At 39.6% G+C, this 72,089-nt stretch overlaps 1 long non-coding RNA gene and 1 pseudogene across 5 annotated transcripts; both read right to left on the bottom strand.

Annotated features, from left to right (window-relative positions):
• Positions 1-20,628: 20,628 nt before the first annotated feature.
• On the bottom strand, positions 20,629-46,017 carry LOC143435490 (uncharacterized). 5 transcript variants are annotated; one of them, XR_013105834.1, is made up of 5 exons: positions 45,685-46,017; positions 44,051-44,161; positions 43,789-43,873; positions 43,313-43,446; positions 20,629-22,491 (listed from the first exon to the last, which is right to left on the bottom strand). It is a non-coding gene; the product is annotated as an uncharacterized LOC143435490 (long non-coding RNA). The 5 variants fall into 5 exon arrangements; XR_013105833.1 differs by lacking the exon at positions 20,629-22,491 and adding an exon at positions 39,342-42,970 and having other exon boundaries at positions 43,789-43,924; XR_013105836.1 differs by lacking the exon at positions 20,629-22,491 and adding an exon at positions 39,342-42,970 and having other exon boundaries at positions 45,788-46,016.
• A 16,762-nt stretch (positions 46,018-62,779) lies between these two features.
• LOC117694250 (glyceraldehyde-3-phosphate dehydrogenase pseudogene) lies at positions 62,780-63,788 on the bottom strand (annotated as a pseudogene).
• Positions 63,789-72,089: the final 8,301 nt, after the last annotated feature.

The following is a 72,089-nucleotide window of genomic DNA, read 5'->3' as shown; positions in this document are numbered from 1 at the left end:
TATAGTTCCATTTTCTAATGAGCTCTACCTGTACTCCTTAGTATACTCCTTAGTATACTCTTTCCTTAGTATACTCCTTAGTATACTCTTTCCTTAGTATACTCCTTAGTATAGTATACTCCTTAGTATACTCCTTAGTATACTCTTTTCTTAGTATATTCCTTAGTATACTCCTTAGTATAGTATACTCCTTAGTATACTCCTTTATATACTTACCCTCTGTGGTTCTATAGGTTTTATCTTTGCTATCATTGACTCAACAGCTAATATCTATATATAAATGAATACATGCCGCATTTGCCTTTCTGGGTCTGGATTACTTGACTGAGTATTATTTTTTTTTTCTAATTTCATCCATTTGCCTGCAATTTCATGGTCTCATTTTTAAACAGTGGAATGATACTCTATGGTATAAATGTACCACATATTCTTTATCCATTCCTCTGTTGAGGAGGATGTAGGTTGTTTCCAGTTTCTGGCTATTATGAATAGAGCAGCAGTGAACATGACTGAGCAAGTGTCCTTGTGGAAGGATGAAGCATCTTTTGGTTACATGCCCAGAAGTAGTGTAACTGGATCTTGAGGTAGATTGATTCCCACTTCCTGAGGAACTGCCACACTGATTTCCATAACATTAGCTATGGATTCTACAGCATTACCTGTCCCTTGTTGTATTAATCTTAGCCATTCTGACCAATGTAAAATAAGATCTCAAAGTAGTTTAGATTTGTAGTTCTCTAATAGCTAAGGATGTTGAACATTTTTTTGAGTATTTCTCAGCTATTGGAGATTCTTCTGTTGAGAATTCTGGTTTTGTTTTTAAATTGGGTTATTTATTTTCTTATTATCTAGTTTCTTGAGTTCGCTATATATTTTGCATATTAGCCCTCTCTTGGATGGGCAGTTTGTAAAAATATTTTCCAATTTTCTAAGCTGCCACTTTGTCTGAATGACAGAGTCCTTTGCTTAGAGAAGCTTCTCAGTTTCATGAGGTCCCATTTATTAATTGCTGATCTTAGTCCCACTGCTAACAATGTTATGTTCAGAAAGTCTTTTCCTGTGCCAATGACTTGAAGGCTATTCCACACTTTTTCTTCTATCAGGACCATGGTATCTAGTTTTATGCTGAGGTCTTTGATTCATTTGGGATTGAGTTTTGTACAGGATGATAGGTTTGGACACAGTAGCATTCTTCCACATGTAGACATCTAGTTTGACCAACATTATTTGTTGGAAATGCTGTTTTTTCCAGTGTGTGTTTCTGGCTTCTTTGGTCAAAAATTGGGTGTCCAGAGGTGTGTGGATTTATGTTGTGGTCTTCAATTCAATTCTGTTGATCAATATATCTGCTTTTGTGCCAATACCATGCTGTTTTTATTACCATACCTCTGTAGTACAACTTGAAATTGGGGATGGTGATATCTCTAGCAGTTTGTTTATTATTTAGGATTGTGTCAGAGAACTATCCTTGGTATTTTGTGTTTTCATATGAAATTGAAAATTATCCTTTCAAGATCTGTGAAGAACTGTGTTAGAATTTTGATGAGGTTTCACTGAATTTGTAGATTGCTACTGGTAAGATGGTCATTTTTACCATGTTAATCCTACTGATCCATGACCATGGGAAATCTTTCCATCTTCGGATATCTTCTTCAATTTCTTTCTTCAATGACTTCAAGTTTTTAATCATACAAGTCTTTCACTTGCTTGGATATAGTTACCCCAAGATATTTTATATTAATCAAGTCTATTATAAAAGGTATTATTTCCCTGATTTCTTGCTCATTTCATTTATCATTTGTCTATAGGGAGGCTACCAATTTTGTGAGTTAATTTGTATCCAGCTACTTGGTTGAAAGTGTTTATCAGCTGTAGGAGTTTTCCTGTAGAATTTTAAAGATCACTTATATATACTAGCATATCATCTGTAACTGAATATCCTTTGGCTTCCTCCTTTTCAATTTTTATTCCCTTGGTCTCCTTCAGTGGTTTTATCACTCTACCCAAGATTCCATGAGCTATATTCAATATCTATAGAGTGGACAACGCTATTCCTGATTTTAGTGGAATTGTTTGAGTTTCTCTCCATTTAAGCTGATCAATATCTTAGATGGAGAAAATAAAATATTGTATGATAAAACCAAATTTAAACACCATATCTCTACAAATCTAGTCCTACTGAAGGTTGATCTCAGACAAGCAAAATCAAAAGAAAGGAAGCACACACACACACACACACACACACACCACCATCACCACCACCACCACCATCACCACCAACCAACAACAAAATAACAAAAATCAATAACCATTGGTCCCTGACAGCTCTCAACATCAATTATCTCAATTCTCCAATAAAAAAGACACAGATTAACAGAATGGATGTGAAAAAATGATCCATCCTGCTCCATCTAAGAAATATACATCAATGCCAAGGATACAGACATTATCTCGGGATAAAAGGATGGAAAACAATATTCAAAGCAATTAGACCTAAGAAGCAAGCTGCTGTAGCCAATTTAATAACTAAAAATAGATTATTAATTAAAAGTAAACCAAAGAGATAGAGAAGGACACTACATAGCCATCAGAAGAAAAAATCTACCAGGAGGACAATTCTTAACATATATGCCCCAAACACAAGGCTAGCTGTAAACTGCCTTTATTGTATTTAGTTATACCTTTCTATCTAATCTCTCCAGAACTTTTGCCTTAAAGGGGTATTAGATATTGTCAAAGACTCTTCCTGCATCTAATGAAATGATCATATAGATTTTGGTTTTCACCTTGTTTATATGTCAGAGTACAATTATCAGTTTATGTATGTTGAACCATTCCTAACATGTGGGGAATGAACCTATTTGATCATGGTGGGTGATATGTTTTATATCTTCTTGAATTTGCAAGTATTTCACAGACTTTTTTTTTTTTTTTGCATGTATGTTTATAAGGGTACATTGTCTGTAACTTTCCTTCTTTGTTGGGTCTTTATGTGGTTTGTATATCAGGTTAAATGTGGCCTTGTAAAACAAATTGGGGAACATCCCCTCTGTTTCTATTTTGTGGAACAATTTGAGGAGTATTGGCATTAACTCTTCTTCGAAAGTCTGATAGAATTTTGCATTAACACTATTTGGTATTGAGATTTTTTTTGAGGGGGAAACTAATGACTGCTTCTAAGGAATATAGGTCTGTTTACATTGCTTATGTGATTTGATTTAACTTTGGTGAGAAAAGCTAAACATCGAGAAAATTATCCATTTCTTTTAGATTTTTCAATTTGGTGGTTTTTAAAAGTCTTTTCTAACGATTCTCTGGATTTCTTCAGTTATCTATTTTTATGACCCTTCTTTTGTTTCTAATTTTGTTAATTTAGATATTCTCTGTGTGTATTTTAATTAATTTGGATAATGGTTTGTCAATATTATTGATTTTCTCGAAGAACCAACACTTTGTTTCATTGATCCTTTGTATTGTTTCTAATTTTGTTTGTTTCTAATTTTATTGATTTTTTTTGGTCCTACATTTGATTGTTTCTTGTTATTTATACCTCCTGGGTGTGATTTCTTCTTGTTGTTCTAGAACTTTCAGTTTTGCAGTTAAATTACTAATATGAGATCTCTCTAATTTTGTTGTATAAGCCCTCAGTGCTGTGAACTTGCCTTATTGTGTCCCATAAGTTTATGTATGCTGTGTATTCATTTTTATTGAATTATAGGATGTCTAAAATTTTTGTTTATTTCCTTTTGATTCAGTAATCATTGAGTCACCCAGTAATCAATTGCTCAGTTTCCATGAGCATATAGGCTTTCTGTTGTTTCTATTGTTGAAGTCCAGCTTTAATAAGTGGTGGTCAGATCGGAGGCAGGATATTATTTCAATTTTGGGCATCTGTTGAGACTTGCTTTGTGTTCAGATATGTGGTCAATTTTGGAGAAAGTTCTATGAGATGCTGATTACAAAGTATATTCTTCTGTATTTAGGTGAAATGTTCTGCACATATCTGTTAGGTCCATTTGGTTTATAATGGTAGTTATTTCCAGCATTTCTCTGCTTAGTTTTTGACTGAATGACTTGTATATGGGTGAGAGTGAAGTATTGAAGCCTCCTACTATCAAGTATGTGATGATGTATGTGTGATTTAAGCTTTAGAAGGGTTTCTTTTACAAACTAGGGCACCCTTGTGTTGGGGGCATATATGTTAAGAATTGTCCTCCTGGTAGATTTTTTTCTTCTGATGGCTATATAGTGTCCTTCTCTATCTCTTCAGTTTACTTTTAATAAATAATCTATTTTTAGATATTAAATTGGCTACAGCAGCTTGCTTCTAAGGTCCAATTTCTTTGAATATCGTTTTCCATCCTTTTTTCCTGAGATAATGTCAGTATCCTTGGCGTTGATGTATATTTCTTAGATGGAGCAGGATGGATCCTTTTTTCACATCCATTCTGTTAATCTGTGTCTTTTTTATTGGAGAATTGAGATAATTGATTTTGAGAGCTGTCAGGGACCAATGGTTATTGATTTTTTTTTTATTTTGTTGTTGTTGTTGTTGTTGTTGTTGGTGGTGGTGGTGGTGTGTGTGTGTGTGTGTGCTTCCTTTCTTTTGATTTTGCTTGTCTGGGATCAACCTTCAGTGGGACTAGATTTGTAGAGATATGGTGTTTAAATTTGGTTTTATCATACAATATTTTATTTTCTCCATGTATGGTGATTGATTTTGCTGGCTATTACAATGTAGGCTGGCATCTGTGGTCTCTTACAGTCTGCAGCACATCTGTCTAGGCCCTTCTGGCTTTTTGATTCTCCATTGAGAGGTCAAGTATAATTCTAATAGGTCTGCCTTTATATGTTATTTGGTCTTTTACCCTTGCGTCTTTTTAATATTCTTTCTATGTTCTGTACATTTAATGTTTTGATTTTTGTATGCTGAAGAGACTTTATTTTCAGGTTCATTCTCCTTGGTGTTCTGTATCCATATTCTTGTGCCTTTGTAGGCATCTCCTTATTTAGGTTAGGAAAGTTTCTTCTTTGATTTTGTTGAAAACATGTTCTGCGCTTTTGACCTGGGTTTCTTCTTCTTCCTCCTCTGTTACTATTATTCTTAGTTTCAGTCTTTTCTTAGTGTCCCAGATATCCTGGATGTTTTGTGCAAGAATTTTTTTTTTAGATTTAATATTTTTTGACCCATGTATCCATTTCTTTTATTATGTCTTCGAAGTCTGAATTCTCTCTCTCATCTCTTGTATTGTGTTAATAAAGCTTATCTCTGCAGCTCCTGTTTGAGTTTCTAAACTTTCATTTCCAGGTTTTCTTTAATTTTTTTTTTATTGATTCTATTTCTACTTTCCAGTGTAAACTGTTTTATTCCTTCCCTTTCATTGTTTGTGTTTTCACAAATTTCTTTAAGGGATTTATTCATTTTCTCTTTAAAGACTTCTATCATATGCATAAAGGGTGTTTTGAGGTCTTTTCCTTGTGCTTCAACTATTTTGGAATATTTGGGGCCTGCTGTGGTAGACTTGCAGAGTTGTAATGGAGACATATCATCCTGTCTGTTATTGATTGTGTTTTTATGATGATGTCTAGGCATCTGGGATTGGGATGGTTATAATTGGAAGGGCTGATATCTGGTCTTATCTTTATTGGGTGGGTGTTTTGTTCCTTGGTTTCTGTTTCGTCTCTAGTTCTTAAGAGAATATGGTAGTTGTGTGTTGCTGGGTTGAAAAATTCATCTGGGGTCCTGAAGGGTGTGGCTACTGGCGGTCCATGTAAAATGTGTTTCTGGGTTTTGGTACTTGAGACTTACAAATAAAGATGGGCTGGAGGCACTGGAGGGGCTTCACAAGAGGAAGGCAGGGTGTTCCACTGGGATATGCTTAGTCTTCTAGGAATGATGGCAGAGAATGAGAAGAGGCCACAGCAGGTCTGCTACAGAGCTGGGAATGTGACTAGGGGGTTGGAATTGGAGGGATGGAGGGAGAGGTGAAGATATGCAGTTAGTCTACCTGCTTCCCTGGTCAGAGTGGCTGTGGGTTCCCAGGGAGTACCTGCTGGATTTGGGGGCTTGGATAAAAGATTGGGCAAACAAAATATCTGGAGGGGAAGATCTTTGTGATCCTCTGGAAATGGAGATGGCAGGGTGCAGGGTTAGGGAAGGCTGCAGCAAGTGTTCTGCTATAGAGTTGGGGATGCAACTGGGGAATTGGATTTAGAGGTGCAGAGGGAGGGATGAAGTTCTGCAGTTAGCCTACCCACTTCCCTGGCAGAAGTTTCAAGAATCACTTTCAGAAGCAATCCAGCCAGTGGATCCTATTAGAGGTAGTAGATACAATGCCAGTGGATGAATGGTTCAAGATTGTGTCCTATTGTAAGGATAGGAAGTTGAAGGTGCAAATATTTGCATAGGTTAAAATATACCTTTTCTCAACTTAGAGGAAATGAAAGACAAAATGTTAGGTATTAGGTACCTTGAAATTATCCCTGTGGTTGATAAAAACAGACATACCTAAAAATGATAAAGGCAACTGAAAGCAAGCCTATAGCCAAAATTAAATTAAATGGAGAGAAACTCAAAGCAATTCCACTAAAAGCAGGAACAAAACTAAGCTGTCCAGTCTTTCCACACCAAGTCAGTATACTATTTAAAGTTCTTTCTAGAGCAGTAAGACAACTAAAGGAGACCAAGAGGCTACAAATTGGAAAGGAAGCAGTCTGAGTACTAATATTTGCAAAGGATATGATATTATCCATAAGCAAACTCAAAATATCTACCTTGAAATTCCTACTGCTGATAAACACCTTCAATGAATTGGTTAGATGCAAGATTAACTCACAAAAATCAGTAGGCCTCCTATACGTAAATGACAAATGGATTGAGCAAGAAGTCCGGGAAATAACACCTTTCACAATAGCCACAAATAATATGAGATTTTTGGGGTAGCTCTAACCAAGCAAGTGGAAGGTTTGTGTGACAAGGACCTCAATTTTTTGAAGAAAGAAATTGCAGAAGATATCAGAATATGGCAAGATTTCCCATGCTCATAGATCAATGCGATTAACATAGTCAAAAACAGCCATCTGACAAAAAACAATCAACAGATTCAATGCAATCCACATCAAAATTCTAACATAATTCTTTACAGACCTTGAAAGGACAAAACTCAGCTTCATATGGAAAAATAAAAGCCCAGGATAGTTAACCAAGAGGTATTATTACCAACCCAGATTTCAAGCAGTAACACAGAGCTACAGTAATAAAAAACTGCCTAGTGTTGGCATAAAAACAGACAGGTTGATCAATGAAATTAAATTGAAGACTTAGATGTAAATCTGCACACATATGGACACCTAAGTTTTGATGCAAAAGACATAAATACATAATGGAAAAAAGACAGGATTTTCCACAAATGTTGCTGGTAAAACTACATGTCTGCATATAAAGAAAGCAAATAAGTTCACACCTATCTCCCTGCATAAAATGCAACCCCAAATGGATCAAAAACCCAAACAGAAAATGGGTACACTGAACCTGATAGAAAAGAAATTGGAGAATAGCCTTTAATGAATTAGCACGGGACAACTCTTTCTGAACAGAAAACCATTAATGCAGGGACTAAGATCAACAATTAGTAAATGATATCTCATGAAACTGAAAAGCTTTTCTAAGGCAAAGAACACCATTAACAGGACAAAATGGCAGCCTACAAAATGGGAAATGTTTTTCACTAACTTTACTTCTGGCTTGGGGTCTTTTGTTGGACTTTTAACAGTGGAAGTGGGGCATGTCTCTGACTCTTCTGCTTGCCCTCGGGATCCTTTTCCTGCCTTGTCCAGCCTTGCTATGAGGGTTTGTGCCTAGTCTTATTGTAACTTGTTATGCCATGTTCAGTTGATATCCCTGGGAGGAGAATGGAGGAGAGATGGTTCTGGGGGAGAAGACAGGTGGGGAGGGACTAAGAGGAGTAGAGGGAGGGGAAACTGTGGTCAGGATAATGTGAATGAGAGAATAGTCTTTTTTTTAATGTCCCCATGGTTACTAAGAAAGTTACTGCTGTCAAATATTAGCTATCAGTTTAAATACAATTGTTTCATGAGAAAAAAGAATTTCTGGCTTGTTTTTTTTTTCATAAAATACTATCCTGTGTATGTACAACTTTACTAAAACTTAAAATCTTTCAAAGTTTGTATTTCTTTGAGAATTTACATAAAATTATTTTAAATGCCTAGAAAACTACAGCTGCAAAGTAATTAGCTCTCATCACATTTACCACATCAACTGGAAGAGAAATTAAATATACAGTCAAGGTCCTCTCTGTTCTGCACTTCTGTTCTCTTCTATCCTTCCTTCTGCCAGGTACAGTAATTCATTATTTTCTTGTGTGTTCAATGAGATTGCCACACAGACATATATCTGAAAATAATCTATTTTTTCCTTTTTAAAACATTGCATCAATGGTACTACACTTTATATATCATTCTGTATTACTAGCATATTTTGGCTTATTTTTATCACAATAGTTTGTGGTTTTGCTTTTTCTTTCCAATATTCTAATTGATTGGGAAGGAAATCCCCCCTTTCTTAAATTCTAGTTTGAAAGTCATATATTTCTGTTTTGTTTTAGCCACCACCCTTACATTTTCTTTTCTTTATTTGCATCCCAAATGCTGCCCCCTCCTGGTTCTCCCTCCCAGAATCTCTCTACCCTCTCCTTCTCCTCTGATAGGGTGGGTTCCCATGGGTATCCCCCCATATCCTGGCACAATATCTGCAGGATTAGGTACCTGCTCTCCCACTGAGGCCAGACAAGGCAGCCCTATTAGGGAATGGATACCACAATCAGGCTACAGCTTCAGGGAGAGCCTCTTCTCCAGTTGTTGGGGGTACCACATGGCACATATATGATGGTAGCCTTGGTTTACCCCCCCACACACACATGTATGCTCTTTCGTTTGCAGCTCAGTCTCTCTGAGAACTCCCCGGTCTAGATGAGTTGACTCCATTGGTTTTCCACAACTCTTCCATAAGAGTTCCCGAGCTCCATCCAATGTTTGGCTGTGGGTATCTGCATCTATTTCAGTCAAGTGCTGGATGGAGTCTCTCAGAGGACTGTTCTGTTAGTCTCCTGTCTGTAAGTATTAATAGTATAAGGGATTGGTGCTTGCCCATGGGTTGGTCTCAAGTTGGGTTGATTATTGGTTGGCCATTCCTTCAGTCTCTGCTCCATCTTTAACCTTAAATTTCTTTTAGACAGGACAAATTTTGGGTTGAAAATTTTGTGGGTATGTGAGTGTCCTTATTACTCTTCTGAGGGTCCTTCCTGGCTATAGGAGGTAGCCTCTTCAGGTTCCATGTCTTCATTATTAAGCATCTCAGCTAAGGTCACCCTCGTTGATTCTTGGAAGTCTCCCCATCCTAGGTCTCTGGGACTTCCTAGAGATTTCTGCCACCTCCCCACTCCACCCCTGACCTCCAGCAGCTACAGATCTCCACTCATTCTCCTGGCCCTCTGGGCCTCTTTCTTGTCTCTCCCTATACCTGTCCTGGTCTCCATTCCCTTCCCCTTCGCCTCTTCCACACAGATCCCTCCTTTCCTCTGTCTCCCATGACTATTGTGTCCCCCCTTCTAAGTGAAATCCAAGCTTCCTTGATTGGGCCTTCATTCTTGTTTAACGTCTTTGAATCTATGAGGTGTATCATCGATATTTTGTGTTTTATGACTAACAACCACTTATCAGTGAGTTCACACTCAGGATGATATTTCCTAGTTCCATCTATTTGCCTCCAAGATTCATGATGTCCTCATTTTTAATAGCTGAATAGTATTCCATTGTGTAAATGAACCACATTTTCTGCATCCATTCTTCCGTTGAAGGACATCTGGGTTGTTTCCAGCTTCTGGATATTACAATAAGGCTGCTATGAACATAGTAGAGCACGTGTCCTTGTGGGATGGTGGGGCATCTTTTGGGTATATGCCCAGGAGTGGTATAGATGGGTCTTCAGGTAGAACTATTTCCAGTTTTTGTGAAGAACTGCCAAATTGATTTCCAGAGTGGGTGTACCAGTTTGCAATCTCACCAGCAATGGAGGAGTGTTCCTCTTTCTTCACATCCTTGCCAGCATCTGCTGTCATTTGAGGTTTTGATCTTAGTCATTCTGATTGGTGTGAAGTGAAATCTCAGGGTTGGAAATCCGGCTTTGAATTCCAATTAGACACATACTGGCACCTTCACCCAGTCTTGTCTACCTGCTTTTATTGCATCTTTTTGCATTTCTGTGCTGTGTTCTATAATTTCTACAGGACTATCTTCCAATTCACTAACTATTTTTTTTTAAAAAAAAACTGATCTCTTTCATTGATTGACTTGTTTTCATATTTATGTATTTATTTTCAAGACTACTGAATGACTCATTCAATTCCACTCATCCTTATTTTATTTGAACCAGTTTGCTTACTTACATAAATAGTTGTTCTCCATATTATTATTCTTTCCTTTATCTCTTTGATAATCGCATATTAATATATTAATATTAAAGATATTTTCATATTAGTTATGTTAATTTCATTTTGTTTATTTCTTTAAAATTGAGATTTCTCAATTCTTCTTCTTACTATTTATTTATGGCTTGGGCTTTTGGCTTTCAGAAGTTGAGAGGGAGTTTGGGACAGGTGTCTTATTGTTCTCACTTTTTCCTGACTAGCAGTTTGGGAATGGCTCCACATGGCCCACTAGAGCCCAGAGATCTTGCGTAGCTTTCTTGAAGCTCCAGTCTTATTATGACATTAGGCTAGCACCAGTCTACTAATAAAGCCATAGGTCACTTCAATCAGGTCCTAGTTATGAGGCACTCTTAACTAGTTGAATCCTGCCCCCAGACCCAATTAAACCCAATTCCTAATAGCAGTCTACTGGCAAGGAAGCTCATAAATTTTGTATAATTACTAGTTTGAGCTTCTGCTTTATTTCTCTTCTTCCTACTAGAGTTTTATTAGTTTTTACTTGCTGTCTTCTAGAAGGTTTTAATCTTAAATATTTTATCTGTCATCCACGTTAATCTATAAGAAAAAATAGAAAGGTCATTTCTTTGCCCCTATTTGGTATTAGCTTCATTTCTGTATCTATTTAGAGTAACCTTGCTATACTAAACATCCTCTTAAAACTATCTCCAATATTTTCTTGTTTTATTAGCACTACAAACAAGCAAACAGAGATAAGGGTATACCTTGATTATATTACACTCACAGATTATTGTGAAGGAACTAACTGTTCCACACTGTCACTCTCTGTGTTTGATTGCTGGAACCACATTTTCAGAAAATTATTCTAAAGTGGTCCTGGCTATGCTGTCTCCTAGATCTGAGTCTGAGGCTTGCTATTAGCTGAGAAGTCCCTATCTTTCCTTCCCAAGGCATCAGATATACATTCCTGGTGGGTTTTTATAGCCATTTTGAGTCTATAAAAATAAAATGAGGATAATTCTTTCATCAAAATTTTTCTTTGAGTATTTTGTGTTTAAGTAACTATGGCTGACATTGCACTTACACAGAGTAGATTATAACAGACACTAACTTTTCATGAAGCTTACATTTAATCAAAGGGGTAACAAGCATTTCACATAATGTCATAGACGTTACAACAAGAACATGTGTTGAGGGATAGCTAACTAGAAACTAAAAGGGCCTGAGCTTGGTAAAACTATCGAAACTGAACTTTGCAGGCCAGTCAAATAAAGATATAGAAGATAAGCCTTGGAAGAAGAAAACTGTACACTATGGAGTAAGAGTTTGCTATGTCTGTTGGTAGAAGAAAAGGAGGCATGAGGAAACCTAAGGGGAGGAGTGGGACAGGACTAGAGAGGAGAGTCAGTCTTTGATCATGAATGCCTATATAATCTTTTCTTGAGCTTAAGTATTTTCCTGAAAGCATTAAAGAATTGTCTATAATTTTTAAACACAGTAATCATAAGATTAGATTTTAATTTTGGAATATTATGCCAGATTTCAGGAACTTGGAGCTACATACAAGAAATATGTAGGATACAGAAGGTGTCAGTAACTAAAAAAGTTAGAGAAGATGCAGTAAGTCTTCGAAAGCAGCCATCACTGAGCTTGGTGATGGAGAGGCTGCTGAGTCTAAAGGACTGCAAAAGTCAAGGATACCTCACAAGTCAGGATGTTGTAACTAGTTGTCCAACATGTTAGACCAAGACAGTACATGTAGGTTGGGTCTCCAATGGACAGCATGAAGAGAGACAGGAAATGTATCAGTTGTTGTTCTCCTTGCTGTGGATAAAATACCTGACAGAAATAACTTGAGGGAGAAAAGATTGGATTCTGTTTCAGAGCATTTCAGTCTACAGTGGTTAGGAAATCTTGGTTGTACAGCTCCATAGTGGCAGGATTTCTTATGGGATGGCTACACTAGGAAGAGGAGAGGAGGAAAGGGCCAGGCTAATTTTATCCCCAAGGATCTATCCCAGTGACCTACTTTCTCCAACCACTCCTCATGTCAAATCAGTCTACTGCCTTTCAAAATAGTTCCACCAGCTGAGGAATTAAGGTTTAAAACCAAGAGCACATGGGAGAAATTTTAAGTTCAAATTCTAATATATGTGGGCTTTAAAAAAATATTTGATTATTGACAGTGTCTTTTGCCTTACAGAAGCTTTTCAGTTTCATGAGATCACATTTATCAATTGTTGATCTTAGAGCCTGAGCCATTGGTTCAGGAAATATCCCCTGTGCCAATGTGTTTGAGGCTCTTTCCCACTTTCTCTGCCATAAGATTCAGTGTATCTGGTTTTATGTTAACATCATTGATCCACTCAGACTTGAGTTTTGTGCAAGGTGATTAATACAGATCTATTTTCATTCTTCTATGCACAGACCACCAGTTAGATCAGCACCACTTATTGAAGATGCGTTATTTTTTCCACTGTATGTTTTCAGCTTCTTTGCCAAAGATCAAGTTACCATAGGGGTGTGTGTGTGTGTGTGTGTGTGTGTGTGTGTGTGTGTGTGTGTATTTCTGAGTCAATTCTATTTCATTGATCATCTTGTCTGTGTTCCATGTAGTCTTCATCACTATTACTTTGTAGTACAGCTTAAAGTCAGGAATGGTGATTTCCCCAGGAGATCTTTTATTGTTAAAAATTGTTTTGACTATCCTGGATTTTTTGTTTGTTTGTTTGTTTGTTTGTTTCCATGCGAAGTTGAAAATTTCTCTTTCCATGTCTGTGATAAATTGTGTTGGAATTTTGATGGGGATTATGTTGAATCTGTAGATTGCTTTTGGTAAGATGACCATTTTCACTATGTTAATCCTACCTATCCATGAGCATGGGAGATCTTTCCATCTTCTGGTATCTTCTAAAATGTTTTCTTCAGGGAATTGAAGTTTTTGTCATACAGATCTTTCAGATGCTTGGTAAGAGTTTTACCAAGATATTTTATACCATTTGTGGCTATTGAGAAGGGTGCTTTTCCCCTTATTTCCCAAAAGACACCATCAATAGGACACATTGGCAACCTACAGATTGGGGGGGGGGGATCTTCATTAACCCTACATCCAATAGAGAACTAATATCCAAAATATATGAAGAATTCAAGAAAGTAACCTCCAAAAAAAACTCCAAATAACTCAATTTTAAAATGGGGTACAAAGCTAAACAGAGAATTCACAACAGAAGAATCTCAAATGCCCAAGAAGCACCTAAAGAAATGTTCAAAGTCCTTAGTCATCATGGAATGGAAATCAAAATGACCTTGAGATTCCACCTTACACCAATCAGAATGACTAAGATTAAAAACGCAGGTGACAGCAGATGTTGGTGAGAACATGAAAAAAGAGGAACACTCCTCCATTGCTGGTGAGATTGCAAACTGGTACACCCACTCTGGAAATCAATTTGGCAGTTCTTCACAAAACTGGAAATAGTTCTACCTGAAGACCCATCTATACCACTCCTGGGCATATACCCAAAAGATGCCCCACCATCCCACAAGGACACGTGCTCTACTATGTTCATAGCAGCCTTATTGTAATATCCAGAAGCTGGAAACAACCCAGATGTCCTTCAACGGAAGAATGGATGCAGAAAATGTGGTTCATTTACACAATGGAATACTATTCAGCTATTAAAAATGAAGACATCATGAATCTTGGAGACAAATGGATGGAACTAGAAAATATCATCCCAAGTGAGGTAACCCAGACCCAAAAGGACATGCATGGCATGTACTCACTGATAAGTGGATATAAGCTAAAATGTACAGAATACCTAGGATACAACCCACAGACAGTAAGAAGTGTAATAAACAGAAAAGCCCAAGTGAAGATGCTTCAATCCCACTTAGAAATGGGAAGAAAATAACCACAGAAGGCAGAGGGAGGGAGGGAGGGAGGGATCTGGGTAAGAGAGGGAACAGGGAGGAGAAAGTAGGATTAGGATCAGGTATGGGGGCTGGCAGGAGAGAAGCCCAGGCAGCCAGGAGCATGAACGGAACTATACAGCCTCTGGGGTGGAAGGTAGGGGGTACCCTCTAGAAAGTACCAGAGACATGGGATGAGAGATCCTCAAGACTCAATGGGAATGGCCTTAGCTAAAAGGCCCAACAGTGGGGAGAGGCAACTTGAAAAGTTCATCTCCAGTAGATAGACAGGGCATCAAGTGGAGGGACAGGGTTACCAATCCAGAGTCAAAATTTCTGACCCAGAATCGTTCCTGTCTAAAAGAAATGCAGGGATAAAACTGGAGAAGAGACTGAAGGAAAGGGTCCAGTGACCAGCCCAACTTGGGATCCATCTCAAGGGAAGGCACCAAGTCTGACACTATTACTGATGCTATGATGTGCTTACAGCCCAGAGCCTAGCATGGCTGTCCTCTGAGAGGTCCAACCAGCAGCTGACTGAGACAGATGCAGATATTTACACACAACTGAAGTCAGGACCCCTGTGGTTGAATTAGGAAAAGGATTGAAAATGCTGAAGGAGAGAGTAACCCCATAGGAAGACCAGCACTCTCAACTAACCTAAATCCTTGTGAGTACCCAGAGAATTTGCCATCAACCAGACAGCATACACTGGCTGGTCTAAGGCTCCCAGCCCAAATATAGCAGAGGACTACTTAGTCTGGCCCCAGTGAGAGAAGATGTGCCTAGTCCTGGAGAGACTTGAGACCCCAGGGAAGGTGAATACCTGGTAGAGGTGAAAGGGGGGCACCCTTTTGGAGGCAAAGGGGAGGAGGAGTGGGATGAGGAACTGTGAGGGGGGGATCAAAAGTAGGAGCAAGGGCTGGAAGGTAAATAAATAATATAGTTTTTAAAAATTACAAAAACATAAAAGGATTCATGGGGAGGGGTGGGGGAAGAGAGTGGGTTTTCTCTGCTTGCCCAGTCTTCTCATACTACTTTCAGTTTTCCTCTTCCCATTATATAGTAGGTGAACAGGTCTTTGTTTCTGTAGGTGAACAGAATTTGTTTTATCACCAAGCCTATAAGTTTCCTAAGAGAAGAATTATGTCTCTGTGACTTCAACATCAAGTGTACTCTTTGGCAACAAATGAGTGTTGAAATAAATCAAAGAATTTACCATGTAAGGAAAAAATATTTGATTATTTAAATTTATACACGTTGATAGACTCACTTCAATGATAGCGATGATTTGCCTGTTCTCCATGTAATTTTTTTTCTTACAATTACAGGCCATAGTTCTTTTGGTTTGTTGATAAATGTAGTACTAGGCTCTAGAATCATTGTTCCAAGGGTGAAAAGGCTCTGGAAAGTTATCCCATCTCTCTGGGAGCACAAAAGATTCCAATAAATGGTCCTTGTTGATTTTTTGGATGAGACTCCATTACATTCAAACTACTAAAACAGTAGTCAGGTTAACATGGACCACAGGGGTCTTTCCTATTCCCTAAGACTTCATTACCACATAGGAAAAGCATAGAGAACAATAATGAGTTTAAGTCTCAAATGATAAAAATATATAAATATACGTAGGCTGTAGAAATAGGTACAGATCAGAAAAAAGGAAGCTTCTGTGCAGATTTTGGCTAAATAAAGGAATGCTTTCACCCCAACTTTTGGGAAGTCTCTTTCAAATGCTTTTAAGAAAGAATAACAAATATTAATTTCATTGGAAATTTTTTAGGTAGCTCAAGAAAAGCATAAAATTTTTAGTAGCTCTTCCATTGCCCTCAGGAGGAACTAGAAAATCCCAACAGGGCTTACATAGCCCACCACGACTGCCTCCCTGCTGACCTCTCACCCCTCCCTCCCTCCCTCTCTCCCTCCCTCCCTCCCTCCCTCTCTCTCCAAATCTATTGATTTCCCACTTCCTGTCAAGCTGCAAGCTCTCTCCTGGATATGCTTTCTATTTAGAAACCTCTCTCTTCTGCAATATGCCTCTGCGGCCTCTGATTTATCCTTCAAGTCTCACTTCAAATGCTAGTTTCATCATGAAAACATCACTGACCTTCTACATCATAGTCACTCTTCCTGTATATGCATATTAAGTAAATATTAAAGACATGATTGTTAAGATCCTAGTATGTGTGAAACACTGCGATACATTAAAAGATCAGTTTACTTAAAATCTACTGGCGGAGAAGAAGTTAGAATAAGAGGGGGATTTGGGGATGGGGAGAGGCTGTATGAGTGGGAACTGGGAGGGGGCTGTGATTGGGATGTAAAGTGAATAAATAAATTAATGGAAAAATACCTAGTGCAGAAAGCGGACTCCTGCACTTAAATATCCAGCAATACCACAGCATAAAGAAGAAAGCTGTTGAAAGTAGCTCATGAAAGGGCAGGTAAATCTTCACTCAAATGTACATGGCTGGTGTCGTACCATTTAGAATGGTATACCATTGTTAGCACTCTAGTCAATGGAGGGGGGAAAAGGCTAGAATCTCTTCTTAAGCAAGGCCAAGATTTCTCCTAAGCTTTCTGCTAACATTCAGTCTGTCATTCTGTGCTTCACTGAATCTAAGTTGACAGTAATTGTAACATGGACTATAATGTTATATGCCGCCAAACAATGGGATATAATTTTGCTGTTAAGAGAAACAAAACCATACTCTTTGCAGGGAAAGGAATGGAACTAGAGCTAATAATGTTAAGTGAAATAAGCCAAACTCAGGAAGACAACTATTTCATGTTTTCTCTCATATGTGGAATCTAAACAACAACAAAACAACAAAAAGGGAACAGAAAGGAAACCCACAGAAAGACTGATAACCACAGCAATGGACAGTAAATATGACTAAAATGTTATAGATACATGTGTGCAAATGTCATAATGAAACCCATTATGTGCACAATTAATAAACACTAATAATAGAACAAAAAATCTGCCCTAGTCTAACAAATAAATCAGATGTAACAAAGTGTATTCTTCAAGGGTTTATTTTGACCCACAATCAAAGGTACAATCCATTATAGTAGGGAATCCATGGTAGCAAGAACATGAGCTGGCTGGCCACTGTATTCCATACTCAACAAGCAGAGAGAGATGACTGTTGTTGCTCAGCTCTCTTGTTCCTTCTTATTTGATCTAGAGCCACAGTTTACAGAATGGTACTGCCCACAGCCAGGGGTGTGAGTTTTCACATCCATTAGTCCAATCTAGAAGCTCCCTCAGACATTCCCAGAGATTTGCCTCATAGGTGATTCTAGATCTTTTCAAGTTGACAGATATTGACCATCACAGTCATCAATATTAATGCTAATAGAAATTGTGAGTGACATTGGTATATCAAGCAAAAAAATATCTTAGAGCCAACTAGAGAGTAGTTTGCATGCATATATGTGTGTTTGTGAATACATTTATACATATAGAAATATTTACATATATATGTATATATTATATATATCACATGAATACATATATTTCTAAATATAACCTGCTCAGTCTGTATGTTGCTGGTATGTATGTTTTCAGGGCTGGCCATGTAGTGTGCTATTCTATGGGGAAGAGATGATTTATCTGACATATTAGCACTATTACTGATGTTGTCTTTATTCAGCTCACATTTAGGCAGCCATGTTGGTGAGATTGTATGTGTGTAGCTTCTGAGACTATTAGGAGGCACAATCCTGGATCCTCTGGGTCTTACAATTTTTCTGTACCCACTTTCAAAATGTTCCCTAAGTCTCAGGTGCAGGAGTTATCTTGTAGATGTATACATAGGGACAGGGCTTTACAATTCTGCGTTTTCTAGTTGGGATTTTCCGTAATGATCTCTGTCTATTGCAAAGAGATGATTCTTTGTTGAAGAATGAGGACTATACTTATCTGTGGGCATGAGGGTAAATATTTAGAATATAGTTAGAGATTATGCTGGTTTGGTAAAATAATACTTGTAGGTTCTCTTCCAATAACCATGACTTCACTAGTTCTTGGTAGTTGGCTAGATTTCTGTGGGGCTCGACTGGTCTCAGACTCCTGGGCTGAAAGCTGAGGAAGAGTTTAGACTGGGGGCATGTAGGCTGGACCAGCCTGCAGCCAAGAGGGGCAAGAGGAAGAGCTCTGGTGGGACCCCACGAGGTGAGCATCTAGCTTGGTTGAATCTGTGGGGAATGATTAGCTAGCATATGGGCGCAGGCATGGCTTCTTGAATCTTGTTGGGCTGTTGTGATTCCCAAGGCTCCAAAGAGACTGGAGCATGGGAGTTCACTCCACTCAGGGCACCAGGCAAGCGTGGCAGGGCCCCGCCTGGTGTGGGGAAGTCTCAGTCTGGTTCCACAGGGGTGCAGAGCTCTTGGATTGGGGATCCCTGGGCCCCCTTGGGCTCTCAGACCATCGAGAGGCCGTGGAAGGACCTAGAGGAAGGGACATGTTGGAGCGTGACTGGCTAGCCCACAGCCGAGAGAAATGAGGGTGAGGGGAGAAGAAAGAGGCCCTGGCAGCACCTTGTGGGAGAGAGATTACTGTACTTGCTTGGTTTGCATGGGTGATCGAGCCCCTGGGCACCAGCTGTTGGTAATTATGGCTGGGAACACACTGAGGGTTCCTCACGCCAGGCTGTGGATAGTTGGCTGGGAAACTACCCAGCCAACTGGGTTCCTCCAGGCTGAAATTTAGGCATGGCTGCTGTGGCTTCATGGTTGCTCACAGCATGGGCCCAATGACACGAAAAAGTCTATGGGTTTTTACAGGCTGTAATGTAATGGCGGATGGTGGATGGATCTGGATGCATCTCCCCAAAACCCAGGGCAGACCTGAGTTAAATAGGGAGGGAGAAAGGGGCTGGGGAAGAATGTTTAATTGGCTCCACCCTCTGGCCTTCAGGTACCTCATTAGTATGTAAATCTCTCTAGGGCCTGAGGCCTGTTCCTCATGACTGATGGCCATAGACCTCTCTGTGGGAGGGGTTGTTGGAGGGTTGAAGCTAAATGAAAAGAACCAGGGCCTGGGAGCAGAGCTGAACTCCTACCATCCAGTGTCCAGTAAGGTTCCGGGATTTCAAGCTCTTGCTCGACCAAGCACCCAGCTGCTTCTCACAGCCCACAGGCCCACAGATTTCCAGTACCAGGCATGATTTTCCTCCTGTTGAGTGGGTCTTAAATCCAACTAGAGAATTGTTAGTTACCACTAAGGTATGTGTCCCACAACTGTACCCTTAGAATTATCATGCCACGTTGGTCATTGTTATGGCTTATCGGTGAGGACTATTTATTGGTTTATTCCCCATTTGGAAGATTAAAAGGCCTCTTTCATGAAAGCCAGGATGAAGCATTGAGGTCAGGTCTCTCTGGGCCCTGTGTCTAAAGTGCCTTGACTCTTTAACAATAAAGGCTTCCACCTCTTGCAGAAGTAGCAATAGCATGTAATGTTTTGATGAGTGTCTTGTATAACCCTGACCTAGAACTCAAAAGAGGGTTTCTCATACCTGGTTTGGGGTTTTTATTAGGTGGTCTTTTGATCTTGGGAATCATTGGCAACCCAAATGTGGAAATTTTATTAAAACCATATATTATGCTTATACACAGTCTTACATGTAATATAGGGCTTTTTTGGAAAGTAGATAGTTAATTGTATGCTTCATTATGAATTTTCACTTTCACTGTTATTTTACCCTTTCCTCCTTCTTCTGTATTTATCTCCCGCCCTCTCCCCGTCTCTAATAGAGCCTCTCCTTTTTTCTCTTTCCCAGGTCAGATCACTTGTACCCTGCTACTCCCCTCCCTATTGCTCTCCCACCTCTCTACTCCAGCAACGGTCACCTTTTACTTTCCTGTTTCCTGTAGTTACTCCAGGATATGTCCTCATATCTGAAGATTTGGCAGTAGGAGCCTCCAATGAGAGATACTATGCAATGTTTGTTTTTCTGTGTCTGCATCATCTCATTAATATTTTTTCTAGTTCCATTCACGTACTCACAAAGTTTATGATTTCATTTTGATTTACAGCTGAATAATATTCTGTAGTGCACCTGTACCCCATTTTCATTATCCATTCATCAGTTGAAGGAGATTTGTGTTCTTTCCATGTCCTGGCTATTGTGAATGGAGCAGCAGAGAACATGGCTTGAGCAAGTATGTGTGGAGTAAGATGTTGAGTCCTTTGGATACATGTTCAAGAGTGTTATAGCTGAATCTTGTTGTAGATGTATTTTTTTTTCTTTTTGACAATTCTCCATACAGATGTGACAAAACACTTTTAAAAGCAAGGAAGCACTTCTACTGCCTTAGTTAGGGTTATTATTCCTGCAGTGAAATACAATGACCAAAGAAACTTGGGGAATAAAGGCTTTATTTGAGTTACTCTTCCATATCACTGTTGATAATCAAAAAACATCAGGACAGGAACTCAAGCAGGACAGGAACCTGGAGGCAGGAGTTGATGCAGAGGCCCTAGAGGGGATACTGCTTACTGGCTTGTTCCTCATAGTTTGCTCAGCCTGATTTCTTATAGAACACCACCCCAAGCATGGCACCACCTGCAATAGGCTAGGCCCTCCACCATTGATCACTACTTGGGAACATTTTCTACATGCTGGCCCACAACCAGACCCTATGGATGTGTTTTCTTACTTGAAATGTCCCCCTCTCAGATGATTTTAGCTTGTGGCAAGTTGACATAAAAGTATCTGGCATATCCATTTAAACAACTATAAAACTTTTTTATAAGGCAAAATCAAATAACTTTAGAAGTGTGTGTGTGTGTGTGTGTGTGTGAGTGTGTGTGATGTGATCGTTGCAGGCATGCATGCAAAACATTGTGCATATGGAAGTCAGAGGATGACTTGTAGGAGCTCAGTTTCTACTTTTACCATGGGTTCCAAGGATTGAACTCAGGTGTACCTTAGGTTTCAGGGATCGAACTAAGTTGTTGGGCATGTGTGGTAAGCACTTTTATCTGTTGAGTCATCTCACCAGCCCATATTATTATTTTTTTTTTATTTTACGCATACAGAAAGAGCATGTTAGCTATGCAAAGTGCACATACATGACAAGGAGAGCAGAGTTAAGACACATTCATGTAACTTCTTTTCACAGAGTCTAACTTTTGAGATTATTGAAAGAATTGTCAATGTTTGTGGGTTTCTACAGTAGTTCAGTGGTGATGAACTGTTCACCAAGAACAGTGGTGATGGGGAGTTTCATAAAAGTGCTCTATTGCGCTGGACAGTGATGGTGCAAGCCTTTAATCCCAGCACTTGGGAGGCAGAGGCAGGAGGATTTCTGAGTTCAAGGCCAGCCTGGTCTACAGAGTGAGTTCCAGGACAGCCAGGGCTACACAGAGAAACCCTGTCTCGAAAAACCAAAAAACAAAAAAACAAAACAAAACAAAACAAAACCCAAACAAACAAAAAAGTGCTCTATTGCTACTGAAGAATTTCCTTCTAAGACCCTGGCAGTCATTTGGTAAGATTGGACTCCAGTGCTTCATCAACAGTGTTAATAATCCTTTCACTGAAACAAATGCTGCTAGAAGCAGACTAGTTTATAGAAAGCCAGAAAATGGCTCAGTGGATATAATGCTTACTAAACACGTATGCGGATGATTTTGGATTCCCATAATAAATAAATAGAACGAGTAAAGTGGTGTGTGCCTGTAATCCTAGTACACAGAAGCAGAGACAGGATGGTCTCAGAGACTCCCTAGCTTCTCAATCTCCCCATCCCATGAGCCGAGCTCCAGATTCATCAAGAGAAAATAAGGTAAAGAAGCAATTGAGGAAAACACCTAATAATCACCTATAGTCTTAATACACATGCACACATGCCCGAGGTGCGTAGCTACTTGTTACCAGATACTCATTGTATTAATAATTGGCACCTTAATTGGTCACATCAGCTTCCCAGGGCTTTGAAACTCCCCCTTTCTGTTCTGAAATAGTTGACAATTATTCTTCATTTAATTCCACTGTTCAACATAAGATAAGACAACCATTTCTTAATATGCCAGAAACAAAATAGAACACAGCTTCATGTGCTTGTACGTGTCTTTCTTCTTATAAAGTGTTTTGTTGTTGATCTGCAAGAAAATATGAAACTGATGTCATCCCTTTGATAATAAATATTTGCTTTGCAAATATCAAATTTATGCCCCATCAGTTTGTTTACATGCCTTTCTGTGTACATGGTACCTTTTCATTTCAATGCTAAGTCAGAGTATAATCTTGCCGAAGACATTTTAAACAACAATTCCGTTTAACATGTGTAGTACTAGCGGTTCACAGATCTCAACTGAAATAATGAGCATGTGGATGGCTAGGACCAACTTTGAACATACAAGGACAACTATAATCACTTTATTATTGTCATCCAGCTTACACCAATTGGGGAGCAAGAGCCTGTGCCGGGGGAAAAAAAGAAAAGAAAACTAAGTCTGTTACAATTGAACGGAGGAGAGGATTCAGGGCTCTGGGAAAACTCATACAAGCATGGAAAGATATAAAAATGAGAGTCCATGATAGCCTTAAGAGGGAGGGGGAGGGAAGGATATGGGAGAGAGAGAGAGAGAAAGAGAAGCAGAGTTGCTTTCAAAAAACGTCTCCATAAGAGCAGGAGAAAATGCATACATATACATGTCCATATATGTGCATGTTTGTGTGTTTCAATCAGGCAAGTCTTATTTGCACTCCATCAGCTGGCTTTCTGTACTTGAAAACGAAGATGCTAACACTAGACTTTGGAGATGTGATTCAGCTCAAGGACTGACCTTGAGAAAGAATCCAAAGAAGCTCATCGGAAGCTCAAAGGCAACTGCACTGGTTGGGTCAGTTTGAGGGATTCTGACTAAAGAAGAAACATGAATTTCATGCAGCTTAATATGAAGTGACACTCAAGCACATACGCTCTATAGGATTTCACCCGTGACTAACAAGTCTTTTAATCATGGCAAGAAGACACGGAGATTTCACAAACATGCTTTTGCAGTACCCGCATTTGGTGTTTCTGACCCTGTTTTTCTTGCCAGATTGTGAGAAGCACCTGCTCCCTTTCAAGAGGTTGTCAGATCAATATTTAATCAATTGCCTTTTGATATTTGGTAGCGATGAATAAATGGGACGCCAATACTTCTGCTAAGAGTGGTTCCTTTGGTGTACCTCATTGCTTTGCATTGAAAGCCTTCAGGAACCTCTGAACACTAAGCGGCACGTCCTCAGAGTGCTGTGGCATCCCCCTCTCTGCTGCAAAGGGGCTCTGTGGCTCCAGGAAATGCGGGGCACTGGTGCCTCTGCAACGCTTATTAAAGTGCTGTCCAAACCAAGTCCTGAAAGCAGGACACTGGGGGGCTTTGCCAGGTAAGGGCTATTTAATAGACCAGCCACATTAAAGAAAGGCAGTGATGTAGTGAGCGGAGCCTAATGAGCAGAAGTGAGGCTACTGTAGCTAAAGAGAAAAAATAATGAGCTGCGAAATATCCCCTAAGGCGAGATTGCCAGCCTTCTGCAAGGAGGTCTCAGCCTATAGGTAAAAAAAAAAAAAAAAAAAAAAAAAAAAAAAAAAAAAAAAAAAAAAAAAAAAAAAAAAAAAAGACTCATGTGTTCCCTTATCCTTGCATGGTAAACAGAAATTCGGTGGGCAATTAGAGGCTGAGCTGAATGTGAGATTTGAAAACCGAAAATTATGTCGCCAGCTCTTTGGAGATTTCCACTACCAAGACCCCAGCTCTAATTCCCCAGGGAAACAGGAGACTACTCAAGCAGCGAATAGAATCCAGGAACACATCCTCTCATCAAAAACAATGCTCTCAGTGTCTACGCAGCAGATGGACATCTGGATGTTAGTTCCAAAAATCTTGGGGACCGGCACTGTGGAAGTCTTGTAAAGCTCTCCTTAGAGGCCATGCCACGGGGCTGCCTTGAGGGCAGAACTACCATCTAATGAGACCCTCTTGGTCTTTCAGTAATGACCCCTCCAGTAGAATCCAAGCTGAGCATGCCCTAGCTTGATCTTATTTCTCTTAGGCTTAAGGGGTAACAGTAGGCCAGATTTCTGTACATCTGCATAGGAAAAAATATTAAACGTAAAGCCGTATTATACTGCTAATGTGAGGAAAATAAAGCAGACAGATGTGCTCCCTATCCTGAAGAAATGTATCAACCCGTGCCACTCAGGGAAGGGATCGTTAACAGAGCAACTTTTCAAGTGCACATATTGGAAAAAGAGGATGTCACCTGTGTTTCCCGGCTGAGAGAGGAGGCGGGACAGTGAGCTACATATATTGAAAGTGTAAACACACTACAGTTTTATGATCTACATCTGTGTCGTTTATAAAGCACTTTCTTTTTCATTTCCTGCACAAGTGCTTAAAGCAGCTTTCTTCCCTGGATTGCTCCGGAGAATGGAAGCTCAAAGGGACTGAGGCAGGGCAAAGACCAGCAGCATCTGCGAGAATCATTTCCGTGCTCACAACCAGATTTAGAAGAAAATCCATTTTCTGTGGTAAACAGTTAATTTTTAATCTGGGGGGTAAGATAGGGATACACAATGCATTTTTTAAAAAGTTTTACAATTAGGCACATAATGAAATCAATCAACTAAAAGTAGCAAAATACCTTCAGGAAAAAATTCAGAGAAATGGCCAACCAGGACTCATATGTTATTTTATTACATTATTTTGAGTCAGTCTTGCAAGCCAGAATCCTTTATAAGCCAGTTTGAATAGTGTATATTTCTTTAGCATTACTATGCAGCAGTTTGCAGGTAAACCTAGCTTAATACACTCATCATCTTTTTATCTATGTTATTAATATTAGCATGTGGGCAATGTATGTAATATTTCAGTACATGCATTGATCAGAAATACCTTCATTTTCCCATCACTTTTCCTTCCCTACCTCTGGTAGTCACAAATTTACACTTAGGACTAAAACAAACAAATTAAAAAAAAAAAAAAACCCTCTTCCACTTATGAGAGAATATGTGGTACTTACTTTCTGTGTGTAACTTATTTCACATAAAATACAATTCCAGTTTCACCCATTTTCCTGCTAATGACACAACCTTGTTCTGCCTGATGGCTGAATAATATTCCTTCTTCTCATTCGTGCATCAACAGGCAGTTGGGTTGATTGTATCCGTTAGATATTGTGATTAGTTCTGCAGGAAATACAGTGTGAACCTCTTTCATTGACATACTGATTTCATTTCCTTTGGTGGGATAGCTGGATCACAAAAGAGATCTATTTTTGGTTTTTATGAGCTGATCTCCAGAATGGCTGTACTAATTTATATCCTCTCTAAGCGTACAGGAATTCTTTTTTTCTCTGCATCCTTGCCATCATCTGTTATTATTCATTTTGTATAATAATATTTTAACTGGAGTGAGATACAAATCATTGTAGTTTTGATTTCAATTTTCCTGATAGCCAAGGATATTGATCAGTGTGTGTGTGTGTGTGTGTGTGTGTGTGTGATGTTTATGTGTATATGTAGGCATGTGTGTGGATGTCTGTGCACATGTTTGTGGAAGCCAAAGTTCAGTGTGGGGTTTGTTCCTTGATTGATTTCTCCACATTACTTTTGACACTGCATCTCTTGATTAACCTGGTGCCCATTAATTCAGCTTGGTTAGCTGGCCAAAGAACTCCAGGGATCTGCCTGCCTCTGCCTCTCAGCACTGTGGTTAGAGATGTGTGCTGCTGTACCAGTTTTATATAGGTGTTTGGATTCTGAATGCAGGTTCTCACGCTTGTGCAGCTGGCATTTTACCAACTTGTCTATCCACTGCTCCTTAACCCCTAAGCATCTTTTACAGGTATGTTGGCCATTTATGCTTCTTCCTTTGAAAGGTGTCTATTTCATATCATTTACCCATTCTTTAATTGGTTGTTTTTTTTTTTTTGTTAAGGTTTTGTTTGTTATATATGATGGCTATTAACTTTTTCAGACGAGGCGTTGGTGAAACCTTTCTCCTGTTTGATAAGCTGTGTCCTTGCTCACTGATTGCTTTCTTATTTATGCAGATGCTTTTGATGTGTTGTCTTCCTGTGCCTTATAGGTCATGTCTGAACATCGGCGTCTATGTCAGGGTCTTGAGGTGTTTGCTTTCTGTTTTCCTTCTGGAATTTCCTAGTTTCAGATCTCACATTTAGGTCTTTGTTCTATTTGGAGTTGTTTCTTTAGGGCTTGAGGGACTGGCTTAAGTGACAAAGTTTCACATATGGATATACAATTTTCCCAGCACCATGTATTGAAAAGGCTTCCCCCTTTCTTTAGTGTATGTTTTTTGGCACCATTGTCAAAACTCAGATGACTGTAGCTATAAGAGTTGATTTCTGTGAGATCTATTAGATCCTGTTGCTCTGTGAGTCTATTGCTGTACCAAAATCAGGCTGTCTGAGTTACTATGGCTCTTGAAATCAGGTATTGGAATGCCTCCAGTTTTTGTACTTTTTGGTTATTGGGGTCTCTTGGGTTTCTGTGTGATTTCATTGTGTTGTATTGTATCTGGAAGTGGCTATGGTTGGTAGCTCTCATGAGGCTCTGATCACATATTGGTTCAGACATTATTATCTAGAGTGCTTTTTGCTATATGGTTTCAGAGCTTCACTATGTATCCCTCTTGGCAAGGGGACTGGCTTGGGCTTCCTTACAACATAGTAGTTCAGGAGTCCAGCATCAGTAGTGGAAAAAATCACTGCAGAAGTTTTACTGACTTAGTCACATTGTAGCAACTACAGTGTAGTCACAGTTTTGCCCAGTTTCAGTAGGAAAGGCCAGAGATTAAACCTCTCTACTAAGCAAAGTGTAGATTGTAGTGTTGATAAGCATGTAAGAACATGTTGTTGCAGACACCTTTAGAAAACAAACCTTTAGATCTTACCTTGGACTAAGATTATAATTGTTGTACATCTGTGTCTCTGAGGTCAAAATAGTCAATCAAAATTTTCTTAATAGACTTATTTTGGGAGGAAATGAAACTTGAGAATTTCAGGACTTCCATTCTGCAGGTGTACTTAATAAGGCAGTCAGCCAACAAATTGAAAGAAGACATAAATAAAACCCGATTTTATTGTTTACAATAACGAAAGATTGAATTTATAGAGTCTTTACATCTCATTATAAACCTGAAGAGCATTTTATAATTTCACTTATTTTCTCACCTTGCCTGCCTTTTAATTTTGAAGTAACTGTTGCATCATAGACAGAAATGTACCGAAAGCTATTTTCACTTTGCCCAATATAAAACTGCTTTTACTTGCCTTGCAGTCCTGTTATTAAAAATGGAATAGTGTATGAACATTAAAGGGAAGTAGGAACATTTATGCTCTCACAACTCACGGGTACTGTAAAAATCCACCATCATCATAACTAATGTTGATAGGGTACTTACTGTCTGGTTTGGCTGAGTACAGTTTAAGAGTTTCACAAAATTTTCCAGTTCATGGCCTGATAAAAGAACAGATAACCCTAGGAACTTGGATACATTCATTGATCTAAGACAGTGGTTCTCAATCTTCCTAATACTGCAACCTTTTAATACAGCATCTCATGTTGTGGTGACCCCCAGCCATAAAATTACTTTTGTTGCTACTTCAAACCTGTCATTTTGCTGCTGTTGTGAATCATAATGTAAATGTCTGTGTTTTCCAAATGGTCCTGTGAAAGGGTCATTTGATCCCCTGAGAGTTTGCAACCAACAAGTCTAGAAACACCTATTTAAGACAATGTCCTACGTAACTTAGTAGGTTATGTTGAAAATTGATGCCCATTTTATGTTTTCTTTCAGAAGGCATCACTTTTTTGGTTTTAACATAGGAAGGGCGTTTCACATACTATTGCTTAATTCTGAATGGCCATGTACATCATATGGCCTTAAGCTCACTGTGAAGCCCTTTGTCTCTGTTCAGGAGACAATGAATGGTCTGTTCTCAGCCCCCATTGTTCTATCTATGGCTTTCCTAACATGTGCTTTCTTCCTTGGGAAAACATATCATGAAAGAAAAAGAAAATAAAAATCATCTAATTATTAGCATAAACTTAAATCATTATCATCTATATATTTTGTTTTTGTTATACTTGTTTACACATACTAGCTATAGAAATCAAAGAAGTTTGTTTTGACATTCCCAAACGTGTCTCCATTGTGTACTGCCCATGCCCACCTGCCTTCTTTCCTTCTCTCTGTGTCTCGTCCCCTTACAATTTATATCTTTCAAAGTGCTTCCTAACTTTAGTGGTTGACTCTCATTAACTATTTACTTGAGACACGCCTCAGTGATTGTGACGTCCTGAATACTTCTGCAGAGAATTGCTAGAATTACTGGACTAGTCCAAGGTCATGTGGTTAATTAATAACAGTGCTGGTGTTCAAACTCTAATTCTGAACTCCTTATCTGATGTTTTCTGAGCTATATTTTAGTCATGAAAACTAACAGGAACTTACACACTAAGTCTGGGAAGCCATGGTAGATGTCAAATAACTACTCTGGCAACTTTGGCTGCATTATTCACACACTAAATTTCTTATTTAGTCCTGAAAGCATTGCAAGGGAAATATGATCCTAATAAGACCTATTCTCTCTCTCTCTCTCTCTCTCTCTCTCTCTCTCTCTCTCTCTCTCTCTCTCTTTCTTTCCCTAAGTCAGCATTTGTGATGTCTTTCTCCCCATACAATTCTGCAACAGTGCTACTTTATGTTGGACCATATACTTTATATGACCTATTGGTAATAATACAACTGTACTGAGAAGATGAGGTAGAAATGTCTTATCATTGGTCTTGCAAACTTAGGTGTGTGAAAATCAGTTGGAGCATAGTCCCATAGCAGGTTTTTTTTGAGCTATAGAGCATCGTAGGCTTCAGTGCTACAACTGTATGGCATCTCAGTTAGGAGTAGCACATCATACAGAGGCAAGAGTTTCCAGATCCTATCATTATTTTTTATCCTTTTTGTTGTAACCAGAAACAACCCTTTATCTGAGAGGCTTAGGTCCTATTCTTGAATGGACTTCCTTTCTTGTCTTATGGGGAATGGAAGATTTTATTTACATGTATAAGATCTTACTTCTTTTAAAGGCCTTCTAGTGGAATAGCACACTCACCTACATGCTCATGCTTCACACACACACACACACACACACACACACACACACGTGCGCTAACCTGGGAAACTTTTAGCTTCTATTAACACAATGTACTGGTGGAGATGATGGGTGTCATTCTTGTGCACTCACCATGAGCATCTAACTACCAACTTTGGGTCTTCTAATTGAGATTGTCTATTACTGAAAAATAAAAAGGTTTTCAGTGTCCAAGGAGAAAGCTGCAGATTCTGGGACAGATTTACTAAAGTAGCACATTTGTATGCACTTAAGCCCATCAAAATAAACAAACAAACCAAACTGTGGAATAGGTGCCCCCTGGGCATCATCATAGTTAAAATTTGCTAACATATATTTTCACCCCAGTTTCATGAAGCTGGAAATGCTTCAAAAATCTGAAAATCCTAGACCTATATTTTTCTTCCTTATTCTTCATAATTGACCTAGCAGATCCATTTCCCAGCCTGAGCCTTCGTCTCTCCTATTTCCTGGAGCGTAAGACTAGATGATCTCTTAAAGACTCCCCTATACCTCTGGCACCATGGTTTCATGAGCCCCTGGTTCTTCAAAGTGAGCCAGGTCACTGTGCTTTTCAAGCACAGTTGCCCAGCAAAGTCTTCTGTGAACTCCACAGGAGTTGTTGGACTCATATGGAACATGTCCTAGGCTTTATTTATCTAATAAGGACCTGTGCAGAATTCTCAAACTCCAAGCCATTGGTTGCATGCCCCTTGATAAGATGAAAACAGAAAGAAAATGAGGCTTCTACAGCCTACAAGAAATACACACACATATATAAAAGAGAATAGAAGCAACCTATGGTTTATAAAAGCTTGCTCCATAGGAAGTAAATATGAGGAAGATAACTGTGCATACTTAAAGGCTGAGAAGATGCCTTCTTGGGACAGGCTTTATTCAATAGAGTCAGAAAGTAATGCAATGGGTTCCTAAAAAGAAGACCTGTTCATCTTAAATCTCTGGAAAACCTAGCTCAACTACTGCTCAGTGCCAGAACTCTGGCAGATGGGGATAACCATGTATAAAGCAAGGGGAAAGGGCTTGCTCCACTTTTGAGTAAACTGACCTAGGTCAACAAAGCTTTTAGTAACACCTGGAGAAAACCCAGGCCCAGTTACTTCTTCAGGAAGTCTGAACTTTTAGATAAGGAAAAGGATTTCTATTCTCAGTTAAGATCCCTATCCTTTAACCATCAAGCCCACACAAATCTTCCAGAACCAGCCTAAGAAAGCTTGTATTTCAGAATCTCTCTTCTGCTCCATCACTTCCAAACTATCCACTAATACCTAGCTCATTGTCACATCCGTAGATTTCCCAAGTTCTCCTGATAGGAAAAGGAAGCAGCCTTTATTCCTTTCTCTCAGAACAGTGAACTCTTTCTTATTATAATCCACTCTCTATTATAGGGCATAGCATGCCCTATTCTATTGTGATTATTTCCTTTTTGGTCAGAAGTATTTTTGTGTTTTGTTTTTAAAAAAAAAAAAAAAAACATAGCATAAACCAAAACTGCCATACTAGTTTGTGTCTTGGGCAATTCGACCTTCAGTTGAAGTTTGACTCCACTCAGTCGCCTAGCTTTATCTCCAAGATCTGTCAAGTGAGTTTGAGTCTCAGATTTCCTGTGTTCCTTGATTTTGTATGTGGTTTATCAGGAACATCAAGCTTTAATCATCTCAGAACTCCTGCCAACAAGAGGGAAAAAAAAAAACTCTTCTTCTGAAGCTAAACAAGTCTGGTTCCTAATTGGCCTGGCATGTGTCATGTACTCAAATCTAACCAATTGTTTTGGTCTCAAGATTATAAGTCTTTAATTAGCTTGAAAGAGATTATATACCCCTACCCATGGAGGTCAGAAGTAAAGATGATTTGCCTTGTTGGATGGGAGCAGCAGACGGTTGGTGTTTAATAAAAATGAAGGAAGTGTTAAAATTGCCACCCAAAAGTGCACTCTCAGTGCTTTGTAACATTATTTCTATCACATAGTAGGTATTTAATAAATGTTGACTGGGTTTCTGGAGAAACAAGTGACTCTAGTCTGCTTCTCCCATCATTTCTATCCACTGCTCTCATCCATATGGTTCCTGGAGACTATTAGCCTCCTAAAATTTAGAGCTTCAACACCTGGCATCCTTCTACACTGTTCTTTCTCAGATTCTAGCCAACACGACTTTGATTGGTCATAATTGGATTGATTTTATTCAGAAACTACAGAAGTGGTTCTTTGCTAATATTCTTGAAGGATTTTCCACAGTGTTATTAGATTATTACTAATCTAATAATACACCAGATTAATGGTGTTATTGGAAATAGTATGTGATTTTTTTCTCAGCAATCACATAACTCTCTCAAGGAAAATTTTGAAAATCTTTTATTCTGAAAAGTTTTTATAACCAAGATTAGAATAGAGGAGAAAGGGAGGGGGAGAGGCAATGTGTGTGTGTGTGGGGGGGGGACTGGCAGGAGGGAGGGCTGCTATCAGGATGTAAGGTGAATAAATAAATAAAGGGATAAAACAGAAGTTATGTTACTCTATAGCCATTCCCCCACATTAAGCAAACAAATAGATAGACCCTGTATTGTTGTCAGGGTAGTAGAAGTTCATGTCTTGTTTATTCTTATGATCATATGCATTGCCACTTGACCTGCAACTGGCATCCACCAACACGTATGCTGAGTCCTTCTTTTGTACACGGGAAGAGAAACTTCATAGGAGATCCTATTCTCAGGCGCCAAGGTACAGCTCCCTCCTGACTAAAGTGATTGCATTCAGGGACTTTGTGGGTACCAAAAGCACTGTCCCCAGGCCAAGGCTTGCTCTAGAGACTTGGAAAATCCGAGTGCTAATCCAAATGAATGCCATAGCAGGGCATACTGCAGTATGGAAAATAGTTTCCTGCTCTTAGGTCTACATTCTTTTCTTCTCTTTTTGTCCCTGGCTCCAGCTCATATTGCTAGATGTCATACATGAGTGCACGGAGAACACTGAGGTCTGTCTGCCCCATATTTATCACTGTACTTTGGAGGCAGTTATTCCTTGACTTCCTCTTGAAGCCAACAGAATACACCAACTATGTTGTTCATCCCAGAGGAAGGATTTGGGGAAGAGGCTTTCATAGGTACATTCCTGTGCTTCTCACCTTATTTAAAGAAAAGGGGAACCAGGGAATGGTTAGAAGGGGTGTCTTGAGAGCACAATGCCAAGACCGAGGACCTTTACCTAGAGCCAAGAGAAGAACTGTACATATTTGAGGGTGGTGGGACACATTGAATGTGCTTGTGTATCTGTCATCACAACTGCTGCTCTAGGGACATCCCTTATAAACAAACACATGCACAAGTATGCTCACACATGTGCAACGCACACACACACCCCATAGTTAACCATGCTTTAGGGCTTAGAAATGATTTCTATAATAAAAAGAAACTGGGTCCACAGATGAAGCTATAGTCAAATGTGGAAGCTGCCTGTCAGGAGCCATATGGACACAAATGATCCTGAGCCCATGGGGTCCTTAATGGTTCTGTTAAATTGGCAGTGACCAGAATACAAAAATCAATAAAGCCCTCCAAGTTGTAACAGAGATTGTTGCCATCCCTCCACTTATCCTCAGCACTCACCATTACAGCTTCTGCTAATATCATCCTTTTCTGAACACCTTAACCTTTTCACCTGAAGGATTCTCTTTGATGGATCACCAAAGGTCTGAAGAGTCAAGGGGTCATACTAGGAGCACACTGAGTCAGCGATGGGAAGAACCCCAGCTTCCTCTTGCTTCGGTGTGATCATCCTGCGTTCTACACTGTCTCCTGGAGGCACCCACTAGGATTGAATCTCAGTTGTTCGCAATGGTAGCCATTCATAAACACTTTGCAGGTTTCTTTCTGCTAGCACACTACATTATGTCTCTACCTTTATTTCCTGGGATATTTGCCATGAGTATTTTCATAGTAAAGTCCACACTCTCAAATATTTGCTTTTGGCAACTGTTTTTTGTGTATACAATCTTGATTTCTAGTCCCATGATTTTTGTTTTGTTTTGTTTTTCAAGTCAGAGTTTCTCTGTGTAGCATGGGCTGTCTTGGAACTCCACCTGCTCTGCTGAGATTAAAGGCATGTGCCAGCATTATCTTGCAGTCCCAAGAATTTTGACAGCTATCGCTTCTCAAGCACTATTTTCTGTGTGCCTGTTTCACTTTTACATAGGAGGAAACCAAAACACCACAAAATCCAATAACTTCCCTGAGCTTTCATACCGAGAAGGCAAGAGAAGCAGACTATAAATCAAATCAGATTTCCAAATGACTTATGAATGAGGTTCAATAATATTGTATATCACCATAATGCCTCAAAAGAGCAGATCAAAGTGTTTGTGATCAGGATTGAGACCCCAGTCTACAATTTTCTACTTCTCAAATCCTCCCTCATTTTCTTCATACAGTGATGACAATAATTTCAGAGTTGTTAAGCAACATGCTACAGTCACAGTGCTTCACGCCTTGCTTCGAACATAGGATATGCTTTGTATACAAGTCAGGTGGCTCCTTGCCCCCCTCCTCCTGCTCTCTATCAGGTTCATTCCTTGGACCGACAAGAGGGCAAGTAATGGCACAGGAGAATTTAGCCTCAAATGCTTGTTGTTTCCAGCAAGTATCTGGCTAATTTATTTCAAAAGGCTTTTGCTCCTATGAAGTTTAATAGAGTTGATGCCTATTAAAGGAATCGCTTAATCTTCATCTGAATGTGAGCAGTAAATGTGTTTTGGAGATTATACTCATTCCCCAGTGATTCTAAGTACTTTTCTATTCGAAAGCTGATTCTCATCCATCAGAGCAAAAAGGTTTTCAATTCTATGGAGTCACCAAAATGAAATACAGAGTCACAAGGAAAGTGGTTGTTTACCCTTTGGTAAAGGAACACACCCAGCAAGAGACACATTGTGGATTCTGGCCTCTTAGTGAGACGTCCATTGTTGTGCTAATCTGCTTCTGAATATGTACAAGGCTATGGGTGTCTGCAAAACAGGCTTCAAAATCACAGGTCTGCACAAAGGGCTACCACCTGTGAGCAGCTACTTCTTCCACTTTGCTGCCCTTAATGGAAGGTCAGCCCATCCACTAAAGGTAGAGCTGCTAAAACCTGTCAGGGGAGACATTTTGCCAATAGAATTTTAATGGCTGTAAATCAAGTTTAATTCATGAAAAAAAGGAAAGACTGGAAAACTTACTGGGTATCATATGGGCTATACTAAAACTTTTACATCCTGTAAGCACATCAGATGTACAAGTTGCTTGGAAAAGTATGAAGAATTTGTGTTCCCCTGCCAGAAGCAATCCAAATCAACAGTATCTGAGGAAGGGCATTGATTTCTTCTCTGTGTTATTGAAATATTCTTGATCAGATAGGAGCACGGAAGGTCTAGTTACACACAAACTAGACATTAAGTTCAACAGTGTAGGGTGAAAGATGGTTGATCAAGAAAGATGGCAGCCAAGGCTATGTAGTGGCTGTCTTAAACTAGGTCACATTTTAACAATTTCTTCCTGATACACTCAGGCTAGTTGATCAGATGGAAACATATATCCCAAGAAACTAAAACAAAAGAAAATAAAAACAAACAACAACAAAAACCCACCTAGCAAAACTTTAGTCTCAGTTAGGATTAGAACCCAAATCTTTCAATGGCCAAAGCCCGTTTACTTTGTTGTGATACTGTTGTAACTATTGGCCTGGGGGATGAGAGATGGGAGAGCTATAAAGCATGAGGTCAGTTCTGATACCCATGTGGCCTTGAGCAAATAATTTACTCTGTTGAGTGACCAGTTCTTTCTGCAAAAATGGGGTTAATCACTATGATTTACACATGTTCTATCATTGCCATAAGGATAAAACGAGCTAGTAGATGTACAAGTGTTTTAGAAGCAGATAAGAGTTACTCAAATATAATTTACAATCATTTATTGATGACGATGATGATGATCATCATCATCATTATCATCATCAACATGACAATGGTAATGATGATCACTGTATCACCAAAGACATCTCTAAAGGATACTCTTTAACATGAGGATATTCATGAACTGTGCACAGAATTTGGTGTCTGAGAAGCTGCTGCTTGCCTAGTAGAAGGATGACTCCAGGTACCAGGGAACGAGGCAGTATATATTGAGAGGAAATGAAGGCATGTTCAAGTATTATAACCATATCTGAGGGGTAATCAAAGTTAGAGGCCAGCAAGAGAGCAAAGAGGATGGCAGGGAGAATCCAGATGGGATTGTGAGACTGAGCCACAGTGAGATCCTAGTGTCTTAGCTGTTGGGTTCAGATTATATTTTTGAACAATAAGCAAGCAGCCTTATGCCAAAACTGTCTGGGGCTGCTCTGGGACAGGCTTCCAGCTGCATGAGAGTGGAGGTGGGGTCTTCAAATATTTATGGGTGTCAGATGCGTGGCCTCTGGAGCTCCAGGAGGTGAAAGCACATTCCAGATGCATAAAAGCTGACTATCAGTATGGGCTACACCACAGGAGGCTCTGGTTCAAACATCCTCAGTTGAGCCTGAGTTGCTACAGACACAGGCTAGAAGAGTCTGGAAGCCTCAGGACAAGGAGGTTTCAGAGTGAGCAGGCTCTGTGGTGAAATAACACAGAGAGATCCTGGCTCCAGCGCTGTGTTTAAGGTGGCTACAGTGCTCCCTTGTGGGACTATGAGTGGAGCTGTCTGTTGGGCCTTTTTATGCTTTTAAAAGTTGAACTCCTCAGGGTGAAAGAAATAGGTTATCATTGTTGCCAAAGGTGTTGGACGTCCTTTCAGCATCTCATTAGTTTTGTTTATACAAGGAGCAGTTTGTTCCAAGGGGTTGGAATGGCTGCAATGCCTTTGGCCAGGAACCTTGGTCCGAAGCCTTTGGGCAGACAGAGTTTACAATGGACTGACTGTAAGATAAAGTATAAAAAGGCCACAACCCACTAAAGGTAAGGAAGCAGAGAAGGGGGACTTTTGTCTTTTCCAACTCACCTGGGGCTTCTCAGATGTGACTTGGCTTTACCTATGACTCTGATAAGGAAGGTGTCCCTTCTCCAGACACGTTATCTCCTCTTTTTACACCAGCCTTTCGAAGCTGGAAGAGGGGCACTGGCCCTGGAGAGGCCATGATGGGACAGAGAGAAGTGGGGAGTAAGGCCTTTTGTGATTTTGTTTGAGCTAGACTGCTGGCAGGCAAAAAAGGACAAGACACTTAAGTGCCCTGAGATGATAGCCAGATCACTGAGAGTGACGTCTCTTTTCACATCAGATACAAATGTCTCCAGGTAGCCCTGATCAGCAAGGAAGGAGTATTTAGTGAGTGTTTATTTATTTAGTGTGAATGTAGACGATCAGCTTTGGTCCATACGCATGAGATGTTTGAAGCTCTCAAAAATCTTCCATGCAAGACACAGCACAGACTCCAAATAAACAAGTAGCATTCTGAACTGTGACGCAGAATGTTTCTTTGACCATACCAATGATGGTCACTGAAGAATGAAGAGCAGAGGAGTTGCTTTTTCTCTTCCGGAATGCAGGCCGTGTCTGCATTGTACCTGTATGTGTATTCTACTTTGAAAGTTACATGAAAATGGTACAACAGCTACAACTTCAATGTGTCATAACCTTAGACAGAGCTCATTCAATGACAGTGGCATAAAAAAACCTCTTGACACCATTCTACTGCTTAGGTCCCCAGTGCAAGTGGACCAGCTACCCCAGATCCAACTGCTGGGAGCACCACACCTTCCCTTTCATGATGGAGCTATTTAGCTCAAACACAGTTTCACCCTGTTTGGATAAATTGCTTTTCCCAGGTATTTCATCACAACAGTGAGGAAAAAATAACTAATATATTATCCATTAGTCTCTAAATAGTCATCTTAATCGTTGATTACCAGTTTCATGTTCCTAGTGTTTATTTCCAAGTAATCTTTATTTAGTACATATTACAGTATTTTTCAATTTTATTTTTAGTCATTAAAATCAATCTTCTCCTATGCTAATTTATACACTAAACTTTATGTAAGGTATATATTACTTTTTGCGTCCGCTGAGGATCTTGGAATATACCTCCATGAATATACCTCCACCAATAAAAGATATTGGTGATTAGCCAAAGAAGGCAAACACCTTTCCAAAGAAGGCACAGAAAACTTGTTTTTAATTAAAATAATTACTGCACATGCATGCATGTGTGAATGTATAAGTGTGTGTGTGTGTGTAATTCATATCATGACACATATGTGGATCCCAGAGGATAATATTGCAACATCAGTTCTCTTCTTCTATATTTTCTTGGGATCAAATGTAAATTGCCAGGTTCACATAGCCAGTATCTTTACTCACTTAGCCATCTTGCTGGCCCAGGTAAAAAGTTTTTCTTTTTCTTTCTTTTATTTTTTAAGGGAACTGCTTCAGTCATGTTTGCAGTTTAGAAGGTTTTCTCTGATTTCAACTACAGAGCAATTTAGGAAAGGCCTACAGGAAAGGAGAACCAATCATCCAGGATGAAAGGAAATAGGAGTGAGGGCTGAGCCAAGTCACTTTTAATGGACATCAGAAAACTAAGGTTCAGATCAAGAGGGACGGCATCTAGAAGGGAGACTACATGGATCTGGATATAAGGATAAGAACAAAGAAAATACCAAAAGATGGAGTCATACACTGATCTTTCTTCCCTCTTATCCTTTATGTCCAATCAGAACATGTCATTTTAAATTTAAAAAAAAATATGTGTTATGGGTATTTTTCCTACATGTATGTCTTATAGCTGAGAGCATGAGACCCCCTGGAACTAGAGTTACAGATGGTTATAATCTACCACCTGGATTCTAGAAATTGAACTCAGGTCTTCTGGAAGAGCAGCCAGTACTCTCAACCACCGAACCATCTCTCCAACCTCTCTGATCATATTATTTCTTTTTTTGGTTAAAAATCTTCCATGATGTCTCTTGGCTTTCAGGAAAACAGTTCAAATTAACTTGATAATCATATAAAGCTTTTAAATCTGACTCCTTATAGCCTTTGTGTTAGCAGGAAGGGGCAAGATTTGTTTGCTTCTTTCCTTATATTTTACTTTGAAAAAATTCAAGCTTGAAAAAAAGTTAAAAGAATAGTGCAATGAAGTCTACACATTTCCTCTAGATGATTAGTTGCTACCCTTTTGCTGTATTCTCTCTCTCTCTCTCTCTCTCTCTCTCTCTCTCTCTCTCTGTGTGTGTGTGTGTGTGTGTGTGTGTTTCATTTTCCATGTGGCACACACACACACCCCTATTACTGTACCATATGTAAGTTGTAGATATCATGACATCACTCTGATACATACATTGATGTATGGGCACTATCCTACAAAACTGCAAAGACCTCAGACATTTAAAACACACCTAATTATATCGTCGAATGCATAACACACATTTAAAGTTCTCAAGCTATCCCAAATATATGTTTAATGGATTTAAAAAGAATTAGAACCCAAGGACCATTAGTTGCACATGGTTCTCCATTTTCTTTGGTCTCCTTTAATTCACAGCAACCCCCTCTTCCTTCTTCTGATTTTCATGACATGACATTTAACAGTATGGGTCAGCCGGGCGGTGGTGGCACACGCCTTTAATCCCAGCACTTGGGAGGCAGAGGCAGGCGGATTTCTGAGTTCGAGGCCAGCCTGGTCTACAGAGTGAGTTCCAGGACAGCCAGGGCTACACAGAGAAACCCTGTCTCGAAAAACCAAAAAAAAAAAAAAAAAAAAAAAAAAAAAAAAAAAAAAAAACAGTATGGGTCAGTTGCCTTTCAGAATGAGCCACAGTCTCAGGATGGTTGGTTGTTTCTTCGTGATTAAATTTAGATTGCAAATTTTGGGTATGAATTTTGATAGGTGCTGTAATGTCCTTACTTTCAGACATCCACTGAGGATTTTGGAATATATTCCCATGAGTAAAAAAAGGCTTCTGTATTGGTGGTTAGCTAAAGAGGATAACATTTCTTCAGAGAAGTCATTGGAATGTGTTTTAATTAAAATAATTATTGGATTCATGTGTATGGTGTGTGTGAGTGTGTGTGTGTGTGTGTGTGTGTGTGTGTGTGTGTGTTAGAGGAATGCATACCACGGCACATGTGTTGAGGCCAAGAGTTACATAATAGCTGTTGGTTCTATTCATAATGATGCTAAACTTGATCTCTCTACAATAAAGACACCTTTCTTCTTTGACCATTAAGCCATAATTTGGGGGTGTCTGTGGTGCTATGTCTACATAAACTTCTTGTTCTCAATAACATTTTGTCTAGCATTCCTTATTAGTGATTCTTGCCAGATTCATTTTTTTCTATTGTTTACTGCAAAATACTCATTTTGTAAGCCTGTCAGTTCATATACATTAACTAGCATTCATTTGTAAAGAAATGTCTCCTTTCCCTCTGTACTTCCAGCCTTCTTTCCATGTATTTAATTTTTTATAATGGGAGGCAACACACATATCATCAGAGGACAACTTCATTAAGTCAATTCTGTCCTTCTGCCTCTCCATGCGGATTCTGGGGATCAAACTCAGGTCTCCAGACTTGGACTGTGAGTGTCTCTATTCACTGAGATGTTGCCAGCCTCAACCCATTCACAACTTTTTATAAGCATTACTGTGAGTCCTTGTGTGTGTGTGTGTGTGTGTGTGTGTCAAAAGGATACAATAATAGGTTCAAAGGAAATTCTATTAGCCAATTTTGAGACAGTAGAAAAAAAACATTATATTATACATATTATATTATAACACATTGCACAACACACATACACATCCACATATATCCATCTAAACAAGGTTGCCAACTAGGGACCAAGTATTCATATGCCCAAAACATGTGGCTGGCATCTCATTCAAACCACCACATTACAGGAGACTGAATATATGAGCCCATAAGGAATATCTCCTATTCAAGTGCTAATACTGTGCCAGCACACTAGTGCTTTAGGACCATCGTGTTTGCTCTTCCCTCAACATGGAATGCATCCAACTTCATCCTCATAGGACATAAGGTTTCTCACTTCATTTTGGTTTTTAGTCATCGATCCATATCAGGGAGAACTTGCCAGCACCCATCTCTATCCATTTCCCTGGTTCTATCCTTCATAGAATTTGATATCTGCCTTTCCTTACTTTCCCTCTGTCTTGTTCAAAATAAACTCTATAAGAGTAAAGATATGTTCATTTTTTCCTCCATTTTCTTTTGCAATATTCTCGAATCTAGACAATGTCTGGTTCTAAATACATGCTTAATGAATATTAGAGAAAGAATAAATTTATTAACAAGTTAGCCATTGGTATGATGAGAAATTCTCCAGGATTCCTTCATTTAACACTCACAGTGACCTCCATGACTAATTTTTGCACCATCCTCTCCAACTTAAGAGTGATAAAAATAAGTGTATTATAGTCTTTGTTACTGTGATAAAATAGTGGAAGAAAGTCATTTACTAGAGGGAGGGTTTTATTTGGCTCACGGTTTGAGAGAGTACAGTCTATCATGATGAAGAAGGTAGAAGCAGCTTGTGGCTGGGGCGGTGGGAGTATGGACTGAGTGTTGAATTGCATTCATGGTAAGGAGGCGGAGAGCATGGGCCAGAATTTGGGCTTAGTTTTAATCTGTAAGATCGATCCTTCAGTGACTCAATTCCTCTAGCTTGGACCCATTGCCCAGCCTATCTACAACTTCCCAAAGCTGAGCTGTCAGGTAAGGAGCCAAGTACGTAAACACATTGGCTTCTGATGGTCATGTTACACTCAAACCATAACACTGGTTTGCATATACTGGCCTGAGCCCTTGTCCCCCCACCTTACAAGTAGGAAGTAGAAGAGCACAAAGCCTCTCTTGATCTGAACACTGGGGCTCGTTCTGTGACTTCAAGCAGAGACACTTTCTTCCCATGTGTGTTACCAAGCTCACCTTTTAGCCCTGTGTATTTTTCTTTGTGTCGTATAGCAAGGAACAAGATCTTCAAGTACCTAGAGCACAGCTGCAATCCAGGACAAGGAAAGTGGAGAGCAAATGAAGGCTCTGCTGAAAAGTGGACTTCTGGGGAGAACTGCAGAACAATTATGTCTGTTCTCACAGAACTGTGAGTGCTAGAATGGAATGTAACTTCAGTTTTTCAAATCTTATTTTTAATGATGGTTCTTAAATGCCTTGACCTCCCTTGGAAACCCACCATCTACCAGAGGTAGTGGGAAAGAAAGGATTCAGGGGCGGGGTGGGGGAAATGGACCTGTGGTTCATTGGAGCAACTCCCATCTTTGTTGTCTGGAAATCAGCAGTTCAGTTCACAGGTTAGCAGAGGCAGCTTGAGCCACTCACAAACACTTCACAGATATACCAGCAGTCTGGTTAGGTAGAGTCAGGATAGCAAACAGGAATCAGCAGCCGTGACACAACCTAGCAGAGACAGCCAGGCCTCAGCCTGGGCTTGAGTGAGCAGGAAGGAGCAGCAGGAATACCAGGAGAAGTTCTCTGTTGTACCTCTCTCAGGGAAGTGAAGACCCGTGAACACAAAAGACCCGTAAGCATTGCACAGCTAGCTGTAACAGCAAGCCAAGCTCTGCCTCCGTCACTTTATGGAGTCCAATTTATACCCTCCAAACATCACATGCCCTTCACATGTCCTGACTCAGCATGGGTCTTGCCTCAGCACATGCAGCCAGTCAGTCCAAGTCCACAGAGTCCCGACAATGCAGCTCAACTATGCAATGCAATGCGAGTCAGACCAATACATGTGTGGTTAGCCAACAATCTTTCATCACGTGTCCCTTCACGTGCTTACTGTAGCAGAGCATCCTCTCTCCTGTGTCTGCTTCAGAGAAATATTCTTTCCTGAGTCTGCCTTAGCCTTTCACACCTGTGTCCACTTTAACGAAACGTTCCTTCACGTGTTTGCCCCAGCAAAACACCATCCAACCAACTTTCCAAAGAACCCTTAAGTTTCCACCTCAGTGGAATACAAACAAGGGGGAAGGAAAAGACCCTAAAAGGAAAACAGGCAATGCCAAGGCAGAACAAAGCCTGTCACAGGCCTTTTCTAGACAGTTTAGGCCTTGTAAGGGCTACCAAGAGGAATACCTCACACTAGGCACAGTCATGGTGAAGGAGAGTTGCTTGGGTTTCTTTTTTTTTTAATACCATAAAAATGTTTCCACTTAGCAGAGTGTCTGGTTCATGGAGACAGGGAACAGATACATCAAAATGGCTGTGTTTTAGCACTAAGGCTAGAACTAGGAGTAATGAGTCCTTCAGAGGGCAGTAGCTTCACAGGAAGGCTGCTGGTGTAGAGCCCACGGCAGCTCTCCCTCTGGGTGAGTAGGTGCACCTTTTTGTATGCTCTGTCTGGCAACAGCACAGAATGAGCTCATCTGAGTAGATGACTCCTGGAGGCTGGTGAACAAAAGGCAAGCCACTGTCATCTACCATGATGAAAATGAACATGCATTTGTGCAAAATGGCCTTACTTGACTCAGCAATCTTCAGGACAGGGGTAAGGTAGGGAAATGGAAGCTTGCTCTAAACCTGTCTTTGTCTGTGGATGCTAGAACTCTTCCTTCTTCCCCCTTCAGCTAATAATAGGTCATGTACCCCTGATGTGACATTTGTTATGGTAATGTTTACTGAAATTATTTATGGGCACTCTTCAGGCCAAGACCAGAATTACCAGATTTTGCTCACCTCATGGTCCTCTTTTGATAACACAGAGACCATCAGACTTTGATGCATGCTTACCTCAGATACATTTTGTTTTAATGTTAGCCAGGAGGTGGTAGCGAAGAATTACTGTCAAAGGCTCTTTCTGATGGCAGTATCCCTGACCACCATATGTTTCCCAGTGTTGGATATAGGAGAGGCATCACAAACTCCTGTCAGGAGATAATGATATCAATAACTAGGTAATAACAATACGTGATGTAATATTACTGGAGCAAAGTGTGTGAAACAAGGGCCTCCACCCAACACCCCAAAAGAAGGAAGCCATGCCAGAAGAATCATGGTGGATGACCCTGGGCCAGGACCAGAGCTTTAAGGGTTTGTGTTCAGGGATTCTATCTGGATATTTCTGTTTCTGTAAATTTCACAAACCCAAGTGAACTCTTAAGAATGGAGCTCAAAGTCAGGGCCTCCCTCCTTCTCTATGGCATGAGGGGTGAAAGGGTGCATGCCTGGACCCACAAGTCTGCCCTTTAATACTTTTAAGTAGGTACCTGAATAAGTGGAATGGATTCCAGTAGGAAGTTGCTCTCAGACATGCCCCAATGTCTGAACTCCAATTCCTCTGAATTGTAATGCCTTTGCCCAAAGGTGCAGCCAAAAGAGATGAGATGACTTAAATTGAGTTTACTGTAAAGCGAAATTTGAGTCAGAGATTTGCATGCAAGAAATTTGTTGGGATCACCCTCAAGAGTCACATCTATAAGGGAGGGAAGGCAGCAGGTTGGAGCAGAGGGAAGAGCTCTCAGCTGATACCTCATGGAATTCTACCACCGAGATGTCTGCAGAATCCCCTCAAATGAAGGATCTGGGCTTTAGTAGTGTCTTCCATCCAGATGGAGGAGGCATGGCCTTGGACAAAAGCTCCTGTCAGGTGAAAGCAGATCCCAGAGAGGGACTCATCAGAGGACAGAGAGTATGTAAAAAGGCCCCTGAACCGCCACAGCATCAACTACAAGAGGCCAGAAATGCACACACCCGAGAAAGCAGCTGTCTGGTTCCTACAGATAACAAGGATCGAATGATCGCTTTCAGATCCTTTTGGATCAAGTTTGGCTATGGGTCATGGAAGGGGATCTGTTTTTGACAGGAACAGAACCAAGGTCTCAGATGAGAAGGGCCAGGGAAGAATGTGGTCTCAGACTCCACTCAGTAGGCTTGCCAAGGACTAATTGTGCAAGAGAGCTCCGCCACCCCCCAGCCGCACCCCCTCCCACCTTAAGGTGTCCAGATGTCCTATAAAGCAAACCTTGCTTTCTGTGGGATTGTAGGCAGAAGTCTGCAGCTCTTTCTGTTCTCTTCCCCTTTGACAAATGAAAACTGGGCATGCCACATTCGGGGCTCCTTCAAACACAGCTTCTATAAATCCATTCAGGGTCACCTTTGTCTTTAAAAGCAAGACAGAAGGTGGGGTGCTTTGGGACATGGCTCAGTGGTAAGACGGCTTGCTCTGGAAGCATGGAGACCCAAATTGTAAAAGGCTGGACATGGCTGTGAATGGCTGTGGCCCCAGCATTGGGAGGTGGAGACAGGTAGATTTCAAGAACTGTCTGGCCAGCAAGCCTATGAGAAAAGGCACTTCCAGTTCTGTCTCAAGAAACAATAGAAGACTTGTGATGTCTTGCTCTGGCCTCTGGATGCTTGCTCTCTGCTGTGCATGCCCACTCTCTCATATGCATACACCACATATACACAACCCCCACAACACACACACACACACACACACACACACACACACACACACACGCACAGTGACTCCATATTTTCTAAGCGGATTTTTATCAAATTCCTCTCTGTAGGCAGCTCCTGTCCCTCATGGAGTCATGTCAGTACTGTGAACCAGTGCCAGAAGAAGTCTACCAGACTTGCGCCTGGGAGACATTTGCATTTGAGTGAAAGGGCTGATGGACCTGCACTCACAGTAAGGCTTTTCTGGGGTGGAAAGTGAAGTGGCAGGGAGAAGCAGACCGAGACCTAATTAGTAGTTTGCTTTCTGAGGCTGGCCTCCTTTTTGCAAAAGCCGGCACTTGTGGGCCCCTAAAGCGGCTCTTGCCTCTTCCCAGCCTGGCCAGGTGGGCTTAGAGCAGTGCCAGCCCGGCTGTTACCCCATGCCAGACGCCCTCCTGGAAAGAAAGCGCCTCTAGCCCACTTCCCACCCCAGCTCTCCAAGCAGGGTTGGGAAAATAAGCAGTCCGCTCAGCATGAAATCCCCAAGGAAGGAGGAAAGAGAGATGGCAAAAAGCGTTCCCTGTCTCTTGGGGGTTGGGCAGGCTTGCTGCCTTGAACAAAGCTCAGAAAATATGTGATGGGGTGGAAGATACCAAGGCCTCCCTCGCCCTTCCCCCCCACCCCCACGGTGGCGAGTGGATGTAGTCCCCAACATCCCACACCTGTTGTTGTCTGCTGTGACCACATGTGCCCGTGACCCCAGGAGCTCCAGATAAACAGGCAAGGAGTGTAATTAATCCATTGTTTAGCATTATTGGAGCTTACTGCTGTGCCGGTTCTTCCTGGCAGCTCTCCCAGGCAAGTGAAGGGAGGTTCAGCGGCCTGCCTGATGGTGGTGATGGAGGCAGCAGCTCAGAGAGCAAGGAGCAGGAGGGAAGATTGAGACATCAGGACCCGGGAGGGCAGCTTCTTATTAAAGGAGCTTGACTGGTTGCTAGGGGTGAGGGAAAGACAACATCTAGCTCTCCTCCCCACTAGGAAGCAATGTCTATCTGTCTGACTCCTGCTGAGAAAGCCAGCTTCACGCACCCTCCCCCTTCTTGGTCCTTAGAGGCTGGCGGGCCTTGAGCATAGTGTGGAGGAGGAGGTTTGCCCAGAGGCCTGATCTCGATCTGGTCTTTGTATTTAGACAAGCCTGCTTCCTGCCATCTGGTTTCTCGGCTGTTCTCTGTGAGTGGCTTTCTTCTCCCATCTCCTATTAGTGACCCAGTCTAAGCAGGGCTTTTAGCATCCTTCCGGTGAGTAAGGATCAATAGTTTCACGGCTCTGTTCAGAAGAATGGCTTTATAATTTCTCACTGAATCTTGCCAAAAACTTTATGGCTAGATGTTCTCTTTACAGATCTTTTAAAGTCTGAGCAAAGGAGGCACAGAGGCATCAAGGAATACAACCAAGGTAGTACAGCGTAAAGACACGAAGATGCTCTCAACAGAGTCTAGCTCCAGAGCTTGTGTGTGCTATGCAATGGTTTGCTGGAGTTCTGATGCTCAGTTCATTCACCTAGCACATTTGAAGCAAGAACATTTCTTGGTCTCTCCAGGAGGGCATTTCCATTTCTGCTATACAGGTTGAGATTACCTAGCAGAGAGCTGCCATGGTCTGGATATGGTTTGTCCCTTCCAAAATGTGTGTTGAAATCGTTTTGAAAACGAATGAGATCCTTAAGTGGTATTTGAGTCATGGTGGCTTCTTTCTCATGAACAGACATGCAGTATTCTCACAGAACTAGGGCAGTCTTCTCAAGAACAGGTTATTATCATTGAAGTGATTTCCTGGCTCCTTCTGCTAGTTCTTGCTTTCTTTCTTACCATGGGACCACTTGTCTTTTTCTCACTGTGAAATCAAGCAGGCCAAACCCTTATGAGGTACGGGCGCTATTCTCTTGCTTTTCCGAGCCTCCAAAAATGTGGCCAAAAGAAATCCCAATTCATCAGTTGTTACTCTGTGTATTTTGTGAATGCAGTGGAAAACTAAGTAAGCCTTGCCTGCTCTTCTTTTTAAAGTTCTGGGCATAGCTTCCATGGTCTGGCATGTTTGGAAACTCTAGAGGTAGGAGGTTACTTCAATTCAGTGTTTCTCAAATCCAAGTGTGAAAAGCAGTCACCATAGGGGTGATATACTTTCAGTCAGTACACCTTTTGAGCACCCTGCTGGTTTCTGGTCTTGGATTTGCTGGTTTAGTTTCTTCCCTCTCTAGGTCTGTTGTGGGCTCAATGGGACCTAGTTTGTGTGTCTGCGCATTCTATGTGCATCTTGACTGCATGACTGCATAGCACTGGACTAAGGCAGCCTTGCTGTCCGCACTGATTCTAGGAGCAGAAAAAGGCAAGCTGAAGAACAGGCTGAGAGATCACGAACAGCCCCTGAAATTGCTCTTGCTTAATTGAGTGGTTATTGGATTGCCATGGCTGGCCTGTGCTGGTTCCTTACTTAAATGCGCACAGAAGCTGTGCTCAAGACAGAGTGGGAGGCTTGGTTCTTCCCTGGTCCTGTATATAGCACAGTGCTGTCTTTTCTTGCTCAATTTCTGGAATGTGATACTGTCAAAGAACAAAAATGAGGCACCCCTAAGCTCATGAGTGAGTGTGCATGTAAGTCAGTATGTGTGTATGAGTGTGTGTGTGTGTAACACACTAGTGAGTAGATCTCTGAAGAGGCTGAAGAAAGATGTTTTTAAGAGCTAGATGGGAAAAGCTTTCCGTCAGGATCAAAACCTGTCCCACGGAAGTACAAAACTCTGGACATAGTAAAAGACAGTGTGACTCTTCGTGGTTTAGAGAAATGTCTGCACTTAGTTAAGCTCAGTGTGAGGGAGGCACTGGCATCCTGAGCAATTTCATCATGTAGCACTCAGATTTTGTCCCTCTTAAGCAAGCACTCTCCAAGATGCAAAGCTGTCCTTTTACAGCTTGCTGGGGCTATGAATGCTACCAACATGGAAAGATCTCAGTCTGTTCTCAGGTCGCTTTGGGCCTTATTTGATCTGGGGTCGGCTCCCAGCAACCCAGCAAAAGAGAAAGAACATCATTGCGGATAACCTCATCCTCATCCTCCCACCTCTCAACCAATAACAGTGGAGACTCTGGCATGTTGGCCTTGCTGCGAAACATTCTCTTGTGATGAACTGTGACTGCACATGGTGCCAGAGACATGATATTCCAAGTTGCTGGCTATTTGAGCTCTGGCTAGAAATGAATGAGATGCATTTCCTGGGACCAGGATGGCAGAGCGGGAAGGGATGACTCATAGGACACATTAGCTCTTGATCATCATCTGTCTAGTTGTATGGCTTTTACTCATGTGTCCAGGTTACAGGGACACAAGCAGGCTCTCTCCGTCCAGAAATGCACATGGGGTTCTCTTATGCTTCCCTCAGCCAGAGGCTTCTGGCTTCCAGAGATGCTTATTCACAGTTTCAGGCCCTGTAAAAATTACTCATATCAGATCTTATCCTCAGATTTCTTTTTCCCTGGTTATTCATAAAACACCGTCAGCAGAACATACACAGGAGAATGGCTCCCTGGTTCATTTGCTCACGGTGGCTCCACCTACAGTTCCTGGCAAAGCATTTGAGAAGAGCAGGCAAGGTAGGTGAGCAGGTGAAGAAATTCTGCTGCCATGCTTGATGACATGAGTGTGATCGATGTAAGGCACACATGGTAGAAGGAGAGAACTGGCTCCACTGAGTTGTGGCCGTGTGTGTGTGTGTGTGTGTGTGTGTGTAGTGGGTAGGTATGTACCATGCTGTGGCATGTGTATTTGGGTGGGTGTGTACATACGTCCATGGGCACATGTCCACATATGACCCCCACACAAACAGTTCTAGTTAGTATTTTTTTTTTTTTTTATCACGGTAACCCAACCTGGGTTCATCTGAGAAGAACAAACTTCAAATGAGAAATACCTCCCTTAAACTGGCCTGTGGGCAAGTCTCTTGGGGCATTTTCTTGATTGGTGATTGGTGTGGGATGACCCAGCCCGCTGTGAGTGGTGCCACCCCTGGGAAGGTGATCAAGAGTTGTATATGAAAGCAGGCTGAGCAAGTCATGGGGGACAAAGCCAATAAGTAGCGCTCATCTATAGCATCTGGTCTCCAGGCTCCTGTCTTGCTTCAGTTCCTACCTTCACTTCCCTTCATGAGAGTCTGTAAGCTATAAGATGATATAAACCCTTTCCTTTCCAAGTTGCTTTCTATTATGGTGTTTACCACAGAAATAGAAAAGCAAACTAGGATACACGATAGATAGATAGATAGATAGATAGATAGATAGATAGATAGATAGACAAATAAATAAAACATAAATTATTTTACATTTTTATTGAAAATAGTTTTTTTTTCATACAATGAATTCTGATTATGATTCTCCTTCCCCAGCTTCTCCCAGATCCTCCTAACGTTCATCTACTCAAATCTATACCCTTTCTCTCTCTCTCATTAGAATACAAACAGGTATCCTGAAATAAAATAAAATAAAATAAAATAAAATCACATAAAAGAAAAGAAAATCAATTGATTTCAAAGGTAGATATACTGATTTACAAATAAATACACACTTTTTGGGACCTCTTACACATGTCTTACTTTGGGGTGAATTGGGCCATGACCATCCTGAGCAGCTAAGCCTCTCCTATTTTTAACAAACTCAGAAGATGGCATATTATATAGCAAGGTAATCCTATACCAGCCACCATGTTGAAGCAAGGGCAATTCTTGCTAGCATCAGCATCTTTGGAAGAAATGGGCCTGTATGAGTTAAATCATCACTGTGAGATTATCTCGGATTGTTTTCAAGTGTCTCCTTTTATTCAGTCCTTCAGTGACACAGCAGGGGAGTCAGCCACCAAATGCTCATGAACAGCCCTTCCTGTGTGGTGTGGGAGAGACATATGAGGACATACAGGGTTAATTCAGGAATTATATTCTAATTTATCATACAGGGACCTCAGCTAGTTCTGTTCTTGCATTCCTCCCCACCCCCACCATCAGCTGAGCATAATGAAGTCAGTTCAGGATGGGCTTGAAGCCCAAATTCACTTGCTTTGGGATTCGTCACTCCAGTTCCTATATTAAATTCACCTTGGGGTCTATGGGAAATTTTATGAAATGTTACTTTCCTCTTTACAGCTAGCATAAACATTTATTATACAACCTGTGATATATGTTTCCAGGAAGTAAGGAAATGTTGTTGTGGAAAGATATGATTCCCAATTGATTTGAAATATAGACGAATACTGTGTTTTAGAAAGGGGCCAGGACTTTAATGGAAAAAAAAGTAGCTGTCAGATTTGTGTGTGTGTGTGTGTGTGTGTGTGTGTGTGTGTGTGTGTGTCCTTCTCTGCTTTCTTTTCTGGCGCCAGTTAAAGAAACATTTCTCATCCCTTCTCCCCATGCACACAAAAGATGATACCTGATATGAAATGCTGTCAAATCTTGCTTCATTAAGTCCCACAAAAGCTAATGCACATAGCCCCTCACACTGCTCTAAAATGGGAACAAAGAAGTAGAATCTTGTCAAAACAGAACACAAAGAGAAAGAGTTTGTCCTCTGGGCCTGGGAGATGAAAGCTATCTGGAGTCATTTTTGAATGTTCAGTTGGGCCAGTATTTCTAGGGCTTCTTTCTGAGATGATGAGGGATTGCCAGAGTGAGCCATTTATGTACATGTGCACATGCACACACCCACACACGTTAAGAATATAGTGACATGCCTCCTTCAAGAGTCCAAGCCATACTATTGTCATCCATGCAATCTTGCAGCAGGAAGGACTCCCTGAATAGGGAGAATGTAGAACCTTCACTCCCTGACAGTGTAATAGAGAAGTCCTTGAAGAGAAGAGTGGTCTGAGAACACGGCTTGGTTGGGAGACTCTGATTAATAGATCCAAGAAACAGATGATGTTGAAGTTTTCGAAGGTTTGTTCTCAAAGGGAGATAGCTATAGGAAGAAGCAAGCCATAGCAAAAAACTTGCTATTCCTGGTAGCATCAGTAACCATGAGGGACAAGCCACTTGGCTTTGTGACTTATGAACAGGACTCAGTAAATCATAGATGTAGCAAATGCATATTTTTTCACTAGATCAGAGTATGAGCCCTGAAAGGCTCACAGGGCAATGAGAGTAACAACTTAGGTGACAGCATCAGGAAGAGGCAGCTCTGAGAGTAGAAATCTAGCACTAAGTGATGACCTAACATGATGCTGTCACTCTGTAGACCACAATGCCTGCTCACTTAGTCTCCTGGCCTCCTCTTTATTCCCTAGTTATTCTTCTGAAATCCACAGATAAAGCCAGATACTGGAGTGCTATTCATTTGTTTTTATAGCATTGGGTGCAAAGTGATACGAAAATAAAGACAGACTCATACAAAGAAATGATATTGTACACATAGACCCATGTAATAATAACTACCCGAGTTCAAATCCTTCCCAATATTTTCCTGTCATAAATATCTGCACCCCTTTGGTAAACCACTGAAGCTCCAAGTTTCACGTTCTCAGTCTGTAATGCAAGGGTGGTAACAATTTTATAACATAAAAAGTTTTTATAAAAGACACTCACAAGGTAATATATTTTAAATATCTAGAATAAAACCAATACGTGGTAGACACTTAGACATTACTCAGAAATATATTCCTATAATGAGGTACTCTATTTCAGAGTCTCCCCACCAATGTGCTGCAAATGAAGTCAGATTAAATCTGTCTAGAGAACTCAAAAGGGGGAGACACAGGGAACTGAGAAGTTGGAATTTATCCTGAGAAGTTTACAGAAAAGAATCATGAGTTGCTAGATTCGTCCCAGATGTGTACATGTATGGATACAATCCCAAACTGTATATCAAAGCCTTTGAAAAACCAATAAAAAAACCAGACCAGTGTACAAGCCCAACACCAGCCACTGGATTGTGCACATGTATGAAAGAGCTAAACTGTGTAGTTGAGACTTGGAAACACAACTGCCATGGAGACTACAATGCAGGCTTTCAGACTGAACACAACCAGGGAGATTGCCTATGAACACAGACAAACTAGCAACATTCTTCATAGCACATAAAAAAGACCCAGAGTTTAATAACGTTGTATTCAAAACACTTAGGAGACAATAAAAATGACTAAACACACAGTTAATCAAATGAAAAATGCCTACAAATTTAAAACAGCTATTACTAAAATACCCTAAGAAATTAAGGTGATGCTATTGTTTGGATCTGAACTGTCTCCCATGAACTCATGGCTTCAATGTTTCGTCCCCAGCTTGTAGTGTTATGGAGCCTAGTTGATAAATTAGGTCAGACCAGTAAGGTGGCTCAACCACTAGAGTGGCTTGCCTGCAGGGATAATGACCTGAGTTTGATCCTGGTATTCCACAAGATGGCAGGAGAGAACCAACTCCCAAGAGTTGTCCTCTGACCTTTATGTGAGCGCTGTAGTACATGGACACCTGCATTCACACATACAATTAATCAAGTAATTAAATGAACTTTATTGTTCTAGTTATGATACAACCCGTGTGTCTGTTTGTGTGTATGTGCACGTGCATGTAGGTACCTGCAGAAGCCCAACAACTGATTCAGATTCCCTAGAACTGGAGTTGTAGGCAGTTGTGAGCCAGTTCTTATGAGTGCTGGGAACTGAACCCAGGTCGTCTTCTACAGGAGTACATACCCCTTGCTGAGCCATCCCTCCAGCCTTTAAATAATTCCATGTATTAACAATACAGAAAGGTCATTAGGGGCTGGGCTTCGAATGTTGTAGCCACTTCTTATTTCAGCTGAACCACTCTGTCCTTTTGTCCTTTCTACCACTATGTAAACGTGCTAGGGCTTCATTCTCCCACCAGCCTGGACCAAGCTGTTCTTGTCACCATGACTTTTCTGTCAGGAGAGACTGAAATGTCTCTGTAACTGTGTGCCAGAACAAATCCTTCCTTAAGACAGCTGCTTGCTAGTGTTTTGATTAAAATGATATAAAAGTAACCATGAACACAGGTGACCACTCATAAAATAGACAAGAAGTTTGAATTTCAACAACAGCAAAAAAAATATGGGGTGAGATATCTATCCATCCAAACATACATACATACATACATACATACATACATATATACATACATACATACATACATACATGCTAGATGATAGCACAAGAGATATAACAAGGCCATGGAAATGATTCAGTTTTTTATCAGTTTTTAGAGTGTTGTCCAGCTCTGGGTTTGCTCCAAGGAGCTGTATAAAAGCAGGTGTGGTGGGGTCTGCCTCTAATCGTATCATTTGGGAGGTAAACGTAGGAAAAGCAGTTCAAATATTTAGCTACATAGCAAGTTTGAAGCCAGTCTAGGCTAGGTGAAGTTTGATTGCAAAGATCTTTTTCTAATCTAAGAAATACAATAGCTGAGATTAAAAAAAAAAAAAAAAAAAAAAAAAAAAAAACAGAAAAGCCTCAGTGGAGGTGCTCAATAACAGAATGCAGATAATGGAAAGGAGATCAATAGAAAACACAGAGAGAAAAAAGGTTGAAAAAATTAACTTTACCTCGTGAGGCTAAAAAATAATACTAAAACGTATAATAATCGTGCCCTCGGAATCCCAGAGGAAGAGGAATTCTACGTTGAAAAATATTCAAGGCCTCTCTCACAGCCATGTATATGGTTTTTACCTTACCACTACATCTCTTCCAGGAAAAAAGGAAGAAAGTAAAGAGAGATTATTTGGAAAAAATATATGGGCTGAAGTTTCACATAGTTTTAGAAAATGATCAGTTATAGATTCAAGAAAACATGAGTCAATTCCCTGTACCAGAAAACTAGACACAATACAGTTAATCAGACTGGTAACTAAAAACAAAGAAAAATATTTTTCAAAATAGAAAACCAATGCACTATTCATAGCAAAACAATGATTTTTAATGACTGTGGATTTCCAGTAAGAGATTGTGGAGACCAAGAGGAAATGTTTTCAAGGGCTGAGGGTGTGATGAACTAATCCCTATATTCCTTAAAAATCTTAAAGATAGTCCCCAGTGAAGAAAACCTTTGTTGACAAAGTTTCTATTCTTAAAAAGTTGCACAAAGACTCTCTTCAAACAGAAGGATTGCCAACCCGAAGAAGCAACGATAAACAGTCCATATTTACTATTGTGGAGATGTATGCTTCCTGAGTAATTGTTTCCTGAGTAATGGTAGGTGTGGTGGCACATGGCTACAGTCCAAGGTATTCAGAAGGTTAGCATAGAAGAATTACGTCACCCCAGTAGTTAACAACTAGTCTCACAGCAACATAACAAAACCCTTTCATGCATTTAAAAAGAATTTACTCGGTAAACAAAATCGACTCCTTATTTTTTGAATTTCTAAAAAACAAAAGAGATCAATGATTGAAAGAAAGATTATAACAGTGTATGAGGGACTATTTATTAGATTCCAATGGGAGAGGGTTAAGATCCCTTTGTAATAATAAATTCAGAAATTCTATTAGAATTGATCAAATATTTATTTTAAGCATATCAGAAAAGGGGAGTATGTATATTGTAATACCTAGATCACCCAACCAAAAATCTGCACAAATGTACTATCAACAGATTGATTAATTAAAATATAATCAAACATTACCCAAACAGCCAAAAAGTCAGGCTTGAATAAATGGGCATGACAAATAAAGCAAACATAAAATAATGCAAAGTATAAATTAAAACACACCACTAATTACATTAGTAAAATAATCTAATCTATCAATCAAAATATAGATTGTCAGAACATAATTTATAGAATAATTAAAGTATATGATGTTTACACAAAATTCCCCTTTTGTAATGCAGTGATATAGCTACTTGGATGTACCTACTTTAAAAATAAAATGATGAGCCATTTGTGGTGACTTACAACTGTAATCTCGGTGCTTGGGAGGCTGAGGCAGGAAGATTTCCAAGAATCTGAAGGTAGCCTGGGCTACAGATTAAGTTCCAAGTCATCATTGGCTGTATACAATGAGACCCTGTTTTAGGAAGAAAATCAATGGGGTCAACGACGACTATGACGATGATGATGATGATATAAAATGTAAGTACTAATCAAAGGAAAGCTGAAATGGATAGTATTAATATCAGATAGACTTCAGAACAAAGAAAATATCCGGGGATCAAGGGAAAAGCTATACAATGATGAAAGAATCCATAACTGAGAAAGCATAATAGTACATGCTCTTTTCTTAAGAATAGAGGAATAAATGACATAAAGCAAAAATTTGGGACTGGAGAGGAGGTTCAGCAGTTAAGCTTTCTTCTGAGGATCAAATTCAACTCTCAGCACCCATATGATAGTTCAAACTATCTGTAACTCCATTTCCAGGGAATCTGACACCCTCCTCTAGCTTCAATGGGAATAAAACATGCAAGCAGGGTATAGACATACACATAGGCAAACACTCCACATATATGAAATACTTCTAATTAAAAATGGTCTAATATGAAAATTTTGGAATTCTATAAAGTATGTTCTAAAACTCAATAGCACAAAGGTAAAAACAAAATATGGAAACACATGAATGTTAAACACATAATCAAAAACACTCTTGGCCAGGAAAGAAATCGTAAGAAAAACTATAAAAAAAATTCTAAATTAAATGTAGATAGAAAATCATTATTCAAAATCTATAGAAAATACATCAATGATGTTTCAAGAAAAAGTTGGTAGCATTAAAACTTTATATGAAACAAGAAAAAGGCCTATATTAATAATCTGAGTTTACATATTGATAACCTAAAAAAAAAGAGGATAAATAACCAGAAACAAGAAAACACTCAGGACAAAGTTGGTAAGATAGAAAAAGTAACAGGAAAAATTCAATCTGTCTCTGCTTTATAAAATATATAAACTTTGAGGATATTGACAGAGGAATTAAGTATGGGGAGTCACAGTATTGGGAATCAAATGATACCATACCACTACACATCTCATTGGCACGAAGAAGATAAACTAAGGCTGTGAATGACTAACACACAGATGTGGAGGCAGATAATACAGATCAAACCTTGGAAGGTAAAAGTAGCCCAAATTTACCTAGGGTGAAACATCAATTGAGATTATCTCTACCTGTTGATTACTTAAACTTATAATGAAAAACTTCAGAAAAGAATTCCCAGTCTCGGCATAATTCTAACAAATACTTAAAACAAACAAACAGCCAACCATTTTAATACTGTCCTTTCTGGAATATAATAGAATATGGAACACTTCCAAGTTGGTTCTGTGCAGCCAACATTACTCTGATAGAAAACCAGAGAACGGAAAACATAAGTATAAGAATAGAGAAGTACTTCTATGGCTTAGATAGGATTTGTCCCTCAAACGGTCACGAGCAGAGAGGTGAATTTCTAAGGTATTTAGAGATGGTGACACCATTTAAGAGCTGATACTTAGTGGGAAGCAATTAGATTATGGGCACAGCACAGTGGGAATGCACTCATGGCTGTTTCACAGGACTGGGTTAGGTCTGATGACACTCAGTCCCTGTGATTTACGGTTTTATGTCAACTTGACACAAAACTAGAGTCACTAAGGAAAAAGAACTCTCAACTGAAAAAGTGCCTCCAGAAGATTTGCCTGTAGGCAAGTCTGTAGTGCATTTTCTTGTTTAATGATAATTGTGGGTGGGACCTGCTCACTGTGGGTGATGAAACCTCTGGGCAGCTAGTCCTAGATAGTATGAGAAAACAGGCTGAGCAAGCCAAGAGCAAGCAAACCACTAACCAGCACTCTCCCATGGCCTCTGCAACAGCTCCTGCCTTCAGGTTCCTGCCTTGACTCCCCTGAATGATGGACTATAGGCTGGAAGATTAAATAAAGCCTTTCTCTCCAAACTGTTTTCACTCATGGGTTTAATCAGAGCAATGGAAAGCCTAACAAAGACAGTTACTTTGAGAGTCAGGTTATTTTAAAACAAGCATGTATAGATACCTTTTCACATGCCTCTTATATTCTCACAACACTCCTGCAATCTCATTCTAACATTTAGTGTGTGATGATAGGACGTATGTTCCCCACTGCATGTGGACATCTGAGCTTAAAATTTTCAGATTTCAAAACTCCAAAATAAACTTCTTTTCCTGATACATTTCTCAACTAGAGATATTTTACAATAGTACAATGTACATTTAATCATCTGCAAAATAGTGTCTTGTAAAAATGGCGTATGGATTATCAAAAACTTATTTGAAAATCCAATCCAGTAACATTAAAACAGAGCACCCTACAACACAAGTAGGTTTGAATCTGGCAAAACAAGCCTGGTTCGGTTCTCAAAAACATCAGCTGATGCAATCAACCGCACAAGCAGTCAAAAGGATACAAATCGTATGATCACATCAATGGATGCAGCAGATTCATTCAACCAAATTTCAAAAGCCATTCCTGAAGAAATTCCTCTCCACAAATTAGAAACAGAAGGAACTCTTCACAACCAGCCATAGAACTTGTAAAGAAAAGGGAGGTAATGCACTTAATGACGACAGACAGACTGAATGCTTTCCTGTAGGATTAGAAACAGCATAAGAATGACCATGCTGCTCTTATGGATCATCATTGGATGTTTGCAGTAAACATTTTGAAGGTGAAATATGAACGATACCATTTCTTACTATCTCTGAATGAAATGAACGACTTGGAAGTGTAAATCCTAGCAAACCCATACACTAATGTTTAAATTGTCTCTACATTGTAATCACCAACAATTGGAGACAATACAAATGTCCTTCAAAAGGTGAATGAATAACCTATGGTATATCTATATAGGGGCATCTTTTTTTTCAGTATATAAAGAAATTTATTATAGATAAATAAATCAATGCCAAAATAATGAGTAGAAGAATTCAGCCTCAAAAGGCCACACACTACAATGGTTTCATTTTATACACTATCTTCTGTCAGATAAAACTATAATGATAGACACCAGATCACTTGATGCCAGGAGATTAACATAGGAATAATCAGCAGTCATCTACAGGACGACTTCATGAGGATTTTTGTTATAATGGAAATGTTTCTACCTAGATGGTTTTTGATGGCTACATAGATGATGACATACATTAGAAAATCATAGAAATTCATATTTTACCCACAAAATTAATTTTTACTATTAACTAATCTAAAACTCAAAAACTAAAATGAAACAAGAAAAGGAATTCTGCAGCTGAGTGTGGTGGTACACACCTGTAATCACAACACTCAGGGAGATGAAACAGGAAGATTTGGAGTTAAAGTTTAATTTCCAGCCACAGATACATAATGATCCCCCTTCCCACCAAAGACAACAACAAACAAAAGGATTGTAGAAAGATGAGGAGAGAAACAGGAAACACCAGGAATCTGTCTCTACAAGTAGACAATAAACATGCCAGCAGAATCTGTTGGATGTTATCTATTCGGAAATTTATTATAGGCAGACAACATACATTTAAAAACAGCCATACACTAAATTATGCTCAAGTGTATTCTTAAGAGAGTATCAGTTACCTATCCAATATTCCTGGATCTGTAGCAGGCAGATGTGTATTCTTCCCTGGAATTACCTGCACACAGCTTGTAGAGCTCAGTATGGACAAAAAAAATATGTTTTTCTCTGAACTGCGGATCTATTCTCTGATCAGCTTCAGATGACAGAAATGCAGCCGTTATTGCAAGCCCTTCTCCATCTAACTGAAGTGATTGTCAGGGGACTTAAAGCAGTACACACATCCCTTTTTTAAATTCCTTAGTTTTTTTTCTTTTTATCTTCAGTTTGAGAAACAAACACTGAACACTAGTAGGTTAAAGAGCAGCTAACACATTACCAATTGTCCATGTGTGGCAGAGAAAATGCAGGCTCCAGAAAGACCTAAGAAGATCTTCAATTGATACCTTGGGCTGGCTGATACCTGGCACAGGCAACATAAGTAAGCCAGCAATCAGAATAGAAGAAATAAAAATAATAATAAAGAACAGTAAGCTCTGGAAAAAAGAAGATAATATGATTGTTAGAATTTCCATGTAATTAGATTCAACTGTCTATTTTTCAGCTGAAAAACCACAAGGTGCACAAAGAAATAGAGAAGTGTGGACATTCAAAGGAAAGAAACTAATTGGCAAAAACAACCCTTGACAAAGACCAAATGGAAAACTACTAGACAGACTTTAAAAAGAACAACCTTTAAATGGCTAAATTACTAAAGAAACACATGACAAAAGTCAAGAAAATAATGTATGATGAACATGGACATATAAATAAAAAGAAAACTATAAAAAGTAACAAATGAAGAGAAATCTTTGTGTTGAAAACTTACACACAAAAAAAGAACAATCACTAGAGGGATTCAAAGGTATAGTTCAGGAGGCAGAAGCATAACTAAACTTGAACATAAGACAAGGAACAGACAGAAATGAAATTGAAGTGAATAACCTAAGAAAACCCATGAACCACCATAAAGTAGTCTAATATATGCATAGTGGGATTCCCAGAATGAGAAGAGGCATACAACGAATAACTGAAGAATGGCTGAGAACTTCCCAAATTCAATAAAAGACATGAGCATAAATATCTAAGATTAATAATGCCAAGTAATATAAACTCTGGCACACCAAGATACATTATAAACACACTTTTAGAAAACAAAGGGTTATCTGCAATCTTATTGCATAGATCATCAGTTAAGATGCTGAATAGTTTCCCCCTCAGAAAATTGGGAGGCCAATAGGGTATAGGCAAATATAGTCAAAGAGGAACAAATAACCATCTAGTAATCCTATATCCAGCAATATTGTCCTGAAAAAGTGACAGTGACATTATGGCAGTCCAAAACAAGGGAACACTGAAAAAGTTTATCAGACTTGTCCTTAAAGGGATATTCCAGACTCCTGGAGTAAAATCTATAAAGACCCTACCTCAGAGGTTCTGAACCTTCCTAATGGTGCAACCCTTTAATACAGTTCTTTATGTTGTGGTGGTCCCCAACCATGCAATTATTTTTGTTGCTATTCCATAACTGTAATTTTGTTACTGGTAAGAATCATAATATAAATTTTGGGGGGAAATAGAAGTTTGTCAAAAGGGTTGTGACCTACAGGTTGAGAATCATTACACTAGATATTAATGCTCAATAAATAAACAGCAACTGCAATAAAAGTCAACACATGGGCAATTATAAAACTGGTATTATTTCAATAGCACTTTGTAACTCTACTTTTTGTTCCTTGTGATTTAAGGGATTAATACCCTTAAAAATTATTAGTCTCAGAACTAATATCATGTTAGCAGGGTTATAAAGTATGCATGCTCTTTGCTGTATGGTTTAAGAGACTATTGCATTTAAGAGAATTATTTGTTCATGTTTTGGGACACATAATTCATAAAGATGTAACTTTGTGACATCCAACGACCCAAAGAAGCTATTAAAAGGACAGAGCTGTTACAAGAATATTGCATGTTCCTAAGGATAAGCTGATATAAATTCAAGATAGAGAATTACAAGTGCAAGATGTAAAATTTGATGCCCACAGCAAGAAAAAAGAAAATAGCTATAGAATACACACAAAAGGAATGTAAACATTTCACTGCAAAAGAATAAAGAATGCTCAAAATAGTAACACAGTGACATGGCAGCTAAAGAACAAATAGCCCTAGAAAGTATACCGAAAGCAAACAGCAAAACAACAGGAGTAATTCTCTCTTTTTATCAAGAACTACCTCAAATGTAAGTAGATCAAACTCTGTAATCAAAAATGGAGATCGACAGAATGAATTTTTATATGTTTACGTGCTAATTTTGGTTTTGTGAGACACTGTAGCCCAGGCTAGCTGAAATTCACTATGAAGCCCAGATTAGCCTTGACCTGCCAGCGGTTCCCCTTCTTCAGTCTTCTGAATACTGTGGTCATAGGCATGAGCTACACATCCAGATCTAAATGAGTTTTGTTTATTATTCATTTATTTTTATTAATTATTGTATTTGCTTACATTTCAAATATTGCCCCCTTCTTGGTCCTCCCCTTCCAGAGTTCTTCACTCCCTAGCCCTCCCCTTTGCCTCTGAGATGGTGCTCTCCCCTCCACATCCCCCTTCTCTGGGGGCCTCAAGTGTCTATAGGATTAGGTGCATCATCTACCACTGAAACCAGACAAGGCAGTCCTCTGCTACATATGTGCAGGAGTGGGGGGCATCTTCGGAACAGCCCACATATGTTCTTAGTTGGTGGCTTAGACTCTGGGAGCTCTGAGGGGTCCAATTGGTTTATAATGTTGTTCTTCCTATGGGGTTGCCATCACCTTCAGCTCCTTCAATCCTTAAACTAACTTTTCTACAGGAGTCCCCAACCTTAGTCCAATCGCTGTCTGAAAGCATCTACATCTGTCTCAGTCAGCTTCTGGTAGGGTCTTTCAGAAGACAGCCATGCTAGGCTCTGCAAGCACAACACGGCATCAGTAATAGTGTCAAGGATTGGTGCCCATACATGGAATGGGTCCCAAGTTGGGCTGGTCACTGGTAACCCATTCCTTCAGTCTCTGCTCCATTTTTGTTCCTGCATTTCTTTTATACAGGAACGATTCTGGGTCAAAAAAATTGAAGGTGAGTTGATGACCCCATCCCTCCATTGGGGGTTCTGTCTACTGGATGTGGTCTTTTCAGATTTCATCTCCCCATTGGTGGGCATTTCGGCTAATGTCATCCACATTGAGTCCTGGGAGCCTTTCACATCCCAGGTCTCTGGGACTTTGTAGAGGGTCCCTCATTCCCACCCCAGAAGCTGAATACTTACTTTCATTCTCCTGGCTCTCTGGGCTTCTTCTCTCCTGCCTCTCCACATACCTGATCCTGTTCCCTTTTTTCCATCCCCTTCCCCTCTTCCACACAGATACCTCCCTCCCTTTGCCTCTCCTGATTATTTGGTTCCCACTTCTAAGTGGGATTGAAGCATCCTCACTTGGTCCTTCCCTCTTGTTAATCTTCTTATGGTCAGTGGGTTGAATCATGGGTATTCTGTATTTTTTGGCTAATATCCACTTATTAGTGATTATATAGCATTCATGTCCTTTTGTGTCTGGGGTATCTCACTTGGGATGATATTTTCTAGTTCCATCCATTTGTCTGAAAAACTCATGATGTCCTCATTTTTAATAGCTAAATAATATTCTATTATGTAAATGAACCACATTTTCTGTATCTGTTCTTTGGTTGAGGGACATCTGGGTTGCTTTCCATTTCTGGCTATTATGAATAAGGCTGCTATGTACATAGTGACACATGTCCCCTTGGTATGGTGGAGTGTCTTTTGGATATATGCCCAGGAGCACTATAACTGGGCCTTTAGGTAGAACTATTTCCAATTTTCTGAGGAAATTCTGAGATTGATTTCCAGAGTCACTGTACCAGTTTGCAATCCCACCAGCAATAGAGAAGTGTTCCTCTTTCTCCACATCTTCGCCAACATGTGCTGTCACCTCAGTTTATCTTAGCTGTTTTAATTGGTGTAAAGTGGAATCTCAGGCTCATTTTGATTTGCATTTCCCTGATGATTAAGGATGTTGACATTTCTTTCCTTTTGGGGTTGGGGTTAAGTGAACATTTATTGATGGTATTTCAGAGAGTAGGGAGGGCTCCCTAGGCCCCTCTTGTTATTATGGGGGTCTGGGATGGAAATTGTGAGGAGATGCCTAGTGTTGGGGACAGGGACTCCTCAGCAACCGAGGGCCCCTCTCTTGCTCTCAGTGTCCTTGTTGGGGTGGGTGGTCCAGGGTTTCTTACTCCTTGGAGGCCATGTAGGCTATGAGGTCCAAGACCTTGTTGCTGTAGCTGTATTCATTGTCATACCAGGAAACGAGCTTTACAAAGTTGTCATAGAGAGCAATGCCAGCCCCAGCATCAAAGGTGGAAGAGTGGGAGTTGCTGTTGAAGTAGCAAGAGACAATCTGGTCTTCGGTGTAGCCCGGATGCCCTTCAGTGGGCCCTCAGATGCCTGCTTCACCACCTTCTTGATGTCATCATACTTGGCAGGTTTCTCCAGGTGGCATGTCAGATCCACAATGGATACATTGGGGTTAGGAACACAGAAGGCCATGCCAGTGAGCTTCCCATTCAGCTCTGGGATGAACTTATCCACAACCTTGGCAGCACCAGTGGATGCAGGGATGATGTTCTGGGCAGCCCCACAGCCATCACAGCTTTCTAGAGGGGCCATCCATAGTCTTCTGAGTGGCAGTGATGGCATGGACTATGGTCATGAGCCCTTCCACGATGCCAAAGTTGTCATGGATGACCTTGGCCAGGGGGGCTAAGGAGTTGGAGGTTCAGGATGCATTGCTGACAGTCTTGAGTGAGTTGTCATATTTTTTGTGGTTCACACCCAGCACAGACATGGGGCATCAGCAGAAGGGCTGGAGATGATGACCCTTTTGGCCCCACCCTTCAGTTTAGGCCCTGGCCTTCTCCATGGTGGTGAAGACGCCAGTAGACCCCACTATATACTCAGCACCAGCATCACCCCATTTGATGTTAGCAGGATCTTGCTCCTATAAGATGGTGATGGGCGTCCCATTGATGACAAGCTTCCCATTCTCAGCTTTGACTGTGCTGTTGAATTTTTCATGGGTGGAGTCATACTGGAACATGTAAATCATAAAGTTGAGGTCAATGAAGGGGTCATTGATGGCAACAATCTCCACTTCACCAAGTGCAGAGCCAAAGGCAACCCTAGTAACCAGAAGCCCAATATGGTCAAATACTTTCACACCAAACTTCACCATTTTGTCTACAGGAAGAGGCTGGCACTGCACAAGAAGATGTGGCTGTCTCTGGAGCAGGGAGGGGCAGAGAGCCTGAACACTTCTTTAACTGCGTCTAGGTCATTCGAGATTCTTCTGTTGAGAATTCTCTGTTTAGTTTTGTACCCCATTGTTCAATTAAGCTATTTGGTTTGTTGGTGTCTAATTTCTTGAGTTCTTTATATATTTTAGATATTAGCCCTCTATTGGATGTAGATTCAGTGAAGATCTTTTCCCAATCTATAGGCTGATATTTTGCCCTACAGAAAGTGTCCTTTGCCTTACAGAAGCTTTAAGTTTCATGAGGTCCCATTAATTAATTGTTGATCTTAGAGCCTGATCCATTGGTGTTCTGTTCAGGAAAAATTCCCCTCTGCCAATGAGTTAGAGGCTATTTCCCACTTTCACTTCTATTAGATTCTGTGTATCTGCTTTTATGTTGAAGTCTTTGATCCACTTGGACTAGAGCTTTGTGCAAGGTGATAAATATGGATCAATTTTTATTCTTCTACATGCAGACTGCCAATTAAACCAGCATGATTTATTGGTGATGCTTTCTTTTTCCACTATATGGTTTTGGCTTCTTTATCAAAGATCAAGTGTTCATGCTTGTGTGGGTTTATTTCTGGGTCTTCAATTCTATTCTATTGATCGACCTGTCTGTCTTTTTACCAATACCATGTGGTTTTTATCACTATTGTTCTGTAGTACAGCTTGAAGTCAGGGATGGTGATTCCCCCAGAAGTTCTTTTATTGTTGAAGGTTGTTTTTGGCTGGATTATTGGTTTGTTTTTTATATAAAGTTGAGAATTGCTCTTGCCATCTCTGTGAAGAATTGTGTTGGGATTTTGATGGGAATGGCATTGAATTTGTAGATTGCTCTTGGTTAGATGGCTATTTTCACTATGTTAATCCTACCTATCCATGAGCATGGGAGATCTTTCTATTTTCTGAGGTCTTCTTTGATTTCTTTCTTCAGGGACTTGAAGTTTTTGTCATATAGATCTTTCACTTGCTTGGTTAGAATTACACTAAGATATTTTATATTATCTATGGCTATTGTGAAGGGTGTTGTTTCCCTAAATTTTTTCTCAGCCCATTTATTATCTGTATAAAGGAAGGCTAATGAATTGTTTGAGTTAATTTATATCCATCCACTTTACTGAAATTGTTTATCAGCTGTAGGAGTTCTTTGGTAGAATTTAGATGATATGATATATACTATCATATCATCTACAAATAGTGATATTTTGACTTCTTCCTTTCCAATTTATAGCCCCTTGATCTCCTTTTGTTGTGTAATTGCTGTAGCTAGAACCTCAAGACTACATTGAATATATATATTGAGAATGGGCAACCTTGTCTTGTCCCTGATTTTAGTGGGATTGCTTCAAGTTTCTCTCCATTTAATTTGATGTTGGCTGTTGATTTGATGTATATTGCTTTTATTATGTTTAGGTATATGCTATGAATTCCTGATCTCTTCAAGACTTTTAAAATGAAGGGGCATTGTATTTTGCCAAATGCTTTTTCAGCATTTAGTGAGATGATCATGTGAGTTTTTCTTTGAGTTATTATATAGTGGATTACATTGCTGAATTTTTGTATATTGAACCATCCCCATGTCCCTGGAATGAAGGCTACTTGATCATGGTAAATGATGGTTTTGATGTGTTCTTGGATTCAGTTTGTGAGAATTTCATTGAGTATTTTTGCATCGATATTCATATGTGAAATTGGTCTGAAGTTCTCTTTCTTTCATAGATCTTTGTGTGCTTTAGGTATTAGAATAACTATGTCTTCATAAAATGAATTAGTGAATTAGCTAGTGTTCCTTTTGTTTCTCTCTTGTGGAATAGTTTGAGGACTATTGATATAGTTCTCCTTTGAAGGTCTGGTAGGATTTTCCACTAAAATAATTTGGCTCTGGGTTGTTTTTGGTTGGGAGGTTTATAATAACTGTTTCTATTTCCTTAGGAGTTATGGGACTCTTTAGATAGTTTACCTGACCTTGATTTAACTTTGGTACGTGGCATCTGTCTAGAAAATCACCCATTTCATCTAGACTTTCCAGTTTTGTCAGGTATAGGCTTTTGTAGTAAGATATGATAATTTTTTAAATTTCCCCAGTTTCTGTTGTTATGTCTCCCTTTTCATTTCTTATTTTGTTTTGTTTGTGAGTTTATACTCAAAATGAGTTTTTAAATTATCCACTTATATAGTTTCTGTCTCCGATGCACTTTAAATCCAAAAATACAAATAAATTTAAATTGGGATAATGGAGAAAATAGTTTAATTAAATAATAATAAAATAGAAAGGATAGCTATACTAAATAGAATTTAAATCAAAATAACTTACAAGAGACAAATAAGGTTAGTGCACCAAGAAAATGCCCAATACAAGAAGAATATGTAACATTTATAAACATTTATGCCTTGGTAGAAGACCATGAAAACTGATGAAGCAAAAACCAATAGAATTGAAGAGAGAAATACATATACTACATTAATAAATTAGATATTTTAATACCTCACTTTCAATAATTGATAGAAACACATAGAATACAGGAAATGGAAGAACAAACTTAAAAATATAATAAGTCAAGTAGGTCTACAGACATGTACAGAACACTCACCTCAACAACAAATATATTTTCCCCAAGTGTACATAAGGTATTGTGCTGGGTAGTTAATTAGTTTTTTTTTTCTTTTTTGTCAACTGGACACAGACATGGTTATTTGGGAAAAGGCAACTTCAATTAAGAAATTGCCTCCTTCTCATTGACCTGTAGATAAATCTATGAGACATTTCTTGATTAATGACTGATATGGGAGTACACAGCTAATTTTGGGCAATGTCATCCCTGAGCAGGTGGTCTCAGATTCTATAAGAAAGCAAACTGAAGAAACCAAGCAAGCTAGCAAGCCAGCAAGCAAGGTTTCACTTCTTGCCTCCAGGTTTCAGCCTTGACTTCTCTCAATGATAGTGATCTGGGACACAAGCTCAAATAAACTCCTCATCAAGCTGTCTTTGATAATGGTCTATGTGTTACAGCAATAAAAAACAAACCAGAAGAGGTGTTTTCTAAGGTAGACCATGTATCAGACAACAAATTAAATCTGAATTTTGAAAGGCATAACACACCAGGTAGATTCTTTGACTAGAATAGAATCAACTTAAAACATTGGTGTCAGAAGTCAGAGTGAAGTATTCACAAATTTATGGGAATTAAACAATGGTCTTCAACAACCAGTGGATCTAGAAAGAAATCATAAAAAAAGCTAGACAATATAGAGGGTTATAAAATGAAAATACCTCAAACCAAAACTTCTAGGACTTAGCAACAATAACTATTTTAGTGGAAAACTGCAGGCATAAATGCTTGTGTTAAACAAACAAGATGGAGGTGCACATGGTGGCATGCACCTGTGGTCACAGAACTTGTAAAGAGAAGAGAAAGATTGTCTATTTGCAGATATTGTAATCTCATCTGTATGAACATTAAAAATTCTAACATACTGCCGGGCAGTGGTGGCGCACGCCTTTAATCCCAGCACTTGGGAGGCAGAGGCAGGCGGATTTCTGAGTTCGAGGCCAGCCTGGTCTACCAAGTAAGTTCCAGGACAGCCAAGGCTATACAGAGAAACCCTGTCTCAAAAAAAAAAAAAAAATTCTAACATAAAATCTCTCTTTAAGAAGACTATGTGAAAGTGGAAAAATACCAGGAAGCAAGTTCAATGCACAAAAACATCAGCTGCATGCTCTGGACACTAACAGTAAGAAAACTGAAGGAGGAATTATAAATAGAACCCATTTGAAATACCGCCAAAATAATATTTAAGAATTAACTAGGGAGGTGAAAAATTACACTAGAACTAAAAACAATGCTGAAACCAAGAAAAACAAGGTAAATGGAAGTAGATCCCACATTTATGGATTGCAAACCCATTTTATTAATATGTGCAGGCTTCTCAATGTGATGGACACATTAATTGCAGTCCCTGTGAAATCTCAATGACTTTTTTCCGTAGAAACAGAAAAATATCTCAAAATTCATCTGGAGTCTCCAGAGACCTCAACATACCCCAAACTATCTTTATCAAGAAAAACAAAACTTACAATTCCCTGACTTCAAAACTTACTACAATGCTTTGGCAATCAAAAGTGTGGTGCTGCCTTAATACACACATGTATAGGACATATAGACTGGATACAATAGAGAAACTATAAGTAAACATTCTCACAGTATGGTCAAATGAGTTTTGACAGGGTGTCTAAGCCATTCAGGGAGGGTGATCTTTTCAACAAAGCATACCAGGAAAATACTGAATACACATATTTTTTAAAACCATGGTTCTTTGCCTAACATTGTATTAAAAATCAACTCAAAATGAATGGAAGACCTAAATATATATAGGTCCTAAAACTATAAAGCACTTGGCAAATCACACAAGTACCAGATTTAATGAGAACGTCACATTGCTTTCCATGTTTTCCGTATCAAGATATATTGAGATTCCAAGGCAACCTAAATAATTGGAGACAATATTTTCAATTCACAGGTGTTAAATTGACATTTCTCCAAAGCAGACATACAAATGGCCAATAAACACATGAAAAGATGTTGAGTATCACAAATTATTAGGAAGTGTAAATGAAACTACAATGAGATGCCAAATCCATTAGCATGTCTACCGTCACACACACACACACACACACACACACACACTCAACAGGAACTAGGTTTTGTGGAGGAAGTATATATATTGGAACTGTCTTGCACTATTGGTAAAAGTGGAACATGGTGGGGCCACTAAAGGAAACAGTATGGTCATTCCCTGGTAAAGGAAAAAGATAATTACCATATGGTCTAGTTTCAGTCTGTTAATGTGATAAAGCATTCTGATCATTTGGCTTACAATTCCATGTCACAATCAGACACTTAGGGAAGTCAGTTCAGGAAATCAAGGCATGAACAGGGCATACAGGGGCCATGGAGCACTACTGCTTTTATGCTTGCTCTCTGGGTTGCTCAGGCTCATCTAATTTCTTTCTACAGTCCAAGAACAGTTGCTCAAGGAATGATACAGTGGGTTGGGCCTCTTATATTAACTAACAAGTGAGACAATCCCTCACTAAATATCTATAGATCAATCTAATAAAGGTCATTGCTCAGCTGAGACTGCCCCCCCGTAATTGTAGGCTTTATCAAATTTAACCATTGATGCTAATTCAGACATCATATGATTCACCAATTCTACTTCCAGGCATACATTTGAAATAATTAAAACCATAACCTCAAAGATGTCCTTTTCATGTCCATCTTCTTAGTAGCATCATTTAAATGAGCTAAAATATAGAAGCCATCTAGTATTTTGATTCCACTGCTGTTATCCACAGAGATTGTTTTTTCTCTTTCATGCTGCAGTTTGATAGAAAGTTACTCAACGGAGTTAATTACAGGTTGCCAGTTTCAGAGCATGGTGCTGTACAGCAGAAGACAGAAGGCACCCTCCCACTCCCACCCCCTATTCATGGTCACTTCTGTACCCCATGAGCAGCCCTGGCTACAGAAGTTTTTTGGGTCCAGCAGAACTTTGAAAAACTGAAGTCTTGAGACTGATGTAGTGGCCTCAGGGTGTTCCATCTAAGGAAAAGAGAGAGTGAAAGGGAGAAGTATAAAAGCTTGGTTGAAAAAAAAACAAGCAATGAGGATGTCTAAAAGAGACTGGAAAGGAGATGGAGAAAATTTTCAAGTTCCATCAGTAGTATATTTGGGAATGACTGCTATCTATAATAAAGGAGCCATCAGCATGCTATTAATTGTCCCTAGTAAACCAGAGCTGCTCAGGACTCCTGAGTCATCCATGTCTCCCTGAAAGGAGCCTGCTTTCATTCATTTGCATCAAGGGTTCCTCATTTTGTAGATCTGACTGTGTCAGCCTGCATGTTGACAGGCTGTTCGATTTGGGATAGGCTCCTCTGATGACAATGGATTTCTAAGTTAGCTGCTTTCTCTTGTTTTATAGAATACTGTTCACTATCAAATCAGGACTGTGTGGGACCTACCTTTTGGATTTAGCTATTGCCAAAGTGGCTCAGGTCAACAGAGCCTGGAACATGGGACATACACAACCTTTTCATTGTTACGTGATTTCAGTTTAAATCCTATAATTAGCTATCTAGCATTTTTGTTCTTTTTATGTATTTTTAAAACAAGGTATAACTTATATTAAGTACAGTAACATATATTTGTTGTGTGAAGTTTAAATTCTTATACCTGTATTATGTGTGTTATATATATTTGTGTACGCATGCTCACTCACACACAAGCTTGTATACACACACATGTCATATAATATCATTTCTATAGGCTTTTGAAACTTTTCATCAATACCTCTAGTATATCCATATCACAATAGAGAACAAAGGAATTCACCATTAAAGAAATCAATCACATGGCATTGCATTTGCCTCACTGCTGTCGTAAGTGCACTTCTTCAGGTGTTCTTTATGCACCTCTGAAAGAGTTTATGTTTGTCAGTTTTCTATTACTATGACAAAATGCTTGAAATAATCAACTTATAAAAATGAAAGGTGATTTAAGCCTAGGGTTTGGGATGTTTCAGTCTGTTCTGTTGGCCCCATTGCTTTGAAGAATACGTTAAGGTAGCATATCATGGTAGGGATTGTATGACAATAAAACAAAAACAAACACAAACAAACAACAACAAAAACACAAAAACAAACAAACAAAAAAAAATCAAGCCGATTCACCTCATGTCTGGGCCATGAAAGAGAAAGAAACCCTGGTTCCGAAAACCTCCTTGAAGGAGTGTAATTTGTCACCAAACCTTACTTCCTAAATCCTTCATTACATTTCAGTAATGGGACCCTGGAGAACGCAACCTTTCATCTTGGGCCTTGGTAGATATTCCAGACCCAAAATATGCCCTTCTCACCACCTCAGCTACTGTATTTTCACATTATGATGCACAAAAAATTAGCCCAAAGGTCTCTTGGTACTCGACTCAAATGTTTATTTATCATGTGATTGAAGAGTTATATACATTGGCTGATTTAAGCTGGACTCAGGACAACTCTGCTGGACTTGATTGGTTTCCTTATACATTTTTCTAGAGTTTCTAAAACTCTAAACTGAGTTTGGCTCAATGTGATTCCACTCTGCTGCACCTTTGTCTCACATTTCTGAGAGGAGACCGAAGTCCAGCCATTTCTTTCTTGTGGCAATGACAAAGGATCAGAAAATAGACTTGTCATCATATTTATCTTATTCTCTTGGGCAAAGTGATTACTTGTGTGAACCTACAATGGAAAAGTACACTCTTCTCCAGATGGAAGAAGTTACAGATGCATGGAAGGGATGCTGTGAATGCCCTGTAACAAGCTTGCTAAGAGCTGCTGGTTTCCATCGCTCAGCAAGTACCAGGTGCCATCACAGCCGAGCACCATATCCAGTTCCTTTGAAACATGACAAAAAATGTCAAGTCCAAGAAGATGGAGTATTTACCCACACTTAGTTACCCTGGTAAAACAGTTAGTGCTTATGGCTCCTTCTGCCCCTCTAATCTTTGCAGCAAGGATGAAAATGCACTGACATGACCTCTACCATGTGAACGTAGGATCTCATAGCTATTCTTCAAGAGTGTGGTCAAAGAAAACAGCTTTTCTCTTTTTCTCCTAGTAAGATGCTGGGAAATTCCACTGAGGTTATATCACCTTCCCTTGTTCCATTAACAGATCGTGAACATGAATCAGACCTAAATTATATATTTCATTTTTCATAATAACCATTCAGTTAATGACCTTCTGAACGGTTTCACATTTAGAACAATTGTTCCCTTCTTAATTATCTTCCTATTTTATTTCATTTTAATATAATAATTTTCTCACAATAAGACTCACTAAATCAGAAAACACTAAGGATTGATATCTTTCCATTATAGTCATAGTTACAAGGAAACACACACCAAATTAACTGATGTAGTAGTGTTTGTTGGAGTGCTTTCTACGGCACAAGTCTGTATTGAATGCCATGTTTGGATAAAGGTAAGATGTTTTGCCTTACACATATAGGTTTAGACAGAATTAAGAGGTCACATCTTTGTCTGAACTTTGCTGTGCTATTCATGTGTGCTACATAAGTCTTCATTTTGCCATAGAGGTATTTTTCTAGCCTAAAACTTTGTTTGTAGGGAAAGTTTGGATTCAGTATATCCCAGAGCCTCACCAGATTGAAAATTTGGTCAAGAGACAATGAA

This window comes from Arvicanthis niloticus, chromosome X (assembly GCF_011762505.2).
Source record: "Arvicanthis niloticus isolate mArvNil1 chromosome X, mArvNil1.pat.X, whole genome shotgun sequence".
NCBI classification, from domain to species: Eukaryota; Metazoa; Chordata; class Mammalia; order Rodentia; family Muridae; genus Arvicanthis; species Arvicanthis niloticus.
Note: the sequence above shows the minus strand (reverse complement) of the source record. Positions and strands in the feature narration are given on the sequence as shown.